The 72089-nt window shown below is 34.8% G+C and overlaps 5 protein-coding genes across 6 annotated transcripts in view; 1 reads left to right on the top strand and 4 right to left on the bottom strand.

Annotated features, from left to right (window-relative positions):
- The window catches only part of LOC117321869, a 9715-nt gene extending 375 nt beyond the window's left edge, over positions 1-9340 (bottom strand). Inside the window, exons 1-4 of the mRNA XM_033876469.1 lie at positions 9074-9340; positions 6024-6615; positions 1772-1889; positions 1-1416 (exon numbers count right to left, since the gene is read on the bottom strand). The exon at positions 1-1416 is cut by the window's left edge and continues 375 nt beyond it. Coding sequence (XP_033732360.1) covers positions 1804-1889; positions 6024-6615; positions 9074-9079 — 684 coding nt within the window. The 5' untranslated portion in view covers positions 9080-9340 and the 3' untranslated portion in view covers positions 1-1416; positions 1772-1803. The remainder of the gene's footprint in view (positions 1417-1771; positions 1890-6023; positions 6616-9073) is intronic.
- Positions 9341-35112: 25772 nt separating this feature from the next.
- LOC117321868 lies at positions 35113-39218 on the bottom strand. The gene is made up of 3 exons (XM_033876468.1): positions 39089-39218; positions 38350-38450; positions 35113-36821 (listed from the first exon to the last, which is right to left on the bottom strand). The coding sequence occupies exons 1-3, from the start codon at positions 39130-39132 to the stop codon at positions 36073-36075; spliced, it is 894 nt and encodes a 297-aa protein (XP_033732359.1). The 5' UTR covers positions 39133-39218; the 3' UTR covers positions 35113-36072.
- A 2971-nt stretch (positions 39219-42189) lies between these two features.
- Positions 42190-58270, bottom strand: LOC117321865 (low-density lipoprotein receptor-related protein 4-like). 2 transcript variants are annotated; one of them, XM_033876463.1, is made up of 17 exons: positions 57900-58270; positions 57548-57658; positions 57046-57302; positions 56669-56816; positions 56231-56374; positions 55811-55919; positions 55313-55463; positions 54931-55053; positions 54405-54638; positions 53559-53748; positions 50664-50812; positions 50392-50542; positions 50079-50185; positions 49188-49322; positions 48801-48977; positions 46590-46716; positions 42190-44312 (listed from the first exon to the last, which is right to left on the bottom strand). In XM_033876463.1, the coding sequence occupies exons 4-17, from the start codon at positions 56812-56814 to the stop codon at positions 44189-44191; spliced, it is 2067 nt and encodes a 688-aa protein (XP_033732354.1). In that variant the 5' UTR covers positions 56815-56816; positions 57046-57302; positions 57548-57658; positions 57900-58270; the 3' UTR covers positions 42190-44188. The 2 variants fall into 2 exon arrangements, with proteins under 2 accessions (XP_033732354.1, XP_033732356.1); XM_033876465.1 differs by lacking the exon at positions 46590-46716 and having other exon boundaries at positions 44213-44312.
- Positions 58271-58273: 3 nt separating this feature from the next.
- LOC117321866 (low-density lipoprotein receptor-related protein 6-like) lies at positions 58274-71493 on the bottom strand. The gene is made up of 3 exons (XM_033876466.1): positions 71384-71493; positions 58581-59010; positions 58274-58343 (listed from the first exon to the last, which is right to left on the bottom strand). Exons 1-3 carry the CDS (start codon positions 71469-71471, stop codon positions 58274-58276), a joined length of 588 nt encoding a protein of 195 aa, XP_033732357.1. The 5' UTR covers positions 71472-71493.
- On the top strand, positions 62898-63965 carry LOC117321867. Its single transcript, XM_033876467.1, has 2 exons — positions 62898-63145; positions 63563-63965. Exons 1-2 carry the CDS (start codon positions 63003-63005, stop codon positions 63822-63824), a joined length of 405 nt encoding a protein of 134 aa, XP_033732358.1. The 5' UTR covers positions 62898-63002; the 3' UTR covers positions 63825-63965.
- Positions 71494-72089: the final 596 nt, after the last annotated feature.

The raw sequence follows: 72089 nt of genomic DNA, 5'->3' as shown, positions 1-72089 counted from the left end.
ATATCGCTCATCACTGATCAACATTACTGTGAGACACCACGGGTGTGACAGTGTTGTTACATTGATATTGTATCGTTAAAGCAATGGATAATTATGTTGAAAAAAAGTATTTCAATTGTTAACAAAACAATGTTATCAACACATCAGATGAAAATACGTTAACAGACAAACAAACAAAGAGTAAAGATCATTGAATTATATTGAAGTTTCGTGCTATCTTGATTGTGAATAACGGAAGAAAATTATCAACACAAACATCAAACATCTGATTCAAGGCTAACACTCATACACATGAAAAACAGCATTATAAAAGACAGCGGTTCATACTAGTCACAAGTTCCAAAAACGTTAATTGAATTTACATACTAAGTTACCAATCAAAGATTATGAAACATGTTTTTTGCAATCAAATGTTCCATGTGTTGAACTCTAGTAAGGTGACTGATTTGGACCTTGACGTACTGTCGTGTTAGCGCCCCAACAAAGCGAAGAGCGACAGAGCGCTGTGTTCTTCGCAAGCGCTCTGTCACACAATCCATCTTCGCTTGGAGGACAAGAACAGTGCGATATGGCCAAAATCAGCCACCGTTTTTTTTTCCATATTACGATCATGTTCTTGCTTGGTTGTTTAACATAACTGGAGATGACGGCACGAAAAATAGTTTACACGTAGTTTGTTGGGTTATAACTTTGTGCCACACCTTACCGCTAAAACCACTTCATAAGATGTATTGAAGTTTGATTAATGAATGTGACGCATCGAAGGGAATGCTAATTTCATTGATCAGTCTTGACTCATAGCCTCTTATCGCGAGAAACCGCCTTAAAATGTTTTTTGATTGTGCTAAGTGATAATCTGACTTCAGAAATCCATGACTTTGTATAAATCATTAACGTATTTTTAGTGCGTATCACGTATGCCTTTACCAGCATGTATGGTTACATACATTGTTAAGTATCAGCCAACAGTCAGAGGTTCATTATAGATGGAACACTGAAATGATATCCATATGCTATAAGAACATCTGTAACGCTAATGTTACATTCACTCTTCATTGTATTTGTGTTTGGTCAATATTCCATTGACGTTCTGTATGTTTACATTGATTGTGATGGTCACTTATGCTTTGTTCTTCACCTCTGAGACAGAGGTAATTTCGCTTTGTTTCTCGTTATTACAATGATATGCTTGCTTGTTTAATTCAGCTGAACACGACGGCACAGAAGAGAAGGCTTTATACAATTAACGAATTAGTTACGTCCCGTTAGATTCAAACCTATATCTTTATACAATAATTTGAAAACTTCTAATGTAAAAGGAGCGTTTCTTCAGCACAAAGTGTTGCAGCTGTTGACAGGTAGGCCGCAAACAATAGCGAAGTATCCTCATTATGTGTGGTTGTCCCAAAAATGATTCTGTAATAAAAGGCAAATCCCGTGTAGGGTAAATTTAAAGGATGCAGATGCGATGGTTGAAATTAAATATGATAGGATTTTCCAAATGCAATACAATTTTTGTTTAATAGTCGTGCATTCTGAAGCGCACACAATTATGCTACAAATCGATAACAAGTCTACATTTTCAGGATCTCGTGATGTTTGTTCTTCACAAAAGAATTCTTGTCAGATTTTTGGCAGATATATGTGATTAATTAATAATTGTATTTACAGGGTGAAATATTATCAAAATGTAAATCTATTAAGTAAGAGAAAGTTCAAGAATACTCCAACAATAGAATGTCAAGGCTGAGGTTTAATAGTAGCATCTCACCTGTATCCTGTCAGGTTCCACCGTTACATTGACTACTTGTCATGTAATTGAATACGTAAATCGTTCGTGTCATCAAACGCACGTGGTATCCCTACTTTGGATGTAGACTGCAGATTGCCTATTGAAGATATAAAATGAACCTATGTTTAAGACCATTTACCAATTATAATGAAAACGATGTGCAGGAATGGACGATATCAATCAATGATATACAATGAATATAGGTGGATACATTGTATACAGGGATTACAACCTTCGAGTTAGCTATTATTTTTCAAACGTTTAATTGATACATGTACCATATTGCCATTGTGCAGAAACTAAATATAAATGTACATATATATATTTATATATCGTACATTTGTATAACAGTGAAAAGGGGATCAGTAAACGCTATGGCATATAGAGAAGGATTATTATGTAAATCACTTTCACTTAAAATCGTACAATGTAACATGAACTGGCACGTATACTCCTCGTCAGACAGTACAGAAATATATAATTATGTAATTAACACCAACGAATAAGAAATATTATTTTAATCTATGTAAGATACATTTGTCCCATATATCTATCCCACATAGGTGCACCGAAATGACATCAAGTCCGGGGACTACATTTTAGCACCCGAACATTTTAGAACCCCCTCCCCCTTGGGTTTTTAGTGTGTTATAAAAAAAGATGTAAATACTAGCCTGGTCTATAGGGAAAAATTCCAATGACCTTGATCAAAACTCCGAATCAATAGAAATGAGAGCGGTTGATGATGTATTACAAAATGACAATATGAAATTATGCAATGAAGATTTTCCTTAATATAATGAAAATATCAATTTATATATAGTATGACAGCTATGGCGTTCCATATATGAGTGTTTTGCAACACGTTGTAGTACGGTTGTACTCAAATTGCTTATTTGTGAATTGTTGTTTTGCAAATGATGACTCCAGATTGAACTTTGGACTGATATTATAGATGTTTACTTATCGTTACAGCTTTCAGATTTAAGTGCTATTCTAGACGGAATTATGATCGGAATGATGGAATATTGCTATGGATTTAGAGCCTGATTACACGCCTTTACTACTAGTAAACACATCTATATACATATATAGTTATGCTATGTTGTAAATGCGAAATTTACTATTTACATAAAATTGTATTTGATTTCGGAGCGACCTTTTAAAATGCATATAAAAGGTTTAAATCTTAAGGATTTATTCCCCATGCACATCTTGTTTCGAGATTAATTTACGTGTTACATAACTATTTATTTCGATATTACCAATGTGTTTCATTAGTCTTATTTATTTTGTGTGACAAATGTAGACAAAATGGTCTGATTCTCCAGATGGAGATATATGTCAGAAAAAATATGTTCGGGTGAGGAGGTGTTTCTTCAACAATGAAGCTTGATTCCGTTTTCCATCAGCTTATGACATTTCCCAGCACAAAAAATATATATACCCTTTAAATAAATGTCGCTGATACTTAAAATGACATCTGCAGAATGAAGCGATGAAAACATACCGTTTCATCAACATGTCGAAAATAACATAAATTATAGGCCTGTATAAAAAATATTGTCCTTCAAGGTAACCCATCCAGACACAGAATATGAGATGAGTCTGGAAACATGGCAATACATCTTAGGTATACCTGTTATCAGGTTATACCCTTCAGTCTGTTCTCGTGGTGACCATTAACCTTAGATAACTATCGTCAGTTCCGTCTTCCGTCACATGGCACGCACTGCACGTGCTAAGATGTACGACTTTACCAGGGATAAACGATCTTATCTGTCAAAGTTAGGAAGCAATAACAATGTATCCGCTCGTTTTATAGTAACATTGACGTGGATCGTGTCAGGTCTGTTCTGAATACGACAATATTTCATTAGAACAGGGAAGTAGTGACTGAGGTTTATCTTTTTTTAAATATTGATTTTATATAAATTCACTTTTAAAGGACACGGCGGTAAAAATTTGATTTCATATTTCCGTATTTGTTCCCTTCAGTTACTCCTCTGATTTGTTATACTTCTCTTTTGTATTGTAACTATACAGCAACATTCACATGATGTCCATATCAGGTGTCATTTCCTGATTAATATAATGTGGTCTTCGTCATTTATGATGTAGTCGTTATATCTTTTAATGCCACTGAATCTACTGTTAAGATTTTTGTTCTAATCATTAAAGGCATATGCATGATTTTGATATTTCATAAACGAAATTTTGATTTCCGACAATTTACTTTATGTTTTATACAACGACAACATTGTATTTTAACCGAATGGAAATGTTAACTTCCATAATCAATATGAATTCCATCTAGAATTGACAACATTAATATCAAGTGCTGTAAATGCCAATACAGAAAATGTAATTTAGGTCATATAATAAATGAACATGTATCAATAACTTAAACGTAATAATTCGAAATAAGCAATTAAAATAGTTATATCTTATTTTGCTCCAAATGCTATATACATACATCTGTTATCTTGTATGTACATACAAAATGTATTAATAAAAATGTCTTTTCTTTTATGAATTGTCTACAGCTTTATCACCATATAATTGTTTTTCATTCGTACATGTAGTTACATTGTCTAGCAAACTCGCATATGCTTTTACACATGATAGGTTATGTACTGCCCCGTGAAATCGATTAAATATCAACACTTTGTAAGTGGTTTTGTCAGTGTGCATTGTTCGCTTTGTTGGGTATGATCACTGCATGTGAAGAGCGATCGTGAAGCATGTTAAACAAATGTATGAACGTCCCGGTATTGAAATTAACATTGGCGCTTAAAACGAAGCATGTAATGTGTCCACGCTATTTATTCAGCTGCCTGTCGGGCAAATTAATGTTTCAAGCACCAATTCAGCCTCAACGGCACTCGCAGTCGTGTATATATCCACACCGGGTTTGTCATTTCTCATACTATGTATACGCTGAAAACAATAACAACCCAACTGTTTGATTTACCGACTGAAATGACGACAACTGATTCCCCGCTCAAAACTGCAGTTGAGACATTCAAGGTATATTTCCTGTTAACACAATGTGATTATATATGCATTTAAAGATTAACGACTTGCATGGTAGGTGCGTAATATACATATTGACATTAAAATGCATGTATCTTCTTTCCATACTACATTGAGCTTTATATATGTATTGTAAAATGTTGTAAATATAGTGTATTAATCTACTGAATATGCGTTATATGGTAAATGGTTGTAATACTGTTATATCTACATGCATCTAGCATTCGAGTGCAAGCTAGGAAAAAGGCTAAAAACACATAACAAATAAAAAAAAAAAGACAGTACGCTTCACCAGATAGCTAGCAGCACTCATCTTCAGATGCAAACAAATTGTGTAGCCAGCTGGGTATATGCAATGAACGAAAGTTCCGTCAATAATTTTCAAATTGATTATCGAAGATATTTTAAGATTTTTGCGTAGATTCTGTTAATATATACTGGGTAAGAAACTGGATTATTTAATTTCCCGTAATTTTCCAGTGATAAACAAATCCCCTCTTCTATGCAGCTCTCAAGCTCATCGGAACCAATAGTATTCGAATAACATGATCACTCCAGAAAAAAAAGATGCATGTTTCATTTAATACAATATAAGATTATTTTGGAACGTGAATACTCCTAGAAATCGCAATTGTCACAATTGAACATAGTTATGATGCGAGACATTTAACTACTGTAAACGTACTCATTTTAGCGCACTCAAACATCAGTGCAATGCTTCCATCGCGTAAAACCCTAAAATAACATCACCGCTAAAATATGTCCGTATACAGTATCACTAATGTTGTAATGTTGTATTGTATTCCTAGATTCATACACGGTTACACCAATTAACATAGCATGATACTAATAAACTACAATGCATTCTAAGGATTGATTTATATTCTGAATTAAATGTGGATATATGGACATATACATGTATGGACCGGTAAATAACAAGTAAGGGGAGATGTAGGTGAAGTTCGTTTAATTTCCAGGAACATAACATCTAACCACAATTTAGCAAAGTACTGCATGCGATATATCAGAAATTAAAGTATGATGTTTTTGAGAAAACGAAAGAGATGAATAAAGAGAAAATACAACATTTAGGGAATACTTCGTTAGATATCTGTAAATACAGATTTATTTTCTGATATTTTATTTTAAAGCAATATATACAGTTTGTCGTTTGTGTCGTCGATAATAGCTTTACCTGTATATAATGGTAAGTCAGTGTCTTCGTTTAATGTTTCCCTCCTAAGATCAAATCGTTTTCCAAAACGACCTTGTGGTCGAAATCTTTTTTCTTGTCTTCTGCCGCAAAAAACAGCTGGCAATTCTAAAACTCCAGAGTCGGTTCTCGGTGTGTTCAGGGATGCGAGCTGTTCCTCCGGGTCTCGTTCAAATCTTCCGTGTGGGTGTCGTGATCTGAAATCGAACTGGTCTCGTTTTCCAAATCGAATATGTGACATAAATCTGCGTTTCGACTGCAAATATGATCGCTTTCCAAACCGTAGCTGCGGGCGAAATGACTCCTCTAGAATATCCTTCTGACCGGTAATTCCATATGAATCGCGTTTTCCGAACCTTAACTGGTGCTGATATCGTTTCTGCGTCGTCGCTGCTTGTAACATGGAATTAAGGCTGTTCGTTTCCTGTTCCTGAATGGAGCATTTGAGTATGCATTCTTCATCATTGGGTAAGCAGTCTGAACACATATGTGCATAAGGAAAAGCTTCCAACGTGGTACATAGGGCAAGCAGACATATTGCCGTTCCGACACTCAAGTTGAACAGGTTATTCATCTTAAAAAGAAGAGGAGAAAAACCTTGTCATCGTTTAATTATAATTAGAAAGTCCATCCTTTCAAAGAACTGTCTACAAATGAGCGTGAGAACATTGATGGAGTAGATAATTGAATTTATCAAATTTCAGAATAATCCGCCTTTTAATATCCAACAAACATTAAGTCATTAGCTTGAAATACAAGGCACGAAGCAAAAAGACACTCATTTTAAAATTTCCAAATATCTTAAATCATATTCTTTCCTTCCCGACGGCTACCATAATAGATTCTCAATTACTATATGATACTATAATGTGAATTAATGAAGTGTGTTGATACAATTCACACGCAATGATGGCTTGTGTATCGATGGACACATTACACGTGTGCTCACAACTCGACTAGAAAACCTTTGTTTAGGAATATTTCCTTCATATACATGCTTCTCACAGATTTTTCATATTCTACTTTCTCTGGTACATGTATTTCCAGCGGGCCGAAGTTAGCAGCGGATTCGTTATTCGTTATTGGGGATACGAATACAGGCAGTGGATTCGGGATTCAATTACCTATGTTTTATTAGTATTTTTCTGATAAACTATGATTGGAGATTCGATTTTACATTTTTATTTTGTGATTCGAATAACGAATTTGCTGCCAATACCGTATTGTGGATTCAGTTCTAAATGATATTTCTTTTAATTGCCATTTTGACGATTGGATTCAAATAACAAATCCGCTGCAGCAGTGGATTGGGGATTCAGTTACATCTAAGTATTTTGTCTTATAATATATGATTGGGGATATGAATTAAGAATACGTCAATTAAACATCAAGAACTGAATCCACAATACGCTATTGGTAGCAAATTCGTTATTTGAATCACAAAATCAAAATGTAAAATTGAATCTCCAATCATAGTTTATCAGAAAAATACTAATAAAACATAGGTAATTGAATCCCAAATCCACTGCTGACAGCGGATTCGTTATTCGAATCACCAATCACATATTATCAGAAAAAGACTTAGATGTAACTGAATCCCCAATCCAGTGCTGCAGCGGATTTGTTATCTGAATTCAAACGTCAAAATGTCAATAAAAAGAAACAGCATTTAATCATAAAATACTGAATCCCAAATCCGCTGCTGGCAGCGGATTTGTTATTTCAGCAGCGGATTCGTTATTCGAATCCCCAATAACGAATAAAGAAACCGCTGATAAGTTCAGCCCGCTTGTATTTCCTAGTGTTTACGAAAGAGGGATCAATGAAACGTCGAAGAAATTGCGAAAATATTTTTTTTCTCTTGCCTTTTGTCATCCGGCATTTTGTTTAACGTCAAAAAAGTGCTAATCATCATTTTAAACGACAATTTCGCTGCTATCATAAACGTGTAGAATTTATGAAATCGAACATAACGACTAAGTTTTAAATGTTTTGAAATAATATTTTGATGTTGGCCGTTAATCACGAATCTGTCATGTGGTTCATACAAACATGCAAGCTAAACCCATCGTAAAAACTCATGCGTTATTTATAAACGTCTCTGGTCAGGATATTGCATTATAAAGGAATTCAGCAACTTCCGGAATTGTATTTTTTTCCTGATTTCTCTTCCTGTTCATCATAGCTCGTTTTGAATATAAAAATAAATTGTCAACAAACTCAAGTGATGAAAAACGAGAAAAATATGGGTTTTTTTTTAAATAAATTGTTAACAAACTCAAGTTATGTAACACGTAAAAAAATAATCGGGAATACATATATGTATTTCTAAAAAACAAACAATATTTCTTGTTTAGTTAGAAAAATACAAATGTAAAAAACAAACAATATGTATATACAAATGTAGAAAACAAACTGTACAAGAGAAAATCAGCTGGATGATTAGCTGTTTGGTCATTGTAAGAATGCATCGTATCAAAGAATAAACATCAGGAATATGCATGAAAAAAGGTGACAGCATCGACCTGTACGTGATATCGGAGATAGGTTAAGTGAGCGGTGTTGCTAACTTTGCGAAATACGTAATATTCATTATTCATAATAACATTGATTGATTGATCTAGTAAAATACTTAATTACAAAATCTTGATTTCCATAGCGTGACACAGTTTATATGATTTAAATGCTTATTTTATATCATAGCATTTAAGACGAAATATCAATTACGAAATAAAAAGAATCAATTTGCTCAGCATAATACTTCAACGGTTTTGTCATTATTATATCGCACGTCTTGTTACAAGGACTTGCGTAATGTAAAGGTGATATGTGAATGAATTACTAATTCACTGCATGTAAATGTAACTCAAATGATTCAAAATCTACTATAAATTATAACATACAGAAGCTGATATGCTTACGCATTGCATCTTATACAACATGTCATATTATTTTATTGTTATTAATAGAGCAAATGTCTATTAAATTGCTGATCAATTCTATAGAGAAATTCAGAATAAAACGATACTTACTTGCATACTTTTATATAAGCACAGCTTGGTGAACGCTGAAAGTTCAGTGAATCACTTTAACGTGAGTTGGGTAATTTCTTCTGGTTCGCAATGATAGTAGGTAGGAAATGCAGTATACTTGTGTAAAGTATTACCGATTACAGTTAGTATTTAACATGAAAACACACCCATATCGCAATGCACTGATTAACCGCTGTTGTAATAATCTGGATATTTGGTAGTGTAATGACGTGTTGCACGCGCTAGCTATCAACTGAGTCCCCTGAGGTGTTGAGACGAGGTATATATAGTGACATACGATCCCTCACGACGAACGCGGACAGATTTGACGTTGACACCCTCCATATCGACGGAGAGCTTTGATGTTTATCTAACGTGTGTGGGCATAATGAACAGATAAGAGAACATCATGTCAGATTTAAGTACGTCCATTGTTTGGTACGTCAAGGTAACTACTCTGTATCGTAGTTGGAGACAAATAACCACATTGCAATTAAAGAACCAGAATTTTACAAACTGGAAACATAATGGACCAGTTGAATTTAAAAGTTACAAAAGACACACAAAATTCTAGCTCTTTTCAATACTTTGAGAGTTGAATACAGGAGAGTCACAATGAACTGTATCATACAGCTGCTTGTCCATCTAGGACTCGTCAGTGATGTAAAGATCCTAAAGTGTTGATACCTAGGAAGCGAGTGAGGAAATTAAAAAAAATCAAAATAAGTCAAAATATTAACATCTAGATGTTGAGGTGTAACATGCCCCTTCATTCAATACATTTGATTAATTTTAATATTGAATTTGTCTATATTCATGCTCAATATTTGCATATTTGAAAGAATATGTATATATACAGTATACACACTGTAAATACTCAGCATTGCAACTGCTTTTAATGAAATTACGAAAAGCTCGTAGTAACTATTGACCGATATTTGGCTATTATTGATAAGTATATCATCTACAATGAGGAATCCTTAACAACACATCTCTCAAAGAATACTGAATATAGTCCGTGAAACCTAGCAATTGGCGGAAACATGTAGGCAGAAAACCATTACAATCTTGACGTAAATGTACCTGAGGACATCCTGTTGGACATTTTCACCTTTGATTGAGGGCATTAGGAAATGATAGCTATTCTCATTAATATATTAAGAGTATACCATTATTTACACGTTGTGGTATAGGCGGATAACAATATTTTTATATTTGTAGGTGTCACAGGGTATGCAATGGGATAAAATCACCTGTTACAGATCCTAGATATGTTGCTTCCGGTTGATGTTGTTAATATATGATAACTCATTGGCTCGTCCTTGCATTGATGATTCAACAGGATAACATATCAGACAGACTGGTAAAGGAAAAGTTTCCCTTTAAAGAGTTTGCCTAGGTTTAGTTTCGACCACGTCGGTGGTTATCAATAAAGCATAAAAGCATTTCAAAAATACCTTTTAAACAATTTATCCAATATGTAGACAGGTGCTGTCACTCATCAAACATTACATCTCATAATGTTGTGGGAAATAACATAGTATGCATAAATTCAATGACTTATTGAGTAACTAGGCTCTCAGTTAATATGAAATTTGAAATTATTTAAAACAATATCATACATATATCAATATAATATAGCAGATCAGGCCTAAAACTGTAGAACTGTTGCTTACAGTGATTAGTACCCGTTGACTTCTAAACCAATCTTGAATAAGAGAACTAAACTATAAAACGACCCGGTTCTCAGAAGTATCTCCCTTGAATAGTAATAAATATATAGCATCATGAAAAGAAGTGAAATCTATAAGGCAGGGTTGTCGTATGTACCGCGCTCTCTTGTATACCCTTTCATAAGATCACATGATCTGCCTCGGCCAATCAAATCACTTTTTACATTCATTCTTGCGAAATGTTTCTCTCACGTGAACACTACAATTATAGATTTATCCAAGATACTATTTCTAGGAAAATGTTCTCTCCCTATTCTTATTCATGTTGTCAAAAATAAAGGTTACATTGTATCATCAAATAAGGGCAACGTAACTAGGTAAGGACATAGTAATATGACAAGTATTTTCTGTACTCGACATGTGTAATGCTGCTCACAAATACTATGATATGGTTTTATGAACACACTGAATTGATAACACATCTCGTATAATTAGGCGTCCAATTAATGATAATATGGCGCTCATATCCATATGATATATTTATCTTATCTATAAAAGGACAAGGAAATGTGTCCATAATGCTAGATTTGCATGATATTTGAATTGGCAGCTCACTTCAGTGTAAATGCCGGTACACTCTCACTGAATATAAACAACAATTAAACAAGATCGCGATAGTAGTTTGATGAATAAGTTGAAATCATTATATTAATATTTCTCACCTCAATATGATTCTCCTTTCCTCTGCGGAAAAATATTTGGCATTGTTGTAATGTTCCTTACAAAACAGTTCAATAAACAACAGTATGGAAAAAGAGCGCTGCAGAACACAGACCCTCGTAACTAACTTAATTTTATGTCCACTACAGTACTTATACTATATCAGAACTGAAAAACGGAACCATCTATTGTAAATCATCTGCTTCTGTGTTTCATGTACAAAAAGGACAGAACGTTTGAAATAGTTAAGTAATTATTTGGATTTCGACCGTTCATGGTCTGTGTTTCAAATTTCATGTGCGAAAGTCGTTTTTTTCATATTATTTCCAACTACGTTATGTGTTGTTTGGATTTCAAATTCAATATTGATGGTCAAGCATACTGTGTATAACATAACATTACTTGTTTTCTTATTTAGATATGCAAATTGGACTGAATAATTGTAAATAATAATAAGTTTTATATACTGCTATATCATCGCAACATAGACGTCTCAAATTTGTTCACAAATTATTATCCGTGGTCATAAGAACTTTCATAACCAATGCAATTCTAAACTCCCGGATTATACAGCCGGAGCTGCCATTTCGGCGCTAACAACGTACACATGACATTTCTTGCACGGCCCTTCCACGTTCATTTACAGCTAGGTTGACTGAACTAAACAGAATAAAGAAACTGGATAAAGAATACATCACAGTGCCTGTGTCAGGGCTCTTTGGTCATGTAGCCCGGGGTTCTATCACTAGACCACCGCACCTGAAGCAATAACATGAAAAGTAGAATTATGTCTAATACCAAGTCAAATTATGAGCATTGGGGTAACACAATACTAGAAGTAGGATACATCATTGTCGGTAATCACGGACAGAGACCATGGGACAATTGATTCAGAGAATATCGTTTCGGTTCTAAAATAGCAACCAATCTAATACTGCCATACATATCAAACTTCGGAACTCTTTAACGTGAAACATATTTGGGGGTCCCCGTTTCAGAGGCCGCTACCAAAACATGTAATATATGTGCTACTATGCATGGCTCAATATAGACCTCGCTATAAATTGGATGAAAAGCCCGATGAACTCAACTTTCGCCACCTCCAGGTTTACCGAACAACATCTTTTTTTTTACATAATGGCCACGATGTCTTTTTTTTTTTTAAATCTTTCTTATTCTGTATTTGTAACAGTAATTGCACTATCGAAGGATAAACCGTGGGGCCAGACGTTGATGTATAAAGTCGAAATGAAACCCCCAAGAATGAAGCCTGATTGGTTTAAATAACCCAAACAAAATTTCATGAAGCGATGAAAAGTGTACCAATCGTTCCACTGTGTCTGTGAACTTCAGGGCCGGGTATTACTGACGATAAGGGTACACTACAGCGTTAAGATGAAATTGTAACAAAATTTGATCCATATTTTGTAAATGGAAACATTGTACTGTAAATAAACATAATGACTACATTGTATCGTTAACAAACATCATCACCACATTGTACTGTACATGATCATCATCACTACATTGCATTGCAAATAAACATCATCACTACATTGTATCGTTAACAAACAGCATCAGTCCTCTTTTCAAGAAAAAGAAATAAATTACCCCTAACCCTCAAGTTTGATAATATTGAAATAATTAAATGCGACTCACACACTCACTTAGGAGTGACCTTATCTGCTGATGGTACATGGAACGAACATATTCAAAACATGTTCAATTACGGATGCTGTCACTTTGTTTGTGTGTTAATGATTTTCTAATTATTTTCTGCTTTCTATAGTAATCACTGTACATCTATTAAATAATATTATCAACATACACACACATACAAATGTATGTATATATAATATATATATAAACAAAAGTGAATAGTGTCAATGTGATTGTAACCCTCTTAACTAAGCATTATTATATTTATTACATGCCTTACAGGGTATAGTTGGGTTAGATGTGGTGACTTGCTAGTTATGTATAATTGATTTATCCTATGAACAATCTCAATTGATACTCTTATTTGATTTGGACTTAATCAGAATTATACAATTTTATGTTTTATTTTAAATTCTTATATGGTACCAGTTTATATGCGGTAGGGAGATGCGTGTTTGGTCAACACATGAGTAGAAGACTACTGGTATTTACCAGATGGACATTATAGTCAGAAACTCTGTTGTTGATTAGGCACTTGTCTCTCTCCTGCATAGTAAACGAGTTCTCATAAATATTTAACAATAATTTGAAAATTATTATAAAGAAAAAGAAAATACATAAGATCATCGTTATATATTATTCACAAATACTCTTTCTATATATATATATATATACTGTAATTTCCATTCTTGACTAATATCCAAATACTAATTATTTGAAATAAATGTAATAATTTATGGAGAGAACTTTAATATAGGCTTAGCCTGATGTTCAATCCATTTGATTATCAATAAAATATGTTGAAATGAAACAGCATCACCACATTGCACTGTACATAAACACCATCACAGCATTGCACTGCAAATACATATCATCACTACATTGTATTGTAAATAAGCACAATTGGCGCATTGTACTCTAAATAAACATCATCACTACATTACGAACATTGACAGTAACCCTGCCACATCTTAATGTTTTTATGAGAAGAGGAGATATCCCGGATTCTGAAAGATAAGCCCATAAGTCTTAAGTTTTGATAATGTATGCTAGACAAACATAAACTTCTTTGTGTTACGTCTGTGATGGTAGCAAATACTTAAGGAATAATTAACGATGATTCGTGTATCGTTGCAGGATATACAACGAGGACGAGGATGAGGATATTTTGCACTAAAATTAATAACGTAGGCCGCAGACCCCAGGAAAACCTTGTAATTTATTTCTTGAGTATTGCATTATTTGTTGATGAAATATACAGGCAATACAGTACTACGATCAAGAGCATCTATCATATGGCGTTGATTTTGAAAATTAAAAAAAAAGGATAAAAAAAAAAAGAAAAAAAGTGGGGGCCTCCGTAGGATTCGAACTCGCGTCGTGATAAAAAATATATTGAAAGACTAACCCATTAGCCCACTCGGCTATAGTAACCTTTTATGAAACGGGTGAATATTAGATATTTAAAATTGTAACAGCCGTGACTCACGAGCGTGTATTATTGGCACGAGCGTGGGTTATTGGAAAATAATACATGGTTTTTAACCCAATCAAAACTGGCGTTACATAACAAACATGGTAGAATTGTGTGTAACAAAATTCCTGATCTGGTGTCATTTTTTCAGAAAAAAAACATAAAAAACATTTCCCCCACAAAGGCTTAAATTAAAGGCTGTTCTGAATTGATGATTACTAATAAACCGTCTCTATCCGAGGATCGGGGTATGCTTTTTCGGTTTAATGAGGTCGAGAATGGAATTAATCTGGAGACAAATTCAATTAATTTCGCAATAGTTCGTATTGAATTTCTTCTCCTCTCACCAGTCTATAAAACGTATAAACCAGGATCTAATCATTGTATGTCAAGTCTTCTGTCAATCGTTATAAATATGATCCGCCATTAAGAGTCATTTTAATCAAACATAATTTCATTTGTGACATTTCTGACAAAGATCTTTTTATTTTACAGACACAATAGTACAGTTTTATGTATAATAATATATACATGATTTGTTAAGTCAGACACGAATTCATATGCAATGCTAATCCGGCCAGGGTTAATGAAACAGAACATACGTAATTACCATTATAGACATTGTAATGATCTCATTGTCGGAGACGCGTGTACGAATGTCTTAATGGGTGGACGGGTGGCACAGTGGTACACACTTGCCTTTCACCAAGGCGGCCGGGGTTCGATTCTCTGATCGGACGTGAAAAGGTATGGGGTCACCTGCTCGACCACGTTGGTTTTCCCCGGGTACTCCGGTTTCCTCCTACAGTAAGACCCTTGTGCACTTCCATCTAATCTAATCTAATTCCATCCCAATTAATATAAGTTAATATAACTTGTATCGCAATTGTTGTAAAAAAAAAAGAAGTTTATATTAATGTCCTAATGAACGTTGGTAAAAGTTCAATCGCTATTTCTGTTGAAGCATGGGCCTTTTGCACTTCCCTTCCAGATTTTGGTTTTCTTCTAATATTTTGGTGTTGTTGGTGGTCGCATCCTATCACTGACAAGTCTTAGGACGAAACAGCTGTACATTGCAAAATAATTCATGTTTGCTCTGATTTATCTAACTCTAAAACCTTATATCCTGAATATCTTTTGTACAATCCATTCAGGGGTGAATTTTTTACCTTGGTGATAACGTATGGCAAATTCTAACAATTATAACAATTTAGTCCTTAAAGGATTCATTCCCATCTTTATCAAACCTCTGAACCTGTGTTTATTACGCCTTTCTAATTAAATCAATATACTTCGGACCCATTCGGAGTTTTATAGCACAGCATGATAAACCTTTCAATTATACATATATATATATATATATATATATATGTACATAATCATTATCGAATCATGTGTTCAATTATGTCACGATACCGGCCGCTCGCGGATATGTATGGCGTTGTCATGTTGTACGAATAATGTAATACTTTTGCATCATAGGGTAGAGCATCATGTTATCTCCATGATTGTTTAAGTATGGCATGTGATACAAAGTAATACAATTACGATGTCACGTACGTTCGTAATTGTTGTTTTCCAGACTACTCATCATTGACAAGGCCAGCTCTTAGCGTACCCTCTCTCTCCACCAGGATAACTTAGATCTTCAAAAAACTTGCTAGGTGTATGATATGTTAAGCCTTGCAGACAGATACTTTTTCTTCTTTTTCAATTCTTTCATTAAACTGTTTTATTGCACAACATAAAACCCAGTAAATAGCAAAAATGCTACTAAAAGCTCTCTTGTTGCTTAAGCATGAAACTAATTTTAAAATTTGAATATAAAGGTTTTAAACAAAGATCTTTAAAAGCCTCGGTCATTGGCTTATCCTCACGAAATTCGAACTGAAGATTGGCTTGTCTCTTAAACTCAGATAATGAATGGATACATATTAAATGTACGTCTGTGCAAATAGTAAATTTAACATTCATAATTAAGTATATACATACATGTTCAATAAAACTTATACGAATAAACATTTATATTAACGTGTTTAATGTTTAATATGCAGAGGCGTAGCTGGTCATCTTTTGATGGGCAAGCACAATGCCTAGAGGGATCGCCCCCATTTTGGGGTCCAGGTGAAGGGGAGTTCATCCCACAAAAACTGGACGAACCAAGTGGTCATGCTGGTGCGTTACCGGAACAATGAAAACAAATTCCAATGCAACACAATGCTGACGTGATGCGGTTGAATTTTTGCCGTGAAAAATGTTATTGTTGCAATAATGTGCTATATGTATCACCGTAAGGGTACCATTTGGTAACAGCTGAATGCATTCATAAAGATGGTTTTTTTTATTTACTGCAGCTTTTAAATTTGCCGAATGGTTATCACTGACGTCATCAAGTTTAAATACCGGAACAGCCGAAATTTCCAGAAGGTATGAAATACAATAGTCTCTCATGTCGTCAATCATAACAAATACATAAAATGATTTTTGTACGTATTTGACTTCATTATATATTTCATATACTCTTGTGTAGCTATCGTAAAATTGTTCACAATTACATAATTTCCGATTGTAAAAAACATTAAGCTGTGTTTTTTTCTGCGAAAAGATATGCCGTGATCATTTAGAAGTGATGAGGCGCTGAACAGGTACCGCACCGAATAGACTCCATTGTTTCCTCGAAAACACTTATGTTTCTATCGACTGGATTTATGTTATTTTCAGAAGGATATCAGCTCTTTAATTCTGAATGAAAGCTTTGTCAGTAGGTGAAAACAATAACAAGGATATTTCGTTCGAAACAGATCCCATGGCTTTAGCAGACGATGTTCAACTTCACAGGGGCTCGATTTCAGATTTTCGATTAAAGTAGGCCTTTGCCATCAGTGAATAACCACAACACTAAAATCCAGGGTACATACATATTGGAAATCCATGTCGATTCTCTCGAATTTTCCCAAGTTTTTTCTAAAACTTTTCACAAAATTCGGAAACGAGTACCTGTGATTTTGACGACGTTGACAAATTTAATAATTTGGTATTGATCTAGAATAGCGCTTATGATAATTTTGTGAAAACTAAATTTTTATGATAAATTTTTTAGTGTCATAATTTTAGTTTTTTGTTTTTAGTTGAGAGATAGCCTTAACGTAGGATTTACAAAATGGACTACCATTGTGTTGAAGTTTCACAGTTGAATTAAAAAATAAATTAAGTGTTAACATCTAGTTTGATTACTTTCACTCTTTTCCGTTGGCGTTTTACCGATAGCTATCTACTGGAATTAAAATAGATTTGGTTTCACTCTTTGATCGTTGTTTTGTTTACAACATTACATTCCCCTTGGCATCTATGAACAACGAGGAAAACGGTAAACATCGCGTGACAAAAACAAGAATAGACAATCGCACTGTACCAGTTTGTTAGTATAAGTATGTTTAACGATCAACGTATTTCAGACACGGCTTCATTGTGTTGTTGAATAACCCACTAAGTCTGAGAATAGAATTTCGAATATCACAATGAGTATTGGCTGTTTTATAGGGGAATGGACGTGATTCTGCTCTTAAAGTTTGTTCTATTTTTTTTCTCTGACAATTAAATCACATCTATTTAGTAATGTTCGTGAAACGCTCCATTTCTAATGTAAGGAATGGTGAGAATGGACGTTGATGTATTGGTCTGTGTGTCTTCTCCTATAGACTAATACTTTGAGAGTAGCAACATCTTTCCTCACTAGAAGGAAGACAAGGAATGATATATAGTCATTTATTCAACCTCACACGTAAATTGCATGCTGTAGGTTTGTATATACGGTGTTGATATGTTTAGTTAAATCCGTCTGTTACATTTTCAAAATATATTTTTAGCAAGCTATGCTTGTATTCTAATGGGGCATTTGCTCAAAATTGTATTATATCAGAAGCGATGTCATATTATTACAATACAATAGTGCACTACACGTGTGGTACAATGGTTATAACATAGCCGTATTGTATGGTAGAACGGGTCAGTCATGTGATAAAGTGTCTGTCACCAAATGTTCCTTAAATATATTGTTTACAATAAAAGACACTCGACAATGCATGACTGTCATGAAACGTTGGAATCTCGGAAAGTTGAATATGAAATTGGCAAAACAAAACGTCACTAAACCCCACACAGCGTGTCCTAGATATACAAAGTATCAAACTCACATCCCTTCAACTGTTCCGATTTTCCATTTAATTCAAAAACCAAAAACAATAAAGGAGAACTTTGAACTTCATTTCATGTGGGTAAATGTCTATATTTTTGTAAACATTATCAGCGTCCAGAAGGATCGTAGGGTAATCTTTGTACGGTTATGACGCTGGTAACAAGAGAGAATTATTATGAATGGGCTGACCAATGTCATTCCAATGCTGTCTGATGTATGCTGTTACAGGGTTGCTAACGAGTTGTTTTCCAGTATGTTCTTAAATGAAACCGTAATGTAAACAAGAAAAGCAAGGTAAAACGGCAACATATTATAACTTCCCTACATCTGCATTAGAACTGTATTGCGGATTTCAACGCAGAAAGCACAGATCTAATTGGTCGATATTTGGAAAAAAATCATATAAGAATGATAATTAGAGTGTTTTATATAATCATAGTATTGATGGCATATCATATTTCAAAGAGATGATTTTGAATATTTAAGTGATAAAAATGAATGTAATTTTAGTCTTTATATTTTTTATGATTATACTTTTGTATAAATGTATTAATAGATTTTGGTATTGAAAAGCTACGCTTTTGGTGACATCACTTATTACATGAAATATATACTAGGATGTTATTACAATATATTATTTACCAAAGTTTTCATTAATTTTGGCAAAGACAATTAAACGATGACTGTTATATTGTGTTGCCTAGCCGTCAAACGTCGATGGAATTCCTGATGAAAGACATCTTTAAAATCGATATTTTACGACAATGATTGCGTATAGTTCAAAATTGCATAGATATGTGTCTATACATCTCCAACAAGTCATTTGCTTTACAATACTTTAAGAACAATTATCAATTGACATTTTTGTTGTTTTGACCTCATTGGTTCGGTCACATGATATAATGACATATGTGGGGGTAGGGAATTTACACGCGTTCCTAATCTTATGTCCTATTTGGCCTTATAATTGCGAAGACATATGCCTTTGATCTCTTTATCTCCGTTATTGTGAATTCCCAAAAATCGGCACTTTATTTAACTAATTCCTTGAAGCTGGAAATAGGCATACAAACAAACATTTAGCAGGTTCCAGAAAAAAAGGTTACTAATTGTTTGTTTGCTGGGTTTATCACCCCGTGAACAGACATTGGGACTACCTCACTGAACAACCTAAGAGATGCTCCTCGCATGCACTCCAAAGCAATTATGGTAAAGCGTCTTACCCAAGGACACAACTACGACAGCACATACCGACCCGTTTCTCATCTTCCCGAGAAACACACACTGATGTACAGGTAGGTAGCGTTGAACCACGCACCTCGGATCGTCATCTTAGGTGACTTGTACGTGGTCGGCGATCTTACCGACTGAGCTATCACAGCCCCGTGTATCTTGTTAACGCCACTTTTAAATTGTCGCTTGATGATTTACCGGATGACACGGTTTCTACTTAAGGCGTGTTTAATCTCTAGTATGAATTCTTATGAATAAAAGCGAGTTGTTGTCAATTGTAAAGAATGAAAAAGTGAAAGACTTAAGATAGATTCATTTCAAAGTAACCACGGTAAGTATTGTTCGATATAAATACGCATGACATTGAAGATGAAGCTTTTCGACGGTCACAATCTGTCCTATTTTAAGTATTTTTGTTTTTTCAAATCTCCTACATTTGTACTACAGTATCGACACGGAATAGCATGTTATAAAACAGCTTCAAAATAATCCTATTTTTATAGGTATTATCAGTATCCAGGTAGAAATCAGGTTTGACGAAAGGTTGTCATGGTGACCTGTCATCATTTAAGATTAAATTTGTACGCCTCGTCAGTGTTGCTCAATTGCAATTGTGAACTATTTATATATCACGAGCCGTACCAAACGGCCATCATCTATATCGGCAGCACCCACAGATGAAGAACTTACTCGATATAGAATAGACATTGGTAAATCAATGTATGTATATACATACTATATACATACAGTTAAATAAACCTCAAATGTCAAAATGCAAGAAAAATAATCAAAAGACATGATTCGTTTTCGTCGTTTCTTTGATTCCTTAAATGAACATACCAAGAGAAAACAACGAATATTTGACAATGAAAACACTATGAATACAATATGAAAAACATCGTTTCACGTGCTAATATTCCAAATGCATGTATATATTAAACCGCCAGAAAAATATTTCCCATTTCATTGACTTAAATTTTGTTTTCTTTGCCATCTTTTCACACAAAACAAATCTTATTTAACACGAAATATTGTATTTGATGTACATATATTTTTGTTTTGGATAAAAGAAAAAAGTAAGTACGATGGTATGGTGCATTGGCGGGACCACCGACCGTTCCATTAAGCTGCGATAGAACCATGATCAATCGTGTTAGGCCCCGCCATTCGCATTTAATTATATAAGCCACGACCTATTTCTAATTAAAACAATATGGTGTCAAGTTCGCCTCTCAGCAAAATTTCAGATCACCGTAATGAGTCGTCACTGAAGCGTTATAACGCAGACACATGAACAGAAAGTACAGTACCAACTGGAATGTATTTTGATGAATAAATTGAACAAAAATAGAAAATATTGTTCTTACCGTCATTTATTGATTGAAACATTCATTCCGCCCGTGTCGAAGCATCTAGCCAAACAAAATACAAAATGAAATGGAACAAGTGCAAAACAAACCACATTACGGTTGGGTCTTTAGAAACACATCAACACTGATTTTGTCGAAACGCACATATCGCTATGTATACTGTAGAGTAAATCCAAAAATATTTTTAAATTTTCGGTAAGAGAACTTATTCAACAATCCAAATACACCGCTTCGTCAACATACATATCGTACTCTCGGCAGTATGGGCGTAGCCAAATGACCGAGTTTGAAATCTACTTTCTGATTGGTCATTTCGCTACAGTATGACACGTCACTAGCGGGTGTCAATCGTACTTTACAGCATACTTGAAGCGATGTAAAACAATGTATCTATATTTAACAGTAAACGTGTTAGAATGGGGATAGTACGTACCAAAGTTTAGATTCTAATCGCAAGTATAGGACGTCAAAACAACGTACTATCCACTAATTATATATGATTATATGAAGTACAGTATATTCATCATTTATTTATATGTACATTATATGCTTTATATATCTAAAAGATTAGCAATACGTTTTTTCTTTAGCTTTTCTCTACCGTGTAAGCACGAGATCGATCGTTGGTCATTCTTTTTAACCTGAGCACAGTACAACAGGACATTTCCCTGTAGTGGCATCACCACATTGATGACTCTATGAGTCAGGCGACGATTCATCACTCCATCTTCTGACCTTTTAACGGGTTTTGATATGGCTAACACGTCATGACGGATCTTCGTTGGTCTTGCATACCGACAGAGATCAAATACCCGACCAGAATAACCAATATATATCTATAATTCATTGTCGGAGGCTCAAAATATCTGTTAGATTGAGATAAAGTCTGGACAATACGTATATGATTGATCTTTGATAGTATTTTACTGCTCCATCCGGTTCCAGCTTGTTATAGGTCCTATTCGGTACTAATTAGATAGGCGATGAAAGTATATTAAATAAACATTAAGGGACAGTCTACACCCACTCCAGTAATATAGTTGATATATAACTATATTCAATCCATCTGTTTTTGGAAATACCGCTATGCGTTCTGATGTTACTGCATATAAGTAATATTAGCGAGGGATTAAATTTCTCTATATTTGGGTTCATTAAATAAAGAGCGAAACTAAATACTCAGCTAATAATCATATACAGATATATATATAGATTTATCTAAGGTATTTATTGTTGAATGTCAACAAGGTATGGTTTTATCAACTTCAAATATCCGCAAACTAGGTCCGACTGGAACAAGGGCGAAATATTGAAGCGTTTAACAAAATATACTGTACAACAAGACATCAACAAATGTGTCCATGTGTGCATATACATGTAACAGTTCGTTAGATCCCGTCAAGAGCATTGTAAAAGGATTATTTTGAAACATTACTTAACTGCAATACGTGGATGTTTCCATGACAGGAAATTACCGCTTGAATTCAAATCTAGCATTCACCTTTTACCTAGGTGGTCGGGGTTCGATTCTCCGATCGGACGTGAAAAGCTGAAAGGTCATCTGACCGACCACATGGTTTTTTTTCGGGTACTTTCGTTTGTAGGGGGCGCGGTGGCGGAGTGGTTAAGATGTCCCGACACTTTATCACTAGCCCTCCACCTCTGGGTTGCGAGTTCGAAACCTACGTGGGGCAGTTGCCAGGTACTGACCGTAGGCCGGTGGTTTTTCTCTGGGTACTCCGGCTTTCCTCCACCTCTAAACCTGGCACGTCCTTAAATGACCCTGGCTGTTGATAGGACGGTAAACAAAATAAACCCAACCCAAGTCACCTACCCGACCACATGGCTTTTCTCTGGGTACTTCCGTTTGTTTCCTCCCACAGTAAGTTCACTCACTCGTTATTGATTTAAAATAAATAAAGTTTACATTTTTTAATCAAGCATGTATAAGTAAACGGTGTATGATGATGTAAGCTATTACTTTCATTCATTATTAGTGTCATTTAATTCCCTATTTCCCTAGGAACAAATGTACTCCATATATTTGCCGAGAAAAGTACATTGTTCTCAAATGGGAGCCTGAAGTTGGTTCCGAGTTCCGAGTTCCGAGTTCCGTTTAAGATAAACTGAAATACTATGTATTAGCTTTATTGGTTTTGGTCCCAGCTCCGAGTTCCGTTTAAGATAAACGGAACTCGGAACCAGTTCCGAGTTCCGTTTAAGAAAAACTGAAATACTATGTATCAGCTTTATTGGTTTTGGTCCAGTTCCGAGTTCTGTTTAAGAAAAACTGGAATACTATGTATTAGCTTTATTGGTTTTGGTCCCAGCTCCGAGTTCCGTTTAAGATAAACGGAACTCGGAACCAGTTCCGAGTTCCGTTTAAGATAAACTGAAATACTATGTATCAGCTTTATTGGTTTTGGTCCAGTTCCGAGTTCCGTTTAAGAAAAACTGGAATACTATGTATTAGCTTTATTGGTTTTGGTCCCAGTTTCGAGTTCCGTTTAAGAAAAACTGAAATACTATGTATTAACTTTATTGGTTTTGGTCCCAGTTCCGAGTTCCGTTTAAGATAAACGGAACTCGGAACCAGTCCCAAGTTCCGTTTAAGAAAAACTGGAATACTATGTATTAGCTTTATTGGTTTTGGTCCCAGCTCCGAGTTCCGTTTAAGATAAACGGAACTCGGAACCAGTTCCGAGTTCCGTTTAAGAAAAACTGAAATACTATGTATCAGCTTTATTGGTTTTGGTCCAGTTCCAATTTCCGTTTAAGATAAACTGAAATACTATGTATTAGCCTTATTGGTTTTGGTCCCAGTTCCGAGTTCCGTTTAAGAAAAACTGAAATACTATGTATTAACTTTATTGGTTTTGGTCCCAGTTCCGAGTTCCGTTTAAGATAAACGGAACTAGGAACCAGTTCCGAGTTCCGTTTAAGATAAACGGAACTCGGAACCAGTTCCGAGTTCCGTTTAAGAAAAACTGAAATATTATGTATTAGCTTTATTGGTTTTGGTCCCAGTTCCAAGTTCCGTTTAAGATAAACTGAAATACTATGTATTAGCCTTATTGGTTTTGGTCCCAGTTCCGAGTTCCGTTTAAGATAAACGGAACTAGGAACCAGTTCCGAGTTCCGTTTAAGATAAACGGAACTCGGAACCAGTTCCGAGTTCCGTTTAAGAAAAACTGAAATATTATGGATAAGCTTTATTGGTTTTGGTCCCAGTTCCAAGTTCCGTTTAAGAAAAACTGAAATACTATGTATTAACTTTATTGGTTTTGGTCCCAGTTTTGAGTTCCGTTTAAGATAAACGGAACTCGGAACCAGTTCCGAGTTCCGTTTAACCAGTTCCGAGTACCGTTTAAGAAAAACGGAACAACTATGTATAAGCTTTACGGGTTTTGGTCCCAGTTCCGAGTTCCGTTGAAGATAAGCGTATATGGGTTATATTTTTGTAATTGACTATGCTGAAAATCTTGAAAAACAAAATAAATACATTTTTTTTTTAAAATGGAGACAATTTGTTAACAAGAATACAAGTTATCGCACGGAAACAAACGTATGAATAAATTTAATATTTTCAGTAGCAGATCATGTGAGCTCTGACTTACAAAACTCAAATGCAATCCCAAGCAGGAACAAAGCAATATGTCTCTCCGAAACTTACGGGGGCGACATAATTAATGGTTATCATTTATTCGATTTATTTATATGAATAATTCCATTATTGATATCATTAATTCAAGGAATAAAGTGATATCAATACGAATTGTTGATGTAATTTATTCATTAAATGATATCATAAATTAGAATTCATGATATCGTTAAATCATTTAATGATACCATATATTCGAATTAGTGGTATCACAAATTGTAGATTTAATCTAATCAATTAGTCTAATCATTGACAGCGAATAACAAGGAAGGCCTTTGGCAACAGCTCCTTAATTTCCTGCTACCCCGCGTATTTCTATGTTTCCAGGTGCCAATGAAAGAACTGTTCAATATTATTCAATGAAATTGTATTTTTTTTTATTTCTGTTGAATAAAACTTAAGTAATACCAATTAAAGATTTTTTCCCAGTCGTCATATAGACATTTCATCTCAACAGTAGAAGCCATATTGAAAAACAAAATGGTGTATGAAATATACTTTGCAGTTATTGCTTTGTTTGTGTACTTTAACTTCACACATATAGATACATTAACTACAAATAAAAACTCATATCTCCCTCCATGGACCCACATTTCGCGATATCTAGAAAGCTGCTTTAACAAACTACTTGTAATTTACGAAAGGGTAAAAAAAAGAAATGTACCATGAACGAAAACTGCGTTGTAACATTCTCTCTCGGAGGTTACAACACAACAATTTCTCGTAATTTTACAACACCAGTCGTGTTGTTATCCTTAAACGGAACTCGGAACTGGTTCCGAGTTCCGTTTATCTTAAACGGAACTAGGAACTGGGACCAAAACCAATAAAGCTAATACATAGTATTTCAGTTTTTCTTAAACGGAACTCGGAACTGGTTCCTAGTTCCGTTTATCTTAAACGGAACTAGGAACTGGGACCAAAACCAATAAAGCTAATACATAGTATTTCAGTTTTTCTTAAACGGAACTCGGAACTGGTTCCTAGTTCCGTTTATCTTAAACGGAACTAGGAACTGGGACCAAAACCAATAAAGCTAATACATAGTATTTCAGTTTTTCTTAAACGGAACTCGGAACTGGTTCCGAGTTCCGTTTATCTTAAACGGAACTCGGAGCTGGGACCAAAACCAATAAAGCTAATACATAGTATTCCAGTTTTTCTTAAACGGAACTCGGAACTGGTTCCGAGTTCCGTTTATCTTAAACGGAACTCGGAACTGGACCAAAACCAATCAAGCTAATACATAGTATTTCAGTTTTTCTTAAACGAAACTCGGAACTGGACCAAAACCAATAAAGCTAATACATAGTATTTCAGTTTTTCTTAAACGGAACTCGGAACTGGGACCTTAATCAATAAAGCTAATTCATAGTATTTAAGTTTTTCTTAAACGGAACTCGGAACTGGTTCCCAGTTCCGTTTTACTTAAACCGAACTCGGAACTGGTTCCTAGTTCCGTTTTACTTAAACGGAACTCGGAACTCGGAACCAACTTCAGGCTCCCTCTCAAATTACATTGTTCTCCCAGTGTATTTCTCACGTGAATAGGTCTTTAAATAATGTCATAACAATTGTATGATCTACATATTACGGAATAGTAAATTAAGTCTAAAAAAAAGCGTTATTAATTTTATTCAGATCACCTGACCAGGGTAGTAATCAGTTCCATCGACTACATGAAATTCGAAAATATTATTTACCTCTTTACGAAACCAACTATCTCTGTTCATAACTTGACGTTCACATTAAATTGTGATTTCACTTTTCCAATTCAAAGTTGTTGAGTTACTTTCAGTTCAATATCAAATCTTCACTTGAATATATGTATAATATGAAACTCAAAAGGCGGAAATAATGTGTCCGGGGTATCTATCACTTAGGCCGAGAGAGGTGTTACCACAGCCACACCCACGCCCAGAGAGGTGTGTTAATCCTTCAACAACCCACGTCTAGTTGTAACCAGACATTTTAAACCGATACTTACGATAGTTAATATCAGATAACGGAAAGAGGAAGAGATGACGTAAAATCTATCATATCAATACTTATACTTATGTATTTTGTTTCATCACGAACAACTTTAAAATTTGATCAACATAAGCTTTTTATGTGATTTTTTTCGACAGTTGATACTGAAAGTCATGTAAAATGTCTATCTGTACATGTATCTAACTTTGCAATTTGACACATTCAGATTTGTGACATAATCAGTCCGTTATGCAGTGAATTTTCCCATTTTACCTAATCAAATATACAATGTATGTCACTACTCACTTCTATGTATCCATTGGCCGTGCAATTCAGAAATCGATATTGACATCATGATATTGATAATTGCGTTACGCCACTATTTGGGAAGCAAAATGGCTGTCCCCGTTTGCTTTTGTCTTTAATATTTTAGCTATAATACCTGTCAAAAAGATAATGTTCCTGAGCTCTGTGATAAAAGGGATTTCAAATGCTTTCATTTCATACGATATTTTATGAAACTGATTCTATATTTTTGATTTTTTCTTTATTTAAGAAATAATTAACGATGACTCGTGCATTGTTGCAGGATATACAACGAGGACGAGGATATTTTGCAATTAAATTAATAACGAAGGCCGCAGGCAAAATTGCAAAATATCCGAGTCCGAGTTGTATATCCTGCAACAACACACGAGTCAAAGTTGATTATTTCTATTCTACCATGTACTGTTGAGATCGACCTCTTTCTAATAGAAAAACAGCAAAGAAACCCCGGGAAAACCTTGTAATTTATTTCTTGAGTATTGCATTATTTGTTGATGAAATATACATTTCTTTACAGGCACTACAGTACTACGATCAAGAGCATATATAATATGGCGTTGAATATGAAAATTTAAAAAAAGGGATAAAGAAAATAAAAAAGAAGAGGGCCTCCGTAGGATTCGAACTCGCGTCGTGATAAAAAATTAATGAAAGACTACCCCATTAGCCCACTCGGCTATTGTAACCTTAAAAGAAATAAGTGAATATTAGATATATAAAGTTGTAACAGCCGTGACTCACGAGCGTGTATTATTGGCACGAGCGTGTATTATTGGAAACTAATACATGGTTTTAAACCAATCAAAACTGCCGTTGCAAAGCAAACATGGTAGAATAACAAATAATATATTACTAATATACATCGATAGTACTAGTTATCACTTAATGCCGAGTCTGACTGAGAGCTTCCCATCTTAACATGAATAAAGCTGCTTGTCAAAGAGAATGCATTGGCATCACTGTTTTGACAATTTATATAACAACCAAAACGTTCATTAATGTCGTTTTCACGTGTTTGCTTCATGAATGTGGTTATAGTATCATTAATTACAAAATTTCAATATTTTGTAAATAAATTACATGTTAAAGAACAGAGAATACCTAAATCAAACACATGTTGGCAAAAGGAAGCAAGTGTTTACAAGTTTACAAATATGGCATTCTCTTTGTGTTTTTATTCTGATAGATGTGTGTGTGTGTGTGTGTGTGTCAAAACGAGTACAAAATCATGGAAGGGTTCCTCCTTATTCGAGTCCAAATCCCAATTTCCGTCTTCTGAAACCGGTCAACCATCTCTAGGGACACAAATTCGTTAGTTTCCACAACAGTTAACTGAAATAATGAGGCTCATACATTTTATTTACACTAATTGTAACGATGACCTTGACAAGCGCATGATTTACCAATACAAACAAAATCTGTGTAATATTTTAGATATAAGTCCTGATAAGGGGGGACTCCAGATTGGCAATCCTAATGTTAAAAGAGTGGCGTTGATTTCCAAGCATTGTTAAGCCTTTGTTTGAAGTCTGACCAAACCGACAAGAAATGAAGTCGGGCCCTGAAAATTTTAATTGATATAACTAGCATCAGCGACTTTGATATTGTCCAACGCAATATTACATTGTAAATACCAGCATTCCAATACGTGCCGTTTCCTTTATACGGAATATGATTATAATCAGGGGGAAAAGATGTGCTTGGCCTATATGAATTGAATCCAATAGTCAAGTAGGATGAATCAATACTAAACGACTATAATTACTGTATAGTTTGTTTGTTTGTTCATTGGTTAACATCCTCGCAACAGCCAATATCATATATATATAGGCGGGTTTCTCGGAGAACACCAAAAGAAGAAAAAATTTCACCAAAAGGGAAAGTAAGATGCCTAAGAGCCTTAACGGTCATTTGACTATCCTTTACTAGTGCTAGTATAGTTTTTCAAATGAAGTACATCTGTTAGCGCTACATATCCTTGTGTCCCGGACTGAATGTTATTAGTCGCCAGAAAAATTATCTCCCTTGGGATAACCCGTGAGCAAACGGCAAGGTACAGTTTCTGCGAGCAAACATTGGTATCAAAGGGTATTTAATTATTAGCGGTCATGCTGATATTTTTGTTTGGCAAGATATTTTCAGGGCCTATTTTTACTTATATCAGTTTTATATGTAGGCATGTGTTTTCATATCCTGTAAATTCATTTCTAAATTATGTTTAAAATAGTTGAAGTATATGTCTGCCTATTTGGCCAGTTTATTTTCTTTTTCTTTTTCTTTTATTTATTTATTTATTTATTTATTGAAATGTTCGCTTGTGAGATTAGATTGCAAAAATCCTGTATTTGTGACCCATTTGGCCCGTTATCTGAATCCCGTATTTGTGGCCTAGTAGTAGGCCAGTTATTTGAATTCTGTATGAATCCTTATTTGTGGCCTAATGCAGTAAGCCAGTTTTTTTAATCATGTATGTATAGCACATACCGCCGAAGACAGCCCCCACCCCCACCCACACACCCCTCTATTTGAGAACTGCATCTAGTTATTCTGACATTACATTCGTATACATATACAGTAGCACTATAGCTGTAGACAACAATTGTAGATTACTTAATATTGAACTGTCGCGGGAAAATATGAACATCCCTATATTGGGGTGATTCCTTATAGGTTCCATTTAAACATTACTGATAGAACTATAGAAGCTTAAAATGTTTGCTTTTTACGAAAATTGTGATGGCGCATCCATGTTATGAAATGGCCTACGCAGCATCCATACTGCAATTGAAACCAGTTGGAAAAATAACTTAAGGGGTCATTCCAAGTTTCAACTGAATCCCAATAGTGGATCTGGAGACGTTTTTAACATGATTTTCAAAATTGCACTCTTAGTGGCCATATGCATTTCGAATCGATCCAAAAATGAACGTGACCAGTGAGGACAATCTCAGGGCCATTCCTGTTAAGTTTTAATTCCATTCCACAGGTGTAACTACAGAAGGAGTTGATTATGTCAACGTTTACGGCGGACAATGGAATACGATGTAGCAGACATTAATCTTGCTTTAATCAATGTTCCCTTAACAGAAAAAGTCATCAGAGAAATCGCATGCAGTTCAGGATTGATGATTTACAATGGCACTGAGAGCAAAAATAGTCTTATCATGGCCCAACATAACTACTATGCAGTGTAATGATACTGTGTTGCAGTTATTTTTCTTTAAATTCGTTACAAAATCTAGACCCAATACATTATTGTATCAACCAATTTGCAACTCATCACTGTCAATTTATCTACGAATGCTTTAAATAAGCATGCTGCTTCGCTCTGGACAATTCGTAGATACCAATGTATTTGTTGACTGGATAACGTATCTATATAAGCCGAGTCGTGACAATGTGTAAATGATTATGTCTTATTTTTGTATCATTGACGTAACAAATATACATCTGTTGAGTATTGCTGAGTTCAGCCGTCACATTAGAACTATAGTTATAACAATAACAAAAACAGGGCGTTAAGTGTGAAGACAGCTGTCGTACCGCATAACCGTACTAACGTGAACAATAGAAACAGAATACACGTATGCCTCAGTGAGGTAACACATTCAAGACGATATCACTTCCGCAATCTCAAAAGGAGACAGAAATAAATATACCACAGCTTCCCGACACACTTAATCACCATTACTTGTCCTCCCCTATATATACATCCACCATTACATGTCCTCCCCTATATATACATTCACCATTACTTGTCCTCCCCTATATATACATCCACCATTACTTGTCCTCCCCTATATATACATCCACCATTACATGTCCTCCCCTATATATACATTCACCAGTACTTGTCCTCCCCTATATATACATCCACCATTACTTGTCCTCCCCTATATATACATCCACCATTACTTGTCCTCCCCTATATATACATCCACCATTACATGTCCTCCCCTATATATACATTCACCAGTACTTGTCCTCCCCTATATAAACATTCACCATTACTTGTCCTCCCCTATATATACATCCACCATTACTTGTCCTCCCCTACTGATACATCCACCATTACTTGTCCTCCCCTATATATACATTCACCATTACTTGTCCTCCCCTATATATACATTCACCATTACTTGTCCTCCCCTATATATACATTCACCATTACTTGTCCTCCCCTATATATACATTCACCATTACTTGTCCTCCCCTATATATACATTCACCATTACTTGTCCTCCCCTATATATACATCCACCATTACATGTCCACCCCTATATATACATTCACCAGTACTTGTCCTCCCCTATATATACATCCACCATTACTTGTCCTCCCCTATATATACATCCACCATTACATGTCCTCCCCTATATATACATTCACCATTACTTGTCCTCCCCTATTTATACATCCACCATTACTTGTCCTCCCCTATTTATACATTCACCATTACTTGTCCTCCCCTATTGATACATTCACCATTACTTGTCCTCCACTATTGATACATTCACCATTACTTGTCCTCCCCTATATATACATTCACCATTACTTGTCCTCCCCTATATATACATTCACCATTACTTGTCCTCCCCTATTTATACATTCACCATTACTTGTCCTCCCCTATTGATACATTCACCATTACTTGTCCTCCCCTATATATACATTCACCATTACTTGTCCTCCCCTATTTATACATTCACCATTACTTGTCCTCCCCTATATATACATTCACCATTACTTGTCCTCCCCTATATATACATTCACCATTACTTGTCCTCCCCTATATATACATTCACCATTACTTGTCCTCCCCTATATATACATTCACCATTACTTGTCCTCCCCTATTTATACATTCACCATTACTTGTCCTCCCCTATTTATACATTCACCATTACTTGTCCTCCCCTATTGATACATTCACCATTACTTGTCCTCCCCTATATATACATTCACCATTACTTGTCCTCCCCTATATATACATTCACCATTACTTGTCCTCCCCTATATATACATTCACCATTACTTGTCCTCCCCTATATATACATTCACCATTACTTGACCTCCCCTATATATACATCCACCATTACTTGTCCTCCCCTATATATACATCCATCATTACTTGTCCTCCCCTATTGATACATTCAAATTACTTGTCCTCCCCTATTTATACATTCACCATTACTTGTCCTCCCCTATATATACATCCATCATTACTTGTCCTCCCCTATTGATACATTCAAATTACTTGTCCTCCCCTATATATACATTCACCATTACTTGTCCTCCCCTATATATACATCCATCATTACTTGTCCTCCCCTATATATACATTCACCATTACTTGTCCTCCCCTATATATACATCCACCATTACTTGACCTCCCCTATATATACATCCACCATTACTTGTCCTCCCCTATATATACATTCACCATTACTTGTCCTCCCCTATATATACATTCACCATTACTTGTCCTCCCCTATATATACATTCACCATTACTTGTCCTCCCCTATATATACATCCATCATTACTTGTCCTCCCCTATTGATACATTCAAATTACTTGTCCTCCCCTATTGATACATTCACCATTACTTGTCCTCCCCTATATATACATTCACCATTACTTGTCCTCCCCTATATATACATCCATCATTACTTGTCCTCCCCTATTGATACATTCAAATTACTTGTCCTCCCCTATTGATACATTCACCATTACATGTCCTCCCCTATATATACATTCACCATTACTTGTCCTCCCCTATATATACATCCACCATTACTTGTCCTCCCCTATTGATACATTCACCATTACTTGTCCTCCCCTATATATACATCCACCATTACTTGTCCTCCCCTATATATACATTCACCATTACTTGTCCTCCCCTATATATACATTCACCATTACTTGTCCTCCCCTATATATACATCCATCATTACTTGTCCTCCCCTATATATACATTCACCATTACTTGTCCTCCCCTATATATACATCCACCATTACTTGTCCTCCCCTATATATACATTCACCATTACTTGTCCTCCCCTATATATACATTCACCATTACTTGTCCTCCCCTATATATACATCCATCATTACTTGTCCTCCCCTATTGATACATTCAAATTACTTGTCCTCCCCTATTGATACATTCACCATTACTTGTCCTCCCCTATATATACATTCGCCATTACTTGTCCTCCCCTATATATACATTCACCATTACTTGTCCTCCCCTATATATACATTCACCATTACTTGTCCTCCCCTATTGATACATTCAAATTACTTGTCCTCCCCTATTGATACATTCAAATTACTTGTCCTCCCCTATTTATACATTCACCATTACTTGACCTCCCCTATATATACATCCACCATTACTTGTCCTCCCCTATATATACATCCATCATTACTTGTCCTCCCCTATTGATACATTCAAATTACTTGTCCTCCCCTATATATACATTCACCATTACTTGTCCTCCCCTATATATACATCCATCATTACTTGTCCTCACCTATATATACATTCACCATTACTTGTCCTCCCCTATATATACATTCACCATTACTTGTCCTCCCCTATATATACATTCACCATTACTTGTCCTCCCCTATTGATACATTCAAATTACTTGTCCTCCCCTATATATACATCCATCATTACTTGTCCTCCACTATTGATACATTCACCATTACTTGTCCTCCCCTATATATACATCCACCATTACTTGTCCTCCCCTATTTATACATCCACCATTACTGGTCCTCCCCTATATATACATTCACCATTACTTGTCCTCCCCTATATATACATTCACCATTACTTGTCCTCCCCTATTGATACATTCACCATAACTTGACCTCCCCTTTATGTTACAATTCACCATTACGCAGACTTCCCTTATTGATGTAATTTGTCAGAACGCCATTTATTACAAAAATAATCCCTGTGCAACCCGATACCCACATATTTGTCATCGTTTCCGTTAAGTTTGAAATTAAGTAATACGTATTGATAGGTGCATAATCTTAGATTTTAGATGAATAAAAATGCGCAAAAACCTATGCACAGAGAAACAAAATCTTCTGCAACAAAAACCTTAATCGAGGTTGAAATGCTAGCAAATGTTGATGACAATTTTAATGTATTACTTCCTGATTTGACAACTACACGGATCCCCATGTCGCATCAGGTAGCATAATTCACTGCGGGTAATGTAAATGTTGTTGCTATATACGACTATGCTTCCTAGTGTGAAAATACCGACGGATGAGTGCGTATTCAATGTCAAAACCCAGAAACAAATCGAACACACATATTGCTGTTAAAAAGTTATCATATTTTCTATCCTGTGTATTCCGGTGTTATGTTGATTAGCTAGGGAAGCGTTCATTTGACTCAAGCTGCTTTGATTTTACCAAATTCTATGTTACAAATAATTAATTTTGATAAAAGTGTGTATGATGCTTGAACATTATTTTAATCTTAAAGGAAGCTGTAGAGGAAGTAACGGTTGGTGAGGAACATTCCCTGTGGCTTCTTAGGATCAGGCAATGGGGCGAATGCCATTGTATTGTGTGTGTTTTAGCAAATACATAAGCAGTATTTGTGGGTTCATAGGGTCATGCAATGGTGCGTATACCATCGTATTATGTATTTTGTAACAAACACATAAATAACACAAGTACTCTGTTATGTTTTTGGCAATATATCACCAAACACTTTGGTAGTCGAGAAATGAGTCTTTAATAAAATGCCGGTTGTAAAAAATATTTGTATCATTTTATCTTCAATAAAAATGTTCACAAACCAAATGCATATATATCTACCATCACCGAGCACCATTATCAGATTGTAGCCCCGTGTTACTGCAGTTTGGTCGATGTACAGTGTATAGTGTATAAAAACATATTTACTCTTGCTATATTACTATCAGAAATGAAAATAATGAACCGCATAGTTAGCGGCAGAAAACAGCGAAGTAACCCTATCTAGGTATTTAAGCGGTTTTGTCACCTGAAACCGCCAACATCATGCAGAGATCAGAGGTTTTGTTGACGAATTGTATTCACAATTACAAAAATAAACGTTATTCAAACTAGAAACAATAAACTGTTGTTTTTGTTTCCAGAAAAAAATGCATGGCAAAGCATATTCAATTTGAAATATACTATTTTAAATATGATTAATACTTCCACAAAATCATTCACTCTGAGACTAGATTTAACGTACAAATCTATACAAATTCCGACAGAAATGTTTTAGACTAAATCATTTGACAAACATCCAAAATAACACAATATGAGGTTATAATTATCTTTTTGGCGATAGATTCAAATTGCGTTTTCGAGATAATTAAAACCCAGATATAAGGACACATAACTTTTCAATTGTGTGTGACGAGTTTCCATGAATAAAGTAAATATTTTAAGGACATTTTCTTTTGCTAAGTATCATACGCATGTAACTGCCCTGATTATAAAAAGAAAATGTAACATTGTCGATTTAATTAATAATGATATATAATTAATGTAAGTAGTAATTCAATGATGAAATTATTCTTAATCTAATCTATTAAGTTTTATGTATAATTGAAATTCAAAATAACGAGACGTTTGAAATAAAAAGAATTTTTTGCTTGTTTTGTACTTCGATTTTCATTATTGTTTGAATGAACTGAAAAAAATGTCTATGAAAAAAAATCCATTGACATTTGCACGCATGTGTTGCTGTCTTTCAAAACCCGAAAGTTTAGATTATCGCCATTTTCCCAAGATATTAAGTTCAAAGTATCACCGACGCTCGATTCTTTAATCAAAGACATCTCAAGTTCTTTTACCCCATTCTCAAGCGATTTTTCAGTGATATTTTTATACTTCTTCTGCAGCACCCCAAAATTGCACGCATCTGAACAATAACGGGCGTAACATGCCCAATTGGTGTGAGAGTAAGAGTCAGAGTCTGCCCAGTTTACAACGACATCATGTTGATGACACTGGGCGTGGTCTATATCTGGTAAATTCTTCATTTTCAACGGAGAACCGTCAACAGCAGGGTCGTGTGCGTATTTCCGGCGCCACCAGTCCGGAAATGGGGTAGACTTTCTTGTGGTAGGATCTACCAAGACTGTTTGTACTTTGCACACAGCGTAGGGGTTCGTATGTGTGTGGGCCAATGTGCTTGTCAACAGGAATGATGAACGCCCTACCTGGTCAAGGTTAATGGTGACGGCCAACGGGAATTTGGGTGTAAATTCGTCATATAATGGTCTTTCAATGGTAAGCTTTGCTGTTGCAATGAAAAAGAAGTTATCCAATAATAGTTCCTTACAATCAGCGAATGAATCCTCGGGTCGTTCCGCAGTAGGGATAGGCCAAAAGGTGAAAGCACGGGTAGACTCAAACAACTGAAGCAGGCTAAATGGTGTCACCTTTGACCCTGTAATAAAAAGCATAATGTCAGGAAACAATAAGTTACAATAATTTTAACTGAAATAATACATGTGTAGCAGTAAGTTTTCTCAAAACGTCAAGAGTGTGATGCAATGCTTTTTCTTATTTTATTTTATTTTATTTACGTATATAATCATTTAATCAATTTATCTATTCATTTATTTGTTTAATTGTTTGTTTGTTTGTTTGTTTGTTTGTTTGTAGAAGATTTGATTTCAAACGCATGCATAAAACTGTACCAAAGGCACATTGTCATTGTTTCTGTTGTAATGGGAAATATAGGAAGGAATCACTATGTAGTTTTAGAGCTTGTGTTTAATTCAAATTGGATACCCACCCTTGCAATAACCAGGGCCATGTGATGGGTGTCTAGGGGACTCTTTAATGAGTATTGATAGAGTATATAACTAAATGGATTAAAGACTTCAGCTGGTCGATTCCTATAATCAGTAAGTCACAGATCTTATTTTGGGGTTCCGTTATTAGAAGGCGTCTGAAAGTGGCCCCTTGATGAATCGAGGATTTTCTTCTGTGCCTTTCATTTAGGGAACATTGAAAAGACAAAAATAGGCATTCTGTTCCAATTTAAACACTGGAGATCTTAAATCTTCCCCTTCCTTCCTCACTGCTCTATCTATCTGTGCTTTGTTTTCCTCTATAGGTGTCTCCTTGACACCCGTCCGCTATAACCCTGGCTGTTGCAAGAATCCTTAATCCACAAAAAACAAACACAAATCGTATAGGGTGTTCCACTCTCTATATGTAAATGAGCCACGGAAAATAGGTCATGCACGCATACATAAACTGGTTTGTTTTGAAGAATGGCAGACCAGCGGAAAAAATATGTGAGCAAACTTAAACGTGATTTGGCAGTGAAACAATATTTTGATAAACAACCCAATGATTATGTATTTCAGCAAGCGCAAGGTTGGTTAACGTTCTATATTCAGATGTTTATTACATGTACAAATGTACTTCACTTATGAATTGTTGAGAAAATGGGAAGATATGAAAAGAATTACAAAAAAAATATAGGGGAGTATGAAGTTTAGCTTGAATAAGTTTTATATCTACATACAAGAATAAACAAAATCAGAGAGGCTGAGTTTTAGGATTCAGATTTATTAATCTAATATCCACCTTGATTGCATCTGAACACCCTTTCGCACCACTATTGGAATCGGGAGCTAAACACACGTATTGGATCCCCATTTGAAAGAAAGATTTCCATAAATATTTGTGTAATTAGATTTACTACTAATAAACTAGCCAATCATAACGTGGAATTTAGTTAGGGATGTAGACATTATACTTTTTTTCTAATTCATCTGGAAATTGTCATTTTCTTCAGTGGTGACCACCTTTAATTTTATGACCAGCAAAGTGAAACTTGGTTTTATCTAATCTAGTTTCTGATTACATCTCTATGACGCCAAAGAGAGTCGGAGACATAACTTCGTTAACAATACCTACTTTCGGAATAAAATCTGCCTCTTGAGAGTTAAACATTTTACCTTTTTGTTCGAATGCCTGGTATGGTAGACCTCCAGGGATGGTGACCCGGATTGAGGTGGGTGTCAAAAACTCACGCTGGTAGTTCAGCTGACGGGCAATCCTGTCGCGAAAGACGAATAAAGCGAAATGATTTTCAATATAGCTGGTCTCGTAATTGTGTACCCTTTCAAGCCTATACATGTATATTGGACAAATTAGCACAATGCTACTAGTATAATTTTACTTACAGTTTGTAATGTGTTTAAGATGTTACGCTCCAAGTATTTGAAGAAAGGGTGCCGAGACGGGCGATTATCGAATACTAAACAATACAGCATAACTTTTCAGGCAAATGCAATATTTCTTCAAGACAACTTTTATTAACGGCAAGAGCAGATTACGTACAAAGAATTTTATGCTTGATAACACTCATACATTTTGCAAAACTCCAAATATCTAAATGATTCAGTAAATAAAGAAATGATGACTGAGTTTATTTTAGTTCGTTTAAAATAAAGTTAAATAAAATCAATCTTGTGTTTGCATATGATTTTGAAAAAAAATCCAATTTATACATCAACATTTTGATGAATGTGACCGCTGACATATGGTAATTGATCTTGCCGCTCCGTTGATCTTTATTCCGCATCTAGATATTGTAACCGGAAACACTTAGATTCCCCTTCAAATAACAATAAACAAACACCAAGGAACAACTCTAAATATCCGCATTATAAACTGTGTCAGTATATTACATACCTCGGGAACCCACGAGAGAATGCTGCTGCTGTACGGGACCCCATCTCGGATCACAAAACCCTCCTTAATACTTGTCCGAGCTCTGGGGATAATGTACAAGATAACCGCTGATAACTCGAAAAGCGATACATGGGAGATAACTCGAATAACTGTTATAAAAAGGTGTGTTCGATACACATTTGGTTTGCAAGCATATGCGAGCATATATATCGTAACCGATATATTCTAGTACGAAGAATATAAACGAATGTAGATTTAGTAGTAAAAACAGGCGGTGACAGAATTAATGACGATTTGTATTTTTGTATTTCATTAACCATAAAACGCGTGGATTTCGGTATCACAATCGATATTGAATTGTGCGTGACCCTTTAATTTGGTGACTACAAGCTGTCACCTTCATTAGACAAATGCCCAGATAATGTGGAGTCTATAACTATGAGTGTACATGATTTAAATCAAATCGACACTTGATCCGTTCACCTTACACTTCGGTATGTATACGCTGAACAGGTCAGGTGACAGAATGTAGTCACAGAAAACTCAGTACTAACACTTACATACATGTATATGACATCCAATATTGGTTGTGATATATATACGTGCCTTCTTCTTCTTATTCTTCTTCTTCTTCTTCTTCTTCTTCTTCTTCTTCTTCTTCTTCTTTTAGGGCGCGGGGGTTGGGGTTGGGGTTGGGGGGGGGGGGGGGGGGGTACATCATGTCTGTATCTATGTAATCACGTTACAACTACATGTACATGTATTGTATTCGTGAATATGGGTTGTAAGTTGTAACAGATTTAAACAATCAATGGATGATAATATTGTACTACCTGGTTAGGATGTTTAAGATTTTAGAATAATCTATCGGTTTAATTTGTTATACACCGTACTAGTTTTTTTCTCGCTAAAGCTTTAAAGATAAAAATCTCGTTTCATAAAATCTCTTATCAAATGGAAATCCTTCTTTATGTGTAACTCACAATCTGTCGTATTGAAAATGATAACTACGAAAAAACCCAACAACATTAACAAACTAAGACGTTGATTTCCCACTGACAAACTGACATAACCATATTTTATCATGACAATTTTGTAAAGGAACTTGTATCTTCAGTAGAAAGGTTTTGACTGACACTCATTTGTCTAGAAAACAATCTCAAATAATAACATCCACGTGACCAACGGTTCCTTTCCAGGTGATATTGAGTAACACCGTCAGGACAGGTACACGAAGCCTGTGTTATCTTAACATATCAGTCTAAATATGTTATTATCGTAAAGGTAGATATTCACTGCACCAACCTGTTAATGATTAATAATAAGCTAACATGTGATTTTACCAAAAATGGACGTATGTTTAAAGTATTCCATTACCAATTTACAAGTAAGAATTTTTTTTTTTTTTTTTAAATCCGTTAACTAAATCATAAAGAATGGCGCAAGTAAAAATTTGACTTTCTTCAATACTGAGAAAGCAGAGCATTTTGCTACAATGTGTGTTTCGCTTCCTCCACTTCTCTTCTGTACATGTACCATATACTAAGTAAGCTTGTTGTATTTTTTCTAATTCAAAAGTCAGTTCTTATATTTACGGTTTTTTTCTCGTTTCATTTCAGCTATCCTTTCATGTTCAACCTGTAACACAGTTATCTATCGCGTTACAAAGTCTGTCTGTCAATGGGACCCCGTCGTTATTGTGATGTTACGAGTACACGTGACCATTCCGGGCACACAAATAAATAATTCCTGGAAATAAAAACAAAATCATCAATTTAATTTCAATACTTTTATTAATACAATATGTATATTCTAGCGTGAGTACATTCAAAGTTTAAAGATATCATAAATACATAATTGTTGCGATTTACAAGGATCAATTATTTTTTCATAATCTGGTACCACAAATGTTCGTGACGCCAAAACACACTTAATGTAGTGACGTCAGACAAAACGACGTTATTAAGTGACGAAGTCACACAAATGTTCTTCATACACTACACCAATGGGAATTATGTGATTATTTTTATCTGAAAACGTTGTATTCTGTTTCATCTATATAGTGAAAATGCAGAGCGAATTGAAATGTCTTAAGATTGAACCGACGTCCAAACTGATCAACAATCCAGTAATTGATTACAACATTCTTACAGGTACGACTACTTTGTAACGGGAAGTGACCCAGCTCAGAGTTGACCATAGAATCAAGTACGTGTTTCAATACAATAAATACTCCTTTTCTAATTGGGGCACTACAGACTAAATCCCTAAACTCCACGCGCATAATTAAGTTAACATGCTATATATATATGTCAAAAAATTAACAATTAGTTTCACAATTCAACATTGAATCTTTTCATTTTCCCGTTTACCAGAAAACAAACTTTTTACCTTGAGCGGCAAAGTTATTCAAAACAATAGTATCTACCATGTAGTTAAAATCTATACCAAACAAAATTTATCTGCGTGCTCAATTGGCATAGGCATACCAGTTCAATGGGTATACCAGAACTATGTTCGTTTTGATCAATACGTTAATCTTTCCTTGGTTTTAAAACATAAAAATTCCATCGTGCACAATGCAAATTTTTTTAACATAATTTGAAGGTTATTTATGTCTTATAACAAAAAAACGGCGTTTCTAGTCGATAGCCAAACAGGCTGTCAGAAATTGCAGTTTCACTCAATGAAAGCATTTTTGTTCAAACGGGATGTAGAAATCTTTGCAATATGACTAATTAAAATGACATTGTTTTCATCATCTCTTTATATCAACAAACAATCACACATTGCAACAATTTGTTGGGGAAACATCCTACGTAAAGAATAATGTTTTAATAACACAGGTGCGAACAATGCCTTATTAAATCACAAATCGATACCAGCAGACTTAGAGAGACCACAGATAACAACTCATGGATACTAAACTCAACATCGAACTCAGGATAAAAGATCATCATCATCATCATCATCATCATCATCATCATCATCATCATCATCACCACCACCACCACCATCATCATCATAATAATAATAATATCTTTTATTTAACCAGGGTAACATATTTAGACAATGTCTAGTTTACAACATGGCCCTGCATCAAATATATTTACACAAGCATGGCATAGTTTAAAATAACGATATGATATAACAATGTAATAAATATATAATTATCATCACAGCTTAAATATGATTTAAAAATGAACGCTTGTATATCACACAAGTGTTGCTGAAGGGCATGATTAAAGCACTAGGAGTCGAATATACATACAATGCTAATATAGCAAAAGGTAAAAATTGACAGAATATACACTAATATAGTGTGAATTAAAATGGGACAATGAAGTAGGTGATCTAAAATTAAATTTAGAAAGGAAGATTATGGAATGAGATTGAATATTACTATACTAAAATATCAGTGTAAGGGAATTAATCATAGATATAACTATCATCATCATCATCATCATCATCATCATCGTCATCATCATCATCATCATTCACTGATATTTAACTAGTGGTTGCGTTGCCACCACCCTTACTCTCATGTGACTTAATCCGGATTTGACCCATATTTGTATGGCGGAAGGCGGGGACGCTGACTCTTCCAGAACACCTAGTCTTATTATCCTTGTAGTTTTTTTTCAGAAATCTCCGTGCAAATCTATATTTGTGTTTTCATTTTGCCTCGTTTAATCAATATTGGGTTTGAATTATGGTTTGGTTACTATGTCGTTATTCTGATGTCGTCGATACCATAACATAACTTTCATCATAAGTTATGATCTAATTACCTGAATGAAAGGTGTAATGTATAAGATGACACTAGACAGTCTTTTGTCACGTAAAAGGAGAAGTGCAACTACACAAAGTGCGCTGTCCTTCAGTTATATAAAAATATGATGTATTTACAACGATTATAACTGTAAAATCACTACTGGAAAATGTTCTCAGGCGTAATATTTAAATATATATATATATGTATATAACTAAGACTTTCCTAAATAATGAAATAACTAAAGTGTCCGCAACCGTATTTTGTAGAAACACCAATCAGTGCTAAACAGTAACAATACAATTCTGTATATATAGGTCCTTCTAGAATGCATGTTATCCGCTCGTCAGCAGACGCTGGGTAGACTGCCACTCGAACCTCGTGTCTCCAGTCAGCTTTCTCCGTGTAACATTATTTACAAACATCAACCGAGATAAACATTGTTTAACAATCGTGAACAAATATGTTTGGAACATTTTTACAGTATAGGCCCGTGTATTAATATATTTAACCCATTTTCACTATTTATAAGAGAAAATCACCGTATAATGAGTATGAAATCTACATATATTGTCGCTTTAATGAGTATCAAATCTACAGATATTGTCGCTTTAAGGCTCGTTGTGACTTTACCGAAAATTAACACAATATTAAACAATTATGTACCAAGCTGTTTACATTGTATAAAAGCGTTAGTGATAAGAATTCCTACGTGAAATAAAGTATTGAATTATAAACATAGATATAATAATGTGACGTAACTCCTACACGTATCTGTTCAATGACAAACTACAGAACTTCGAGATCACCATAAATATAATACTTTAAACAAGCAAAAAATAATCTAAACAGATGACATGATAATACATGCTATTTTGTTGTTTTTAGAAAAAATACTGAAATATTAGTGAATTTTCTTGTGTTCTTTGGTGTCTGAACGTAGCTACCAACACAGAAAAAATGTATTCAACATTTTTCTCTATATGCATCGCCTGTATATAACAGTGCAATGCACTGCACTCTCACCGTTCAAACATATACTTCTCTGATATTTCAATTCCTTTTAGAATCAGTTGTTTCACTCATTGTTCGAATTTGTGCGAATTAATGTCATGTAATCGGAGTCTCCACTTGGCACAGAGACAATCCATGTGTCCGATCTCACTGACGGACCATGCTGGATCGGTATTGGCTCCTCGTAAGGAGGCGGGTCAGTGTTGATACTGCTTGGTGATATGGTATCATACGTGGAGTCTGGCCTCACTGAGTATGGCGGAGTTGGAACTGCCATAGAAGGAGGACTTTTCTGTTGTGTCGGGTATGTTACATCATACATGCCTTGATTTACAATTTCCCATAGCTAAATTCCCTTGTTGGGGAAGCACTTGTTGATTAGGTGTATAATATACGTTCGGCTCACTCCTTGGTCTGTGTTGATCTTGAATCAGTCGCCTATTGAATGAAAACAAAGAGATTTCAAATAAGTCTCAATATATACTACATGATGTAATTTGTTTGGCCTTTTACAATGTTTTTGAAGTATTTTACTGTGATATGTTTTTAATTGTCTTGGTCATCGCTAGATGCTGGTAACCACTTGCAGGTTCACATTATACTTTTTCTGTTAAAAGATTATTGCATTTATCAAAACTATAAGCTAGTTTGTTAATTGGTTTATATGTTCAATTATATGTTCTAATTGATCTGACAATATACTGTTTATAAGACCAGTTTCTAGCATCAAATAAAAACTATGTTTATGTACTAATAACTCAACCCTATCTTAACGAGTCGCTATCGTGTGTGTCTTTTCAAATGGTTGTTTGCATATTCGTTGAGTTCAAGGGAAAATGTATGACCATCAAAAGATACAAAGAAATAACACGAATACTTAATAACACTGATACATTAAGAACACGCTTATGCTTATTGATATGTCACAAAAGATTGTCAAGCTAAATTGGTTTATCAAACTATAGTCTCTATCCAAGATTATAAGGCTCTTTCATATGTGTATATGTAGGATAGGGATATTCCACCCGAGGGGTCACAAAATGTGGTAAAACCCTCGGCAAGCCTCGGGTTTCACCACATTTTGTGACCCCTCGGGTGGAATATCCCTATCCTACATACACACATAATGAAAGAGTCTTTTTCTCTCATATCATTACCGAATTTCTGGCGAAAGTGTCCCTCAGCCATCCATTTTCTTCAATTTTTTAATTTCTTTATTTTACGTTTTTACTAAATATACTTGTGATATTCTGAAAGATCATACCCTATTTTGGCAAACTAAGTTTACACACAAATTTCATTCATTTTGTGGTTAAGTGATGAACGAATGAACGATTCGCCGATAAAAATTACCGTAACTTGACCGACTTTTACGTGGCCGTGATCAAATTGTCAACATCCGAGAAAAAGAAGTTCTATCAACAATACTGAAAGCCAACGCTGAAATGAGTTTTCCAACTTCACATATAATTTGATTTGCACCTCGATCGACATATTTAATCATTTCACAGAACACACTACTTTTAAATGTCAAGTCAATTTTTTTTTTATAAAATACTACGTCACTGCATGACGTCACGACTGTCATTGGAATTCCATGCATAGTTCAAGGATATTGAGAGTGATGTTGATCTCGATCGCCATGACGCGGCGATGTTTCGTGGCTGGTAATTTAAATTCACTGTGATTTTGGCAACTTCGTGTGTGAACCAGCGAACAGTGACTCTATACGAGTATTCGATCTTTTCTGTGACATAGGATTATATGTGTTTAACCGGTTGTCTTGATGGAATGACGAAGATAGATCAGTCGATAGGCTAACGATGATCATATTGAAAGGCTAGGATGGCAATAAGTTTTCATGGTTACTCTGCACAAATATAGACTCTAAGTTACAATTAAAATAAATATTTTTATATGAACATCGAGGGTTGTCATTTTTACCGAATGTTCCTTCTTAAGAGCCAATTCCCAACTTCCAAATACACAGGTTACTGGGTAGGCCTAACAGTTACTGACAGTACAGTAGAGTAAACAAATTCCAGGGCCCCCTGCTGACGCAAACGGAACCATTTCATAGGTTGTGACGTTTGACATTTTCTTTTTTATATTTTTTTTATGTATGGCTTTTATTTTACTTTCTGTCATTGTCAGGTGATTGTGTGTGTTTACATGTTTTTAATGACAAATGACAAATCTGTCGGGTAGGCAAGTCTGTATTGTACTGTAACTGTTACAACAGGCCTGTAGGCGTAGTCTAACTGTTTGTTACAGTAACGGAGTTATATGTTCGCTCAGATGAAATGTCTAATCGTTTAACCGTGTAGCCCTATTGATTTACTGCTGATATGATATATACTTATCTAAGAATGTATGTATTTTTATAGTTAAGTCCAACGTTTCAAAACCGACACCGACGATAAGGACTGTCGGATGTGAACACAAGCAGACGACGTTGTGAGAGTTGTGCCCCTTGAACGCAGATTAATCCGCGCGCGTGAAATGCTATGCAAGATAGATTTATCTTACATAGCTATCTTACATGGGCAAACTCTATCCAACATGGCGAGATATGAGAGAAATATATATAGATAAAGGATTTGAAAGTTATTGGCAGATTTCATGCTTTAATCTTTCGTATATTGTATGTTTCATCAACAATGACGTTTTATTTTTTTTCAACTAAATTTGGTATCCAAAAAGTGATATATTTACCTTCTTTTCATTACAACACATACTATCGCTACTATTGTGACCGATACGATGACCAGTACAGCAAGTCCTGCTCCTATGCATATCATTGTCTGCTGATTATCTTGACTGCCGAGAGTGTTCGATTCAGCTTTTAATAAAAATGCACTTAATTAGAATTAAAATTGTATATCTCTGTCTATATTTTATACCTAACATTGAATTAAGAAAAAGAAACAGATAATTTGATATCTCAACAGACATTTTGATCAATGATATTCGACGTACATGTAAATTGACCCTAAGATTGAGCTTCCTCTGTCTCACTTCCATGGGGATGAATGATTATTTTTCTTTTAGCCTTTTTAGATAGGCGTTTCATCAATGTACGGAAATGTAGACTTGATGTCATTTAGTTGTCGACGTGACTTCATTTTATTGTCGCCATGACGTCATGGTATTGTTGACGTGACGAAATGCAATCCTTGAGAACGTGCAAAGAGCACATGTCTTTTCCCTAGGGTGATATAAGGACATCTCACCCCGTAAAACTGCAGATATCCCTGTCGAGGGTAAAAGAAATTCCCAACTTTCATCCGAACTAAGTCACATGGACTTTTGTCTGCAAGTCACAGGTCACAGGTTTTTAACCGTTGCAATTTACACAACAAAAATATATTAACATTTACCTGTTGTCGTTATGTCTTAACAGTCTGACACTGAGCAGAATTAAAATAGCCTCCCTTTACAACATTTTTTTTTCATTTTCTTTTCATTTTTGAAGATTTTTCAGCAGTACATAATACATTTACAATTCAATTGATCCATACATCATACAATCCTTCCATTCTTCATAATTAGATAAAATTCAACAGTATATTGAAGATGCTTTAAAAAATTGTATGTACTGTATTTATGAAAGAAAGAACGAGGGATAGAAGAAATTAAAGAAAAGAAAAAAGAAAGTCAGTGAGGATAAATAATAAGAAGTTGAATAAGAGGGAGAAGGGTACATGAGGATTTGACAATTGGCTTGATGTATTAAATATGAAATAAGTGAATCTCATCATCATACATTTGGACTTGCGGTAGTACACTGGCAATATGAAATAATTAACACAGAATTTAACTGCTGTCAGTCAGCTTTATACCCAAAATCAGTCAAACCCTAGGGAACGCTGGACTCCGTACGTCAACGATAAATAACCAGACAGATCAAGATCAGACATGAAGTTGAACTTAATACCAAAGGACTGTATATCCCAATGTTGGCTGACTTCTGGATATTATATATATATAAGGGATCAAGCTATGTTCCCCATGACCTGTCAGTCAGCCATAATCACCGTTAGTGGTGTTTATCACTACGGGCCCATAGCTTTCGGCCTGATAACCAACAGTTCTATGGAGGTATTGCTACAGATGTCGACCATGCATTTCCTTTAAAAACTTGTCTATGTCACTAATTTCATATCTGCGTGGGCCATCAACGTCTTAGTAAATTCTGTGGTACTAGTATTTATATTTTTCTACTGCAAAGCATAACTTTTTCTGCATACTGTTAACAAAAAACAGGCCATATTAAATATCAAAAGTAATACGGTATTTGGTTCAACAACTACAGCATTGCTTTCAATGCAAACTCTTAAAAATATTATAGACGCTCGCCTCGGAATAATATGCAGATATCTCGAGGATATACAAAGATTCGAAGAAATCCATTTTTCGTTTGAGGAGTATATATAAACATACCATACTCTACTAGAACACAACAACATGTCTCGCTGGAGGTAGAGAGATTCAGGACCTACATTATATAGCTGTATATTTGTTATTCCATTCAATCTACCTTTCTTTTATCATATAATTTATTCATATAATCCATGCGTGTCTACAAGGCTCTAGTAGGAAACAATCAATTTGATTTAATATTATTTGTCTCAATCTTTCCTGTGCAATCTTTAGGGAACGCATGGCCATTTACACATATATTTGCAGAGCAGTTGGAGATTTTTTTCCACAGCCCATCCCGTACACATGTCACTCCATGATGGATGCATCGCGGAACTGTCCATTTGTATGTCAAATTGATAAGAATATATTATATGATAGATGTTTATTTTCAAAGGGCATATTACCCGTTAATACAGGATTAAGTTTATGTTTGGTCAAAGACAAGTATACCAGAAATCATCATAAATTAAAATTGTCATAACTTCGACACTCTGTTCTTACCTTGACAGAACACTTGAGGATTATCACTCCACTGTCCATCCTGTCCACACGTCAATGTGTCAGACTCTATTGTACTGCTATAGCCTGAATCACACTGGAATGTACACACTTCAGCAGCGTTACGTGTGCACGGATCTTTTAACATTCCATTAGGTATGGCTGACGGACATCGTGTAACTGTAAATCAGATGTATGGTATCAACATAATTCATTTCATTTCTACATTCAAAGAGTTACATTACATATACATGTTTATGTCACAGTATGTTTTGAATACTTTCATTATTCATATTTGTCGTAGATAGCACTTATAGTACATTGAAATAATTATCACAATACGTGATACTCGATAACATGCGCCTTTACCGAATATATATAGATATATACCTCCTTCACACGTAAATGGATCGTCTGACTTGAGATCTACACCATCCTGACATGCGCAGTATGAGGACGAAGGTGATGATTTTGGCAGACAAAAGGTACTACATCCTCCATTGTTACTCGCACACACGGAACTCGCTAATTATTGCAATAGTTAAGAGATAAGTACATGCATATGTGTATCATTAAATAATTTGAAACTTAACACTGATTTATTTTATTGTTTATGAGATAAATAAGATTATGTATTCATTCAGAAACAATACAACCTTTTTATTATTTGTTAATCAAATGCGATTCTAACATTCAAGTGAAATTTATTCACAGTTAAGTGCTGAGCTGAATCTGACCAGTCTCATAAATCTTGGATATGTATTATCTGAAGTCAAAAAATGTTTTTCATGATATTTTTGCTTCTTTGTAAATCATAGAATAACAAGTCAATTATACATGTTACACTTATATTACCGAAACACATATATATTCTTATGATTAGGTCTGAAATAACAGACTTACAAACTGATCACTTTTAGTCGTTTATCAATTAGAGCTGTACATTTCAGGATAATTTGATATATGTTTCATAATACATTTATCTACGTAAGTGTTCTTTGTTTATTTTATTTTCAGTTGGGGTACTTAAGAAAAAATGACATGACAAAAATTGTTGCAAAGACCTAGAATAACGAGATAGCAGAATTATTCCACTAAAAATCAATGGATCTAGCAGACTCCATCTTCTCGCTTAAAAAGGTCACCGCAAACAAATGTTTAGCCCGAAATCGTTTACGTGCACTTCCTACATAACTATGTATTGTGCTAGGTGATAATTTGAAATTAAAAATATTGACTGATAAGAAGGCAAACATATTTCACTAAGATAAGGCTACAAACCTGGCTGTGATTGCCCTGGATAAACATGCATGTTCAGCAGAAATCCTAATTCGGCGTTGTCAGTCATAAAAGTAACTTCATTTTCATTCTGCATCTTAATGATTTTGCTGAAATTGGTTAAATAAATAGTTAAAGACTTTACGAACGGTATTTGGAACATCCTTTAGGTCTTGCGATGGGATGTCTGCTGAAAGTTCAGCTTAAATAACCGACACGAGACTATAAAATGCTTGACATTTCTTTGTAATAAGAATATTCGACCTCGAATATTCCGCTGTGTATAAACAACCTATATAATTTACTTGTTACTCACTGTTTCCCATCGGATGTAAAGTACAGGTAATCTCCAGCTATAGCTATAGACCGTATTCGGTTAGTGGGTGTGGTATATTTAGTCCGTACAGACCCTGACAGACTGCTGGATTCTACGCCTCCCTTCATAGATGACCAGTACAGTCGGTCAGCTGAAAAGATAATAATTATGATGACAAAGGTGGATTAGAGAAGGCAATTCCATACACTGATGTAGTTTTTAATGTTTATTTTTATGAACAATGTTGTGTTTACTTTGAAAATTCTACTTACATGTGTAGTCAATAGCAAGGTCTGTGAAAAAGTCCTCTGGATCAAGGGATATTATGACACTTGGAGACGTTCCGTCCATTGAAGCTCGGATGATGCGTGTGAAAGAATCAGCATCATCATCGTCATCATCGTGTGTGTAGAACATCAACCTGTGGGTAGGAAAGTACTAACATCTTACGAGGGAACAGTGTACACAGTATCGGTAATAAACACTAACATTGTAAAGAGGAATAGTATATTGATATTTATTGAGAAATACTGATATTATTCGAAGCCCCTTTCAATCTAATTTGTAAATAAGTGTATCAAAGCAGTCCTCTTCACTTAACTTTTGAGCTTGTTTTTTCATTCTCTGATATATAAGAAATTAGATACATATTTTGCGATATTAGTAAGGCATTTGACAGGGTTTGGCATGATGGTCTGGTTTACAAGCTGGAGTTATATGGTATTAAAGGTAATCTTTTAAACTGGTTTAAAAAAAATGTTATTACACAGAAAACAGAGAGTTCAAACTGAAGGTTTTGTATCGACATTTGACCCTGTTCAAGCTGGGGTTCCTCAAGGCTCAGTCCTCGGACCACTGATGTTTTTAATCTATATTAATGATATTGTTGACTGTGTTTCTAATAAGATAAAACTATTTGCAGATGACACCTCTCTGTATGGTATATGTGATAATAACCCCATTGAAATAGCTCAAAGTCTCACTAATGATTTAATTAATATCAAACAATGGGCTAATAAATGGGATATTAAATTTAATCCTGCTAAGACAGAATCAGTTATATTTTCTAGAAAAAATAATAAAGATCACCCTGCTGTAAATTTTTATGATGAACCAGTTACTGAAAATAAATTATATACACACCTTGGTCTAACACTCAGTGATGATGCCAAGTGGAACCAACACATTTCTAATATATATGATAAAGCTTCAAAAAGAATAAACATTTTAAGATTATCAAAAACTAAAATTGATAGGAAGTCTCTAACAACCATATATACATCCTAAATTAGGCCAATTATTGAATATGCCGATGTTGTTTGGGATAACTGTTCACAAATACAAAAAAAATCTCTTAGAATCAATTCAATTAGATGCTGCTAGATTAATTACTGGTTTACGCAAAGGTACTTCACATGAAAAACTATATACAGAATTAGGGTGGGAATCATTGAGTTGCAGAAGGCAAAAACACAAACTTATCTTAATGTTCAAAATATTAAATAATGAAACCCCAGATTACTTAAGAGAAATTATTGAACCATATATTCATGATGAAACCTTAGTTAGATATCCACTCCGTACAGTTCGATTATTTGACCCCCCTTTATGTCGTACAGTAACTTATTTTGAAAGTTTTTTCCCATCCATGTTAAATGAAATGAATAGACTCGATCCTGAATTCAGTAATATTCACTCCACTAATCAATTTAAAAAACTTTTAAATAACAATCACCATATTATATCCATTACAACTGGTGTATTTATATATTCTGGCCGGCGTGATATAAACATTATTCTATGCCAATTAAGAAACAACGTAAGTAATCTAAATTACGACCGTTTTAATGATCATCTAATTGAATCTCCAATGTGTCAATGCAATCAATCTGTTGAAACTATATCACATTATTTCTTTGAATGTAATTTATATCAAAATCCTCGTCTAGTACTTATACAACATTTAAATCATCCACATCATAATCATTTATGTACCAATGTCATTGTCAATGGATGTACTCTTTGTAATAATATTCAAAACTTGAGCATCTTGACATATGTCTCAAATTTCATCCTGCAATCAAGGAGATTTTGAAATCATGTCTGATATATAATGATCTAATATTTTTAATATTTCTTTTTAACCCCTGGTGACTCCAATTATACAGCAATATAATTAAATATTAGAATATGTAATATGAAATTGAGTGAACAACGTCTATTTATTCTTGATTACCAAATATACTTGATTAATGTAATAATGAACTCTGGGCAGTCTATTAACAATTTATCTTCTGTCAATCTATTTTATCTATAACCTTATTTGTTTGTGCTTATATGTAAGTGAGGTAATTCCTATAAAGGTCTTTTTGAAACAATCATTTTATTTTCAAGAGTTGGTGTAACTCTACTAACTTAATATGTTTCAATGGGATGAAATTGAATTTTGATCCTCTTCAGTGGATGGCTTGTGTGTTAAACAAATGGACTTTATGGCCTGTATCTGTTGGGGGAATAAACTCAATATCATCATATAGATACACCTACTTTACAAAATACACTACGTTTGAATATTCATTTAGTAAATAATAAAACAATTAGCTAAACTAAATATCATAAGGGTTACTATTTAATGTTAAAATTAATAAATCCTTGTAATTATTAAGGAATTACCTCCCCTGATACCCTCACCAACCTTCCATATATGTATATAGGTCTATGTTTGTTTACCATCTGTTAATTATAAGGAAAGGACTAAGATAGGCTATGCCTGATGTCCAATCCTTTTGACTTAACATCATGTCAATAAAATATGTTGAAATTGAAAATTCTCTGATATATTATTGATTCAAAGCAAATGATGAAATATTAGTTTCACGATATCACATGAATGAAATAAACAATTTAATCAATTTTAATTCATATATATATGCGTGTTAGATTCTATCGGACTAATAACCCTAGTCCAACAGACTCTAGTCTTATTTTTATTTTTGGTACCGGTGTGTACCTGTGCAATTTCAAAATTTGAAAGTTATATTGCAAACGGAAAATGACGTCTGTTATATGATGATACACTGATTACATTGGAATTATTTAATAACCCTTGAATCGTCTTTACGCTTGAACGGATATATACTAGTATTTATACTGATGTTTCTCCTCACCCCTTTGATGGATATAGGACTAATCCTTCTACATGACTCAAGTCTGTCACCAAAGTTTTAGCCAATCCTGTAGAAGGTCTAAGTACACCAACACTACCAGGGGATGTCGTGCCTGTTTCACCCGTCACGGAAAAATAAAGGTTACCGTTTGATTGGTCCATGGCTAAGGAATTAAGGTAAGACTCTGCACCTGTAAATCAAATTTATGTTGTATAAGTGATGCACGTCTTTGCAACAAGTACAGTTTAAATTATTAAACATGCAGATTTTGTTATATATAGCGGCATGTAGGTCTAGTAGCAGGATGAACGGCTACGTGACCAAAGGTTGGCTAGCTCGAATCTCATCACAGGCTTTGTGTTTTATCCATGAACAAGATACTGTAATCCGCTGTGTTCATGTCGGGGCTGTAAATGCGTACGTGAAGAGGCATTGAAAGAAATGTCGTGTGTAAGATGTCAGCGTCGAAATGGTATCTCTGGCTGTATGTTTCTCGGGGAGGTGAGAAAGACATTGGTCGTTTCCAAAACGTCCACACTGAAATAATCTGTGAACCTCTTTGAGAAAGCTACAGTGTATATTGCTGTGGTATTGTGGTGTATAAAATGTAGAGATATAAATGATGTAATTGTATACATGCACATGACCTGGTGCATTCTTCTTTCCATGTTCAAAATATATTTATTTTTCAGGAGCGTTACTGACGAAAACCGTCCGAGACAATTCACTTATGTTTGTATTTTGCACAAACGTGTCAACATACATTTCACTTATTAACTCTAGGTAACTGAAAGCATTGGTAGTATTTAACGTACCAACACAAGAGGTAGCCTAATGTACACTTACCTGATGCTACATAAACTGTTTCTATATGTCTTCCGTTCAGTGTAGACTTCATAATGCTGTCATCTTTTAGATCGGTCCAATAAACAAATGATGTTGCTAAATCTACAAGGGCATCAATCGGTCTCCCAGCGGCATTGATGTCCAGTGTTGTGATGCGTGCATTAATTGTAGATATTTGAACCAATCTACCATGATTGATGTCGGTTACCAAAAGGAATTGAGAGGATTGTGGTACTGAAGGAGATAATAGCACGGTTATTGCTGGCGACGATCCGCATGATAGCATTTTAAAAACATCCATATTCAATCAATGATAGACACATGATATGTTGTGTCATTCTTGTGAGTGACGCAACCAGACCAACAACCATTATCTACAAAAATGTACAGCAAATGCACTTGGAACGTTACATGAATGTTTTTGCATTTAACTCTTTCGTGTGGTTACACATGCATTTAATTTTTCATTTCCTTATTATTCACTAATTACTATTTAATCATTTAATCAGGTTTTAGATTAGATTACCACTGCTACAGCTTCTGCCATCATTTTGAAGAGTCAATCCGTATGAGCATGAGCACACAGCACGTCCACTTATACCAGTCATGCAAAGTTGTTCACATCCACCATTCAAATGAGAGCATGGACCTATAATTGAGAAATGATAAGCAGATACCAGCCAGCGTATATTACTATTATATAATTAATTCACTTTTTAGAATACAACTTCTAAAGTAATTACCATCTTTATAGTATTTAATGTTTCTAAATAACAGTCAGGCATTTTGCTTGTGTCTTTAAGGATTTCATAATTGTTCCTCAAATACATTAATGAGGAAGTTACTCATCCAGAAACGATTCCATTAAAACTACTTGTCTATTTCAACAGATTGTTCAACAATTTAACCTTTTGTGAGTCTTTGAAGTGATTTGTCATAAACTGCCAATCCAGATATCACTCCAAATTTATTCGTCAAATTGGCCATTTGTAGAGAAATCTGCTGTAGAGCTACGGAGTAGACGTTTGGTCCCGTAGTTGTAGACCAGATCGCGTATCTCTGAAAAAAAAAGAATCAAAATCCTGAACTGTGTATAGAGAAATATTTGCTAGAATTTAGGATCTCTCGTAAAATATCCTGCGTAGTTTCGTCGTTATTTCAATATACAAGATACTATATTACTATAAACATGCAGTATTAAAAATTCAAAAGGAATGTAATTGTATATAAAATTGTCTTGTTTTTTTCTCTAAACGCCTTCAAATTGTATTTACTGTATAATATATCAAAAGTCATTAAATAGAATGCTCTTAATTCAACAACATATGATAAGAGAGATTCAAAATGAATAAGTAATAAGCTACGCTCAACAAAACCGAGATTAATGAGCATCATAAAGAGCGTACCTTGTAGATTACCAGGCGATCCAAATCGCGGAGGCCACTAAAGTAATGATGTATTCCGCTGCCATTTCGTTCTATACTGGATAGCTTATCAAACTGAACAAAGTACACTCTGAAAAACGAATTATACACAATCAATATTTCATTTGAAAAATAAGATTGTTAATACTTTCTTTGATAACGACATCTTCAAATTGAAGAGGTGATTTTGTTTTCACAAATTCGTAGTAGAACATGCAATGAAAAGAACAACATATATGGATATGTAATACATTGTATCCCAATTGACAATGTCATCGTTTGTAATGTCTCATATCATTGTGTAGACGAGTTAGGAAATTGTTATTATAAGCTGTATAAGTTGTATGTTTAAGTGGTCAACAAATTAATAACGCTTTCCAAATTTAATCTTTATAAAGATACCTGTCACTGGAGACATCAAAGAATATGTCCTTTATATAGGCAGGTGATGGGTGAGTCAGTATGACAGATTTCACGTTACTGACCAGGGACATTGCTACAATTTTCATTTCAAATCCACTCGTCCCCTCCACCCAGAAAAGTGTCCTGTGAAAATATATGTTTGTGTTAGTGATCGATAACAGTGCATATAAAGAAATCGACACCTGAGTAATCGTATCCTATTACAATACATTTAATCTGTATTGAAGGGTACGTGCAGCACGTAAAATAGACTAAATATTACCAAAGACAAGTTTAAAGGCCAACATGCATGTAAACAGTCGCATGCACTGCTTTCAATTAAAATACGCGAGTTGAAAAAAAAATCATGTCCGGCCTGACGTTTTGATTGTTATTGAAGGAGACACATCAGTTGGATAAATATTATTTATAACCTACCTGTTATGTGGATCAATTGTTATGTGAGAAGGAGGTGAAGAGACTTGTACCAGCTCCTTCGCAAATGAAGTTGCTATGGTGACGTATTTCACCTTGCCTGTGGTTTCTGACCAATATAGGTTTCTATCTATCCAGTCAAACACCATCCCTACAACAGTATATACATTGCATGTATGTGTAATGGAAGGTACAGGATAACAAAACTGATAATAGTTTACATGCTTTATTAGTGGCTATACGTTTGTTTTCACATTTCATTCTTGATACATGTATAACGTTGCAAATACCTCTTTGTGAACTTTTCAACTAGAATTGAGAATTTAGGAACACAGACCAAGGTATGCTTGATTTTCTAACATTTCATGCCTAATATTTACCCGACACTGTCCCCACTGTTGTAATTTGTCGGTTTCCGTCTGTAGCTGTGTTGTATTCTCTGATGAAGTTTGATGTCGTGTCCACGTAGTAGATAAGTTTGTTACTGGTGTCGACACAGACAGAAGCTGACAACCTTGTACAACGTTACCAACACAACGAAGAGGATCACTGTGGTTAGTTACTGAACGGAAACTCAGCATACATATGTTGGTGGCATTGGAAACCACAATTGCTTTACTGTAAAGTGGGTGGTTTTCTAGAATAAAAGTCAGTTGTTAACTACAGGTCTCAATGAATATAATAGAAGAGCATTATGTCGTAATCATAGATCATAAGGCGAGGCCGGACATCCTAGTTCACTTCAAAATATTAATCGATATGATTAAGATTTTCATTCGTTGAAAAGCCTCTTTAAAATTAATTCAATATTAGATTTAGAAAGTGAATATTATTGTGCTGTAACACACTATATACTATCTCCTTACTGAAGTGGTTCCGTACCTGTGCAGTGCAATCCGTCTGTATTCAGTGTGTATCCCTCCTTACACATACATTTACCACTGGGTTGGAGATTTACACAAAAGTGTTCACACCCCAATGTCGAGCAACCATCTAAGTATTAATATATATGTCTTTTTAATGATATTCAGATTTTTAACATTCGTAACGAGAGGTAGGTATTAGCGATAAAATAATCAGATTAAATATATTGTAGAAAGAAATTAAACTCTGCTGAATTTAATTATCTTAACGCATGCTATTTCATAATGATAATACAGTGTGTATCTGATATCGTTAAAAATAGCCATGTGCAGTGTTGCTAGTGATGAAAGGTTGATCAAGAGAACCATACCTGTCATTTTAGGCCTGAGTCCGTCCTTATACATTGTAATAACGGCCGGATACGTCGAAAAAAACTCGTCTGAGCGAATTAAAGAAATGCTTCCTGTTGATTTGTAAAAACATGCCCAAAAATGATAGTCATACAAAGTTGCACATATATAATCCTGAAAAAAAAAGAAAAAAAATCACGGTCGTTGTTGTCGGTACATGTCATTGAATTCACTTGACTGTCATCAATTCACAATCCTATGTCAATGGAGAAGAGGTCTTAGATAGCCTTTGTCTAATGTCTAATCCTATTGACTTTTCACTATTTACACTATTTCAAAAAAGTATTGAAATTGGAATTGAAGCCGTGTTTAAAAAAATTCAAAAAATTATACGTCATGTTCCATCCATTAACGCTCGTTCTATGCGGTAACCAGATGTTGGTATATCAAACCAAAATATATATCTGAAATAAAAAAAAATTATCAAACTATATCCTGGAAGGAATAATTCATTTTATGTAAAGTATTAAGGAAAAAGACCATGGTTAAAAAAAGTAGTGTATCATAACCTAACATTATAAGCATCAAAATAAAATATTAACATCCCTAACCTAGAAAAAAGTCCTGTTTTGTTGTTTAAAAGTCTTAAAAGGGAAGGACAACCTCAGATAAAAAAAACTAACTGTTTTGACAGATCTTACCCTGCTTTAGAATCCATCGCCAAAGCTCTCGGCTTTTCTATATCGTCCTGGATTATGACCCTGTACATGCTCCGGTCCGTAGTATCAACAGGCTGAACCGCGATCCAGTTAAAGAAGCCGTCTGTCCAGTATATGTTTTCACTGACCCAATCATATGCTATCGAGGTGAATACTGAGCTTGAAATCCCACAATGAATATTTGCAATAATTCCAGAACGAAAACCATATATACACCGAGAAGTGAAATCAAAAATGTAGATAGATCCATCAGCTACATTAGCGTCCATACTGTTGATTTCAATATCAGTCAATCTAACTCTGGTGAAATTATATGGTGACGTTTTCGTGACGCTGCTACCATCTCCCATGTAGAAATATATTCCACCGTAATTAAAGGTATCTTTGTCAACAGAAACGAGGATTGCCGAGTCTACAAAATATATAAAATATTCATATATATGCTTATTTGTACTCTAATCATATATATCAATAGTCATATAGGAACCGCAAGGTCGCTAAGGATAATATCCGAAGAAATCCTCATAAAATAACTCCTTGTACCTTAAAAATAAGTAACGCTAAGTAGTTATCACAAAATATGTTATCTTAGTCAGTGATGTCGGAGTGGTATTAGTTGAGAGAAAGTAGGACAAGGGATATCGGACGACTCGTCGCGACTTACTTATGAGGTAAATGCTACTTCATGGTATTTGAACATATATGTTTTTATTATTATTTATTTATTAATTTTTTTTTCATATTTTTTTTTTATATATTTATTTATTTGTTTTTTTTTTATTTTTTTTTTTAATTTTTTTGTTTTTGTTTTTATTGTATTTAAAAAAATTAATTTCATTTATTCTATAAGTTCCAAAAGTTATGTTAACGTAAATTAACACATTTGTTTGTTTGGTTTGAAGCGCGCAAGGAGTCTTAGTTGGGAGGAAATCGTGGAACCCAGCCTATTTGGTCTGGCTTGTGACTCCCCCGACCAACCTCATTAATTAATATCAAACATTTGGTAAGCTAATAAGCAGATAATATCACAATCTGATTGAAATCAGATGTTACATGGCTTCGTTTACTTCGAATTATGCCTGAAAACTTCAAGGTGCTCCGATCAGCGTCACGTTCATGTGAACACCTCGACAATGAATGTTCATTATATATAAGCTAATCAGAGATAAGCCTTTCAAAGCCTTTGGTTGCATTTTGGTAAGCAACAAAAGATGCCACATAGATGGCAGGTTTAAATGTACATGTAGCGATAGGTAAATTTCAGTTTTCTTTCATAAAACGTTTAAACTGACGTTGGCCCATCTGCAAAGTATAAACAAATTACAAAATCTGCGAGATCCTGGGCGTCTCTATCACCGCTATATTGTTTTGCATCGGTGAGCTCTGTTCCATTTCTCTCGGATCTTACCATGACTAAGCGTACCGTGATGAGGAATATCGAAGGGCTAGACAGATTTTGCCAGCGGCAATGTGATTGGTTAATCGAAAGGTCACCTGAACGTGACCTTGATAGGAGCACCTTCAGATGTTCAGGCGAAGTTCCATGTTGACTCTTGTCGAACAAAGCTTCCCATAAAATAACTTCCATGGAATACACAGGGGTCGTGCCAACTTATAACCCGTGATTATTTCTTTTGGAAGTTAACTACAAGAATATCATTAAAATTGACGAAGAAAACTTATTTTTATTAGAATGCAGTATATGTAAAAATCTAGTGTCATAGATCTTATTGAATTATCTAAATATTTCTGGTAAGGGGGATATGCATCTTGATAGGACGTCTAAATGTTGTGCTTCAATACGCAAGTTCCCTTGAATATGAATATAGTAAATGGGGCCAAATATGTGAAAATCATGAAGGATTTTCTTTGATTCAAAGATAATTTGTAGGGGAAAATATGAAAATATTTTAAATGTTTATGTGGGTATCTACGGTAAAAATATGTAGACATGTTATAGAATAGAAAAATATATTTCAACAATATAACTAGTACACCTCTGCCTTAAACGAAGTTGTTAAATAGAAAATAATCATTTGCGAATTCAGTCATGAATTGCTAATCAGATTCATTTACTGCAAATGACGACGGGGAAATCATACTTCAGGTTAATAGACATTTCCCATTTTGCCTGACACTGAGTACGGACACCGACACCGACACGGACTTCGGATTGCGAGGGACATCTCGAAACATACATTTCAATAAACCACAAACTACTTCATTATATCTCAGTTTTATTCTGTGTATCCAAACAATCGAACACTTCGAACAGCCATGGCAGCACAAATGTCCACAATAGATGATATGTACCATCGAGGATGACGCCAGAGTGTACCAATAGAGCGATAAATCTTCATCTGGCGTATAGCGTGCTCTACTTTCACACGGTGCGTGGACATGATTTCGTTGAGTTTTAAATATTTTCTACGGAGGCGCGGTAGTGCTGCGCGCAATTGATTGGTCCGGAAAGGTGTCATGATGGGATGCGTATTGGGGAAAATTTTATCACCTAAAATTAAACACTCGTTGGGGAAATCCAACTCCACATTTTCACCAATATGGGGAATAAGTGTCAAAATTTGGGCATCATTCTGATGGCCAAGAAAGCCACTCCTAACGAATCTTAATATACCTACATTGTCAACTATAACCATTGTATGTATACAATGGTAATGCCGATGACCACTGTAATACATAGCCTGTGGTTCGATACTTGGCCGGTATATTCTATGGGAAGTTTCGTCTATAGCGCCGACAGCGTCCGGTAGGTCGGACCAGTTCCCGCGCATGTCCAACCATTCCTGGGGCGTCGGCCACACAATGGTATCCGCATAGATATCCCACATTATTGTTCTAATTGCATTCAGTTCTCTAGATACAGTGGACGAAGAAATTTCAAATAACAGAGATAGAAAATGCACGGATGGATATGATCGTAACCATATTAAAAACATAAGAAGTCGATTTCGTGGTGACAGGCAGTGTACGTGGTTTGCTTCCCTTCGAAATCCCGGTGATACATCCCTCATCATATCCATCATAGATTCGGGGGTTTCGCCTGTTACTTCAAAAAATTCGATACGGTGTTGAGAAAATAATGAAAATACATCCTGGCCCAGCCATACATTTTGTACCGTCCCGAAAAGTCGATGTCTCAAACCCAAGTTGACTGTATTCGGTATCTGTGTGATAATTATCAGCAGAGCTGCCAAAACATTGAGAAATTCTTGTACATCAGGTGGACGGACACTAAGGATTAACATCAAGGCTCGAGCATGTGCTGGATCCATGTTCTGGGGAAATATGGATACGTAAACATTTTTAATTTCAAAACGACAAAAACCAATCGTCAGAAATCTTAAACTTTTTTGGGGGGGACGGACAGTCCCTTCATTTGTATCAATAAGAATTCCAATTACCTAAGGATGGTTTACACTAAATTTGGTAAAGTGGTTAAATTCTAATCGGTGGTTTTGAAACAGAAGTAAACCGTTGACGGACGGACTCTGGACGCACAATTTTGCATAATGTACCTTGATCTTTCGGGCCCGCTGAGCCACCGTACTACACCGAAGCCAATTTGTACTGTTACCTGTTCGCGCATTCACCTGTTGACCTGTTTACTATTTACACGTGCTGTCCATAAATTGAGAACAACATGAGTTCGACACAAGGTATGTTTTTATCAAATACAAAAAAAAAGTTATATAAATGTATCCACTACTAATGACGAAATGATGTTTTTGTTTAAAAATATACTACAATAATGTAATACGTTACCTGAGCAGAGGCGTGTCTTGTGAAATCAAAGGTCTTACAACACGTGTATACACAGACTAGTACGTGTATTACTTGTTTGCTTTCACGGAATTTGTGGACACGAGTGTGAACGTATTACGGTTATTTGACAAATAAATAATTGCCAATTAAAATTCACTATTTTCGTCAATATACAGTCAAACCGGCTATACGTTATAAAAGTTGTATAGAATACACTTGCATTGTCTATAAAGGACATACTCGTCATTCCATGCGATTTACTACACAGGCAATATTGCCTCACGTGAATTCCACATGAAAAGTTTAACGTGAAAAACATTTTACGTGAAATTCACGCGAAGAAAAAATTGCTGTGTATATAGTCATCCTGTGTATACAGGACACCTCCGTATAAGGGACAATTTCGCTCTCGCTTTGGGTGTTCTTTATAGACAGGTTTTTGATTTGAGAAGTTTTTCGGAAAATTTATTTTAATAACCCTTTCCGTATTGTAATATTTCAGGTAAAAGTATTCTTGAAAAAAGAAAAACTCAGAATGTCCCGATAGGCAGACAAGAGATTCTCCTGTTGACAAGAGCTTATCAAGTACACCCTTCATCATGGGGCGAGATTATTGAAGAAATGCAGGGAAATTTGAATTTACTGCCAGAAACTGCCAGAGCATTGTACAACAATAGTACAATAAGACAGTTAAGGGAAAGATTGTCGGCAAAACTGTCGAAACTTATGAAACATGGGGACAGTATTGAGGACATTGAAATCAGGTATATATATCAGCAATAATTTGATCCTATTTCTCATAAACCATTTGGTTTGAAATATATGTTACCGGTCCGTCATAATAACACTAAGCCGTCGTTTGGTGCCCATTCAGAATCTCAACCTTGATATTTAAAAAAAAATGTCTGGCATTTTTTTTAAACTGCTATAACAAGAATTGTTCACGAACGGTCGATGGACCAATGACGAAAGGCGATTTGAAATTGTATTGTATACAATGTACATTTTATAATACTTAACCATATGTAAGACGAATCGTTGACTCAACATGTCATCAAGTGTTGATGAAGACTATTATTAATCTAAATTGAACAAAAATAAAACAAGTGAATATGTATATATGTGTGAATTAAGTCGAAGAGTTTGTGAAAATATTTTTTTTTTTTTCATATTTCAAATAGGCAGGAAGTAGACCGCGTAAGGAAACTAGAGACCAAGAACACCTCCAGACCAACCATTGGGACTACGAGACCTTCTGTGCTAGAGGCTGGTCCATCGAAACCAGTAAGGACGCAGAAGAGAAAGGCAGTTGCGATGGCCCTGTCGTCTTCTTCGGATGAGGATATACTGCCGCCAATTGTGCAGAAACCAAAAAAAACAAAAATGTCAAAAGAAAAAATAATCATTATCAGAATTGTTGAAGGAAAATCAGAGAGCGTATAATAAATTCATCACGAAAAAAATACCTAAACTACTTAAAGTGTTTGGTGTATCAGACACTGATAGTGATTCGGAATAAATTTGTTGGAAATGAAATAAAACGCTTGTTGTTTATTTAAAAAAAATATCCACGTGGACATAACCTGAAAAAAAAGAAAGAAAAGAAAATCACAAAATTAAAAGCATGTAGCTAAAAATCGTCAAATATCATCCACAATGGTACTTAATGATAAATTACATGCATTCCATACTAATGCACAGGGGCTTGTGTCATATACGCATTAGATATATATGAATGTATATTATGTAGAAGACGAGTTCACAGTTACAAACAGATTGAGTATATGAACACACAGCTACTGTGCTAACATGCATATACATCATGTTTGCGACATCAAAACATATTCATAACGTAATATGCTAGATTTTGTTTGATTTACATTTCGAGATGCCCCCCAAATTACGAAGTCGGTGTCGGTGTCGGTGTCCGTACTCGGTGTCAGGCAAAATGGGAAATGTCTAATAAGACTAGACATGCCAACCCTGTCTTACGTATGGTATTATCATAACAAAACACGGTGTTCATGTTATCTCAATACAAATCTACGATATACATAAAGTATACCCAGTTATTATGGTTGCTTCATGCATCGCTTCTTTGCAGGCATTTAAATAAACCTGTGTATATACGATACTCGGATATTTCTACTATACAAATGTTTTTACGATGTACTTGTAATGAATAATTATTTTTGAGGAACAATAAATATACGATGACATGGAGATTACACTAGTAGTGTCTAAGTGTGATGAACTTAGATAGTACTTCTAGGGGCTACAGCTTAATTTATATGCACCTTTTTACTTATAATGTATGTAAACTATCATTTGAAAGGTATGCAAATTTTACCAATGAAAAAATGGCAGAGGGGTCGTGATTGCTTATCAAAAAGCAAAATATATGTGACTAATAGAAATCTCGTTTTCTTTTTCTTCTCTCTTTTTTCATTTTGTAGAACAATTAGGATTCCCTATATTATTATTCTTACAGATGATCAATTTCATCTAGTATAATTTCTTAATGCAAGAGGCACGATTTGATTGGTAATCATCAACTTAAAAATCTTTGCCCAGTCTGCTTTCCCATACAATTATCTTTTGCGTGTCTTTTGTTGTTGATATCGGGTTTTTGTGTTCGTGTCTGTTACAATAGTGGCTATACAAATTCATGTCACGTGTTCCGGAAGTATAAGCGTCTTCTGATTCATTGACGATATCCACCATGTCAAATTTAGTAAATCTCAGGAAATATCGACCAAGCAAAATAATAACCGAGCAGAGCCTCGTAATAGACAACAAAAAATATCCACACTCTGGTCAGACAACCATGAATATAATTCATCGAGTCAGACAACAATAATTTCAATCCTCTTGTTGGATATTTCTCTACTTCACTCTCAAGGTAGAAGAAGATTATTTAAATCATAAGGCATTTCAATAGATATCAAGCAGGCCAGACTTTAAAGAAATAGATTTAGTCATTGCTCTTATGAAACCGGTCTGCATTTCTCGAAACCATGAGGTGCATTTCCTTTAACATTTTAAATCGTTCACAAAAAACTTTATACTGCTGAGAAAAATAGATGACATGACAATACTGCTATTATGATCGGAATACAATGTCTAAATTTGGCTCTGGTTTCATCTGGAACGAAGACAATATTTGTAACTATAGTTTTTTATGTTGTCGTCATTATATACATGTATTTCAAATCGTATGTTTAGATATGACAGCATTCAAAGTCATTCGACAATATACATCATAACATATTAAAGTTTGTTCTGTCTAAACCGTACTCAATTGGGACAATTTGGCAGGTTTGAAAGGAGTTATAGAGAGTCTGCGTATGTATTATTACATGTACAATATAATTATAATATCACAAAAATATTTATTTGTATCTGTGAAACGGGTATAACAAACTTTAATATTTTGAATTAAACAGGGCTATTACATTCGTTATCACAGCCTTATATTATCAACTGAGACAGATCAATTCACAGTTTTAATCTGCGGTATTTGCTGGAAAAGGTCTTTGGTCATGTTTTGAATATAACTCGCCTTCATCCTACCATCGAGTTATCTGTCATCTATTTTCAATAAAACAAAATGAGGTAAATACCAAATCTTTTGTATTTCGATTTTATCTATGAACTCACTAATATCGCGCACACGTCTATGTAGCTCCTTTTATTTTCATTTTCCGTTTCGACATCTTACTTCTTATCAGTGTCCATAAACTGCCGGACAATATTAAGAACTCTCAGTTTTGAGTTGATCTTCTATATCGGTAGCGATGGAGTAATTAATTGACAATACTGATGTCCATCTTGTTTTAGCGTGTATCATTGTTATCCATTTGTTCATTTTCATATTCTCTGAACTGGACAGTTTACGGGAATAAACAATTGCCATGGTCATTGTAGGGCCCTCGATAGAAAGTCGCAGTTGCATACTTTTTAAAGCAGTTTGTATTTGTATCTGAAATAATTACTACATTGTAATTTTAATTAACGGGACGGCATCCTTTCTTATACTTGAACTGAATTCGGGTGTTTGGCTGTGTTGTTTATCTTTTTTATACAAAGATCTCGATTGGACAAAGTCAGGTTTAGACGTACTCCATTGTAGATGATACATGTAGACAGCCACGTATAACATGCCTCATAAATCCGGCCAACAAGAGTTATTCATGTTAGTTGAAACAACTTGTTTCGCAGTTGTTAGAAAATAGACAGGTTTTTATAAACAAAATTGAAAGCTTTTACACTTCTATTCAGCTTCAGTTCATCCATTTATATAATGAAAACAATTAGCCCATTCACGTTCCGTAAAGCGTAGTAAGGGTATGCTGTTACTGGTCATTTATTAAATGACACTTACACATACGGTATCTATTTTAAATAGAATATACAGAAGATGAACATATATACATTTTTGTATAGCTGTAGTTAGAGTAGGAAGTACGCAAAGTAAACAATACGCAAAACGTATCTATCGTTCAGTATGCATTATATACATGTAGAATAGTGCAAAATGATAGGTATGATTTCAAATTCTGGGATGATTTGCTGTTACAGAGGATTGTTAACAGATGACGCAGTGATGTGTAAATTTGTGTATCCCGTCACACAGGTCCTTTGTTAGCATATGTATATATATACGCTTTATACTATATATACATTTGTGTGTTATCATATGCAGCAATGACTGGATGAATAACCGGTTTCAGTATGGATTTACTTAACCTGATTAGACCCGTGTACGTTCGCTGTTCCGTCTTAAACGCAAACGCTACGGAAATGCTACGGTAATGCTACGGAAGTGCTACGGAAATGGTACGGTAATGCTACGGAAATGGTACGGAAATGGTACGGTAATGCTACGGAAGTGCTACGGTAATGCTACGGTAATGCTACGGAAATGCTACGGTTGACGCTCACAAATAATCGACCGTTTCTGAATAAATTATCTGGTTCTTATAAAAAGCGGATCCTAGACGAAGCGAACTCGTAGAAACGACAGTGAAAGGTGTCTGATGGAGTGAATGTTGTATCGGGAAGTGGAAGAACGTTTTATCAAACTGTACTACTATAGAAAACCTCAGTTTGCATGAATTTGTACAACTTTTAGAAACCGGAAATATTAAGGTAATAATTTATTATTCTCGGCAACAAAAGACGATAGTATTTAATTTTAAAATAAAATCACTCTCTTCACTAGCGCTGCGGTCGCGTATGTGTTGTCTCTGTGTGTCCGAACTTTATCGTTTTGTTTTTATGTATTTACCTATATTTTCACTGCATTTATTCACCGCATTTGTACTGATAAACCCTAAGGTTTAAGTAATAAACTAATTGAATTGTAAAACTTGTATCAAAGTGTTAATTTAGGTACAGGTAAACAGATCAAGAATTCTGAACACAGATTGACCAGGCTATGAATAGACCCGCCTAGGGCTAATTGTAAAAAGGAGAAACTGACCAGGTGTGGTTATGACTTACACACCTGAGCCCGGTGACTCCTAATCAAGTGTATATCCATGGCCATCAGGTGAAGTTGATGGTGGTGGGGAGGGGGGATTAGTACCCATGGCAACAAGTAAGGGGGACAATTAAGTCAAGTACATGTACATGCCTGGCAAGTCTATATATAACAATCACTGGTAATATTAATGGTGTGTAAGCATTGACGATTTGTTTAAAAGTCTGATGTCGGATCAGAGGAAATTCTGGCTGCATGGGGAGGGATAAAAACTAAAAACTAAACATCAATAATTATATACTTAAGACTATACAATGTACATGTGCAATCAGATACGTGTATATCACCAGAGACATATATATGTCTCTGATATCACACGTCTGCAATGGAGCAGACTCTGTATGTTTACGTGATAATGGATAACACTCTGAAAATATTTATTAATGGACTACAACTACATTTGAGTGACAATCAGTTAACCTTTGCACCCTAGGAGAAGTGAGGAGTGCACGAGATTTAAGGTACTGAAGTAAACGTATAATTAGTGCACAATAGTTTTTTTTAAAACTTATTATCACAAAGGACATAACCCGGTAATACTTTGATTCAATATATAAAGACTTCAACAGTGTAGAGTGAAGGATCTACTTTTGAAATTAATTTTGATGCTGTTTGCGATCATTTTAATTATTTACATGCTTCTATTACAATACATCAGTTTGTGTCAGAGGCCTAATAATGGCTGACTCAGGTGTACATATTTTGTCAGACAAAATATTAATATTTTAATTGAATGTTAATTTACTAAAGTTTCTTTTACATTGTTATTCTCAACTTGAAAGGCTTTTTACAGTACAAGTCATCTATATGATATTATACATTGTATGTTCTGTCGACAGATCTTGAGACATGTACATGTCCAGACCACATGTACATTACATTGAAGCCAAACATCTATGAAAGGCCTGTTGCCAATGGCCAACTGGGCGCAATATGCAACCCCACAGCCTTGAGGACATGCATCCTATCACACTTTACCTGTAAGATGCCGATCAGTCTAGCTCTTTTATGTCTGGCACGTGGTATACCTGGCCAGGTGACCTGTCCCCAATTAACCCCCCGGGGTCCAATTATGGCTTATTCTCACTTACAGAAATTTACCTGTATTACCTGGCCAACATGTCAAATTTTACACCTGAGTGAGTTTAAACTATAGCAGTAGCCTGTTCTTACTTTCATGAAAGAAAATATGAAAATGTCAAGTTGAATATGACTTATACAATAATGATTCAAATGAATTTATAGAGGCTACTTATAACAAATCTTAGATATTCACAGTAAAAATCGAAATTTATTAAGTTTACATATATCATGAAACCATCACCATCTCAAGAGTTTAAATTACAAATGTATGCTTTTTATAATAGAAGTATTAACAAGTGTCTTGTATGACTGTTATTTAAAACTGTGTATATGTGTGAGGGTGTGTGTGTTATTTTTTTTTTTTTTTTTTTTTTTTTACAAAATAACAATTTTAGAAAAGACACCAAAGCAAATATTTTTTGTGCATACCAATAATTATAAAATTCTATCAAACTAGCAGCGGATGTGTTTCTTAATGAAGTAAAGCAACGTTGCCACGATGTTTTTGCTATTCCAACTTTGACGATGATGTTAGTGTGATGATACAAAAAATATCTGTATAATATCAGTCCTTAAACTACGCGATTCAAATTATTCACCCTCTCTTTTACATCTTTTACGTGTTTTAAATCCAAATTAAACGATCATAGTCTATATTACATGTTTTGTACACAATTCAACTTACCTAGTCTGGTATGTAGGCATTAATACATATATTTTTATTCAAATCTTTACATAGCCTGCTTGATCGAACTTGTACAGGATAATTTAACTTTTTAGTTCCACATCTTTTTTTGACTAGGTCGAGTAGCTCAACCCTGCTTTATCCCTGTAAATTCTGGATTATTGTAAGAAATTGTAATGTTCTTAAAAGAGTCCTAATTGATTAAAACTACGTTTGTCATATTCCTGACAGTTTTTTAACGTCTCACTTGAGAGATTTATGTCGGACGAAGATTTGTTTTCAGAATTAAGTCTCTTTTTTACTGTTCATAACAAGACTAACTTGATTATCTGGATGATTTCTATTTGGGACATCAGTTCTATTTCACATGTGTATGCACTTTATATACCGTATCTGCTCTTACTTTGTAATTAATTTACTCTTGTTATACTTTATCAGATACATACATATAAATCACATATGATCCGAAGATATAGATTTGAATTTCCTGTCGTAGTTTTACCGAGAGAAATATATATCACATTTATACGGTCTCTGATTTTATCATGTGTTATCAATTTTGTGATTAGACCTTTGGGTTTTAAAACTGAAATAAATAATGAATAACTCCGTAGATCACGATGACATTCTCATTAATGTTGGAAGCCAAGTTTTATGAAGCAGTCTATAGCCTTACCTGTAGGTCATAATTATCTCTTATTGTTCTACCTTTCACACCTAGTATCACTTGGTCCACAGAATACCGTACCTTTAGTTGACCAGTGTACAACATGCTGTGTTGTTTGTATCATCGCTGACAATTAAGTCTAACTACCCTAGTTTACCTGTGTGATACTGTCTGGACCATTTGTACCCTATACATGTAGCCTGACCAGTGCATATTACATGTACACGAAACTGTTTTAAAGGTTTGACTATAGCACAGTAAAGGAAATATTGTTTATTTGACACGATCTTCATCTTCGTTTCCATCGTAATGCGTCGACTACTATACTAGGATCCGCCATTTTTTTTATCACACTAAGATCGATGGAAAATGTGACTTGACTTGTTTTTTGTGAGAGCGTTATTTTTTCTAAACAAAGATACAGAAAGATGTATAACCATATATATTTAATTCTCACCTCCTTATTTGCTGTCGCTACTATGCTTTAGTGACGTTCGGTAAGTATATTTAACTAAATTTCGTTTCGATAAAAAATACACTCCGCAAAATGTTCTACCGAACGGTTATGAGACGGTCAGCGAGTGAAAATAGGTAAACGCAAATGCTACGGTAATGCTACGGTAAGTGGACGCAAACGCTACGGAAATGCTACGGAAATGGTACGGTAATGCTACGGAAGTGCTACGGAAACGCTACGCTTAAATCGGAACTGCGAACGTACACGGGTCTGTAGCCTAACAGGCGCTTTCCAGTAGACCACATTACAAAATCATTTCTCGTACATAACTTATCCTAACATCACATCAATAACAACAAACAAAAACAGCTAGATTCAGAAAGACAAGCATGAAGGATACCCTGAATTATCGGTTCTCATAAGAAAACATGCACCAAGGATAAATGTCCATGTATATTGATTGTGTGTTGAAGTGGTTCGCCAATACAACGGTAAACTAGCATTCCACTTCCTTAATACCTTTCATATTTATGGTCAAAAACAAAAACAAAAATAAAGTCCCTACCTTCACCAACAGAAAATGGTAACCTGTTCCAGACTGAAAGTATCCAAATAAGGAACACAGCAGCTTGACGACCCATAACTAACGCCATATTTCATAAGACTTAGTACAGAATTAGCACAGATCTACGCGGAAGTTTAAAACATGTAACCACGTGACATCGCATTAACTTCAATATCATCTGTCGTCATAAGTTTACAAAACATATGTATACTACGTCCTGTATATTTTACAATAAAGATATATATTGTCTAGTATAAAGGGTAGTGAGAATGTAATGTCCCGAGTGAGTGTTCTTATATAGGGACACGATAAAGGACTTGGCACGGATTTCCTACCCGATGTTCATATTTATATATTAAGATATATGTGTGTACATTATCAAAAAAGAAGTAACTCTCTGAAAGATAAAAACCAAACAAGGATTCCTAAAATAGTATTTTGGTGTATCAAGGTCCTCGTGAATCCCAATCTGTAATCTATCAACCTTTCCAACAAGTGTTCATCATTTCTTTAATTTTGTTGTTGTCAAGCATATCATTGCAATGGGCAAAACTACCAAAATTCTCATCCTCCTCTGCTAAAACACAAGTGTCCACGTTGCAAGCTACATGTGGTAAGGATAATATCCATTATAAACTAAATCACATGGGGGTTAACACTAATTACTTACATTGGTAAGTTCAGGTAGGAAAGCATGCAGTAAGTC

The sequence above is a fragment of the Pecten maximus genome, chromosome 2, assembly GCF_902652985.1.
Source record: "Pecten maximus chromosome 2, xPecMax1.1, whole genome shotgun sequence".
Lineage (NCBI taxonomy): Eukaryota > Metazoa > Mollusca > Bivalvia > Pectinida > Pectinidae > Pecten > Pecten maximus.
This window is presented reverse-complemented; position numbering and strand designations above follow the sequence as displayed.

Coding starts and splice junctions, on each gene's coding strand:
- LOC117321868 (XM_033876468.1), bottom strand. CDS start 39,132: ATGGGGTCCCGTACAGCAGCAGCATTCTCTCGTGGGTTCCCGAG. Junction 38,451..39,088: donor TTCTCTCGTGGGTTCCCGAG/GTATGTAATATA, acceptor CTTTCGCGACAG/GATTGCCCGTCAGCTGAACT. Junction 36,822..38,349: donor CCAGGCATTCGAACAAAAAG/GTAAAATGTTTA, acceptor TTTTTATTACAG/GGTCAAAGGTGACACCATTT.
- LOC117321867 (XM_033876467.1), top strand. CDS start 63,003: ATGCAGGGAAATTTGAATTTACTGCCAGAAACTGCCAGAGCATTGTAC. Junction 63,146..63,562: donor ATTGAGGACATTGAAATCAG/GTATATATATCA, acceptor TATTTCAAATAG/GCAGGAAGTAGACCGCGTAA.
- LOC117321866 (XM_033876466.1), bottom strand. CDS start 71,471: ATGGCGTTAGTTATGGGTCGTCAAGCTGCTGTGTTCCTTATTTGGATA. Junction 59,011..71,383: donor ACCATTTTCTGTTGGTGAAG/GTAGGGACTTTA, acceptor TATATTTTGTAG/ACTCGGCAATCCTCGTTTCT. Junction 58,344..58,580: donor GCGATGGATTCTAAAGCAGG/GTAAGATCTGTC, acceptor TTTTTATTTCAG/ATATATATTTTGGTTTGATA.
- LOC117321865 (XM_033876463.1), bottom strand. CDS start 56,814: ATGGTGTTTGACTGGATAGATAGAAACCTATATTGGTCAGAAACCACA. Junction 53,749..54,404: donor AACAGTTTATGTAGCATCAG/GTAAGTGTACAT, acceptor TTTGATTTACAG/GTGCAGAGTCTTACCTTAAT. Junction 50,186..50,391: donor TTTACATCCGATGGGAAACA/GTGAGTAACAAG, acceptor AACCAATTTCAG/CAAAATCATTAAGATGCAGA.